The 60,948-nt window shown below is 35.5% G+C and overlaps 1 long non-coding RNA gene across 1 annotated transcript; it reads left to right on the top strand.

Annotated features, from left to right (window-relative positions):
* Positions 1–1,346: 1,346 nt before the first annotated feature.
* On the top strand, positions 1,347–20,624 carry LOC122445160. The gene is made up of 2 exons (XR_006270458.1): positions 1,347–1,415; positions 20,543–20,624. It is a non-coding gene; the product is annotated as an uncharacterized LOC122445160 (long non-coding RNA).
* Positions 20,625–60,948: the final 40,324 nt, after the last annotated feature.

Genomic DNA, 60,948 nt, shown 5'->3' with positions numbered 1-60,948 from the left:
ATGGGCTGTCTCTTCCTCAGAGCCAGTCCACATCTCTTTCCCCACCCTCTCTGCCTAACCATTCAATTACTGCAAAGCAAAATGTATACTGGATAGTTTATTACTTACATTCTGTATCTATTTTTGACAATCATATAACTTATATTCAGTCATTACTTTGAATACTTTGAATGTCTGGGACATTTTGTAGGATGCTAAGAGTTTTGCACTTTGCCCTTCTAACTTGTTTCATTTGTCATCTTTGCACTTAATGACAGGTTTATGAATCCCTGCCTTACGTATGAAAGAACACCAAGAATGAATGGCTTATTGTGAAGAAGGCAGCAATGCAAAATGTAGTGACCTACACTAAATAGTAATATACTCAAATGTTAAAAGGTAGGAAACCCCCAGTACTATTAAGGCTCTATCTCAATAGGCACAAATTCAATGGAAATGTACTTTAGTGTCACTTCCACTATCATCATAATGGCTCAAGGGAGAAAACAGAAAAAGGATCATTAGTCACACTTTATCTGCCAGGCTTTGTGATGCAAATGACTTCAGTGGAAATGTCTCCTATGCACACTTCTCTAATTTCTGTTCTTTGTTATGGAAAATTGAAAAAAACACATTCTGAATTTAGATTTTACATGCCAGTGAGTCTTTCATGGATCCATATATTGCTTACCTGACACTTTGTAGAACAGGGCTTGAAAGATGGAAGTGTTAAATAAAAACTGTGGCCTTGAGACCAGTTACAGAAGCAATGATGTGATAGTTATCCATACTTCCCTCTGCATACTATATACATACTTTTTGTATATTATGTATTTTATTTCTCTCACCTTTCCTTATTATTTTAAATTAAGTGGTTTGTGGGTAATTTACACTTTTGTGTTTATGCTGCAGACTATTTGGATAAGATAGTGACTGTATTCAGTTCAGTTCATTCACTCAGTTGTGTCCGACTCTGCAACTCTGTGGATTTCAGCACACCGGTCTTCCCTGTCCATCACCAACTCCCGAAGCTGGCTCAGACTCATGCTCATCAAGTCGGTGATGCCATCCAACCATCACATTCTCTGCTGTCCCCTTCTCCTCCTGCCTTCAATATTTCCCAGCATCAGAGTCTTTTCCAGTGAGTTCTTCACATCAGGTTGCCAAAGTATTGGAGTTTCAGCTTCAGCGTCACTCCTTCCCATGAATATTCAGGACTGATTTCCTTTAAGATTGACTGGTTTGACCTCCTTGCAGTCCAAGATTCTTCTCCAGCACCACAGTTCAAAAGCAACAGTTCTTTGGCACTAAGCCTTCTTTATGATCCGACTCTCTTATCTGTACATGACTATGGGGGGAAAAAAATTAAAAACAGCTTTGATTATACGGACCTTTGCCAGCAAAGTGATGTCTCTTCTTTTTAATATGCTGTCTAGGTTTGTCAAAGCTTTTCTTCCAAGGAGCAAACATCTTTCAGTTTCGTGGATGCAGTCACCATACACAGCAGTTTTGGAACCCAAGAAAAACAAGTCTCAGTGTTTCCATTGTTTCTCCATCCATTTCCCATGAAGTGATGGGACCAGATGCCATGATCTAGTTTTTTGACTGTTGAGTTTTAAGTCAGCATTTTCTCTCCCCTCTTTCACCTTCATCAAGAGGCTCTTTAGTTCCTCTTCACTCTCCATGAGTGGCGTTATCTGCATATTTGAGGTTGTTAATATTTCTCCCAGCAATCTTCCCAGCTTATGCCTCACCTAGCCTGGCATTTCACATGATGTACTCTGTATAGAAGTTAAATAAGCAGGGTGACAATATACAGCCTTTACATATTCCTTTCGCAGTTTGGAACCAATCTGTTGTCCCATGTCCGGTTCCAACTCTTACTTCTTGACCTTCAAACAGATTTCTCAGGAGGCATACAAGGTGGTCTGGTACTCCCATTTCTTTAAGAATTTTTCACAATTCATTGTGATCCACACAGTCAAAGGCATAGTAGTCAATGAATCAGAAGTAGATATTTATCTGGAATTCACCTGCTTTTTTTATGATCCTACAGATGTTGGCAATTTGATCTCTTATTTCTCTGTCTTTTCTAAATCCAGCTTGCACATCTGAAAGTTCTTCATTCACATACTATTGGAGCCTATCTTGAGGATTTTGAGCATTACCTTGCTAGCATGTGAAATAATTGCAATTGTGTGGTAATTTGAACATTATTTGGCATTGCCCATTTTGTTATTAGAAAATTGACCTTTTCCAGTCCTATGGCCACTGCTGAGTTTTACAATTTTGCTGGCATATTGAGTGCAACACTTTAGAATCATCTATTAAGATTTGAAATAGCTCATCTAGAATTCCATCTCCACTACCTTTGTTTGTAGTAACACTTCCTATAGCCCACTTGGCTTCACACTCCAGGATGTCTGGCTCTAGGTGAGTGACCACACCATTGTGGTCACCCGGATCATTAAGATCTTTTTTGTGTAATTCTTCTGTGTATTCTTGTCACATCTTCTTGATATCTTCTGAGTCTGTTAGGCCCATGCCATTTCTGTCCTTTATTGTGCCCATCTTTGCATGAAACATTCCTTTGGTATCTTTGATTTTCTTGAAGAGGCTTCTTTCATAATTTATCTTTGATTTTTTTTTTATTTTGAAAATGATATGCCTAATGTAGTGAACTTGTTTGGAATTTATTCTGCTTGGTGTTTTTTGAGGTTTGTGGATCTGTGATTTCATGTATGACATTAATTTATGGAAAATTTTAGTCATGATCATTTCAAATATTTTTTTTTTTCTGTTACTTTTCTTCTCTTTCTGGTATTCCCATTACAAGTGTTACACTTTTGTGGCTATCTCACAGATCATGCATATTTAGTTCTATTTTTTGTTTGCTTTTAGATTTGGAGGCTTATATTGTGATATCCTCAAGCTTAAACATTTTTTTTTTCCACAGTCCTATGTAGTCTTCTAATATATCCATTGAAGACATTTTTCTTTCTATTAAAGCAATTTGATCATATTACTTTTTGGTTCTTTTAAAGAATTTCCTTGTTTTTGCTTACATTGTCCATCTGTTCTTGCACACTGTCTAATTTATCCATTAAAGCCCTTATCATATTCATATTTTGAATTTAAAATTTTAATTTAAAAAATTCTCATCTGATAATTCACCACCCCTGTCATATGTAAATCTGATTCTTATGGTGTTCTCTTTAAACTGTACTCTTTTTAGTATGTTTTGTAATTTTTTTGAACATCAGACAAGATGTACTAGGTAAAAGAAATTGCTATAAATAGGCCATTAGTAATGTGATGATAAGATGTGTGTGTGTGTTGGGGGGAGGCAAACAGTTTATAGTCCTAATATTTAAACTTTCAGTCTTTCAAGTGAGTTTGACCCTGGACTGTGAACTTCACATGCATTTTTCATTCTTGTCTTCTCCTCCACTCAGGTGAGATAGTTTAGCTCACCTGGGATTAAGGGATTAGGGATTAAGGTGTGTGTTTCTCTTCCCTTAGGTCACTTAGGCTCTGATAAATCCTAGTATGTTAAGCCAGATGTCAGACCTTGTTAAGAAAAACAGACAAAACCCACTGAAATGTTGTGAAGTAATTAGCCTCCAACTAATTAAAAAAAGAAAAAAAAAAAAAAAACAACAACAGAATACTCCAGTGTATTCCAAAATTGTTCTTTTGATTTTCTCTGTGCTGGAGGCAGGAGGGTTTTGTTATGTTTTGTTTTTTCCAAAGATTCATTGTGAGGACCTGCTAGAGCTCCAGGACTTAAAAATCACAAAGATATGGGGGGCCCCCTAAGGACTGAATCCCCCTGAGTTTCTTATCTCTCATACTTCTCTCAGGTTGAGCCTCCAGCAATTTATCAATTACAATTCAGCTTTCCATACCTACAGAAGTTTCAGCTAGAGGGTTTCTGCTCCAAAAAGTTGTGATTCTCTGCATTTGCCTGCAGGTCTCTCTAGTTTGAGGAGTAGCGTTTGTTCTGTTATCTTACTTCTCTGACAGATCTAAGAAGATCTGTAGATTTTTCAGTTTGTTCAGGTTTTTACTTTTTACTAGGATGGAGTGGCAGCTTCTAAGCTTCTTACATGCCAGACCAGAAACTGGAAGTCCTCTAAAGACAACTTATACCCCAGAGTTATTTTTACATTTTCAAGCCAGCCTCTTGTTTGCATCAATTCTTATTGACACTGTGGGCATCTGTGATGTCAAAGAATTGCTGCTGATTTTATTTTTTTGTCAAATGCCCTGGGGATGGGGCATTTTTCATCAAGTATGTTCAGATTCAAAAGAAATAAAGACATGCTCTGTGAATGGGATTTTTTTCTAGGAAGCTGCCAGGGATACAAATGACAATTCTGTAGGGATAGGGGTTTGGGGAGCTCCAAACCCATTATTCCCCTCCAATACTGCTAGGCTGCTTTTGACTGTGTCTACCATGGTTGCAAGTCTGTTTTCAAGGTTCATGATGAGCTGGGGTGAGGGTATAGGAACAAGACTAGTTAAAACTGCCATAGACTTGTTTTGTTTTAAACAGCATTCAGTTTCTTCCCTTCAATAACACTTTGTGGATTCAGAAAATGCTGATTTTGACATTTTAGTGCTCTCGTTGCTTTTCTGGGGTAGTTGATTTTTAGAGGTCCTTATTTTGCCATTACAGAGTATTTCTCATCAGTAATATGTGGTTGAATGACCAAAGTTAAGTCCCAAAAGTAACATATAGCAAAATAAAAATAAATAAATATCATTACCCGCAAAACATTGAAATTATGTACTATGTAAAAAGGTATATAACCAGAAGTCTGTTCTCTATGTCTGTGAGTCTGTTTCTATTTGTAGATAGGTTCACTTGTGCTATAATTTAGATTCCACATATAAGTAATAACTTAGGGTATTTGTTTTTTTTTATGACTTACTTCACTTAGTATGATCTCTATGTTGCTAAAGTGTCATTATTTCATTCTTTTTATGATGGCTGAGTCATAGCCCATTGTATAGTGTACCACATCTTCTTTACCCATTCATTTGTTGATGGACATTTAAATTATTTCCACAACTTGTTACTGAGCCCAAGCTCACTTTGCTTGCCACACAATAAGTCAGTGAATCCAAGACAAGGTGTTGAGGCTATGAAGGGACTTTATTTGGGAGCCAGCTGACTGATAAGATGGCAGGCTATTTCTTCAAAATAACCATGCTGCTGGGGCCTGGATGTCAGATTCTCTTATGGATCAGAGGTGGGGAGAGGTGAGGAAAAAAGTAAAAAGACCATTTAATTCCTGCAAATATCTCCTAGAACGGCAAGCTTCAGGTAGGTAGAAGTGTTAGTTTCAGTTTCTTATAGTCATTTCCTTGCTACTGCTAAATGGAATGTCTCCTGTCATATCAACAAACAAATATGTCACATTTATTTGTGATTCCAGCCTCCCCAAATGTGAACTTCTGGGCTGCGCCTGTAAGCAGCAGACAAGGGGCACCAAGGGCTGCACCATTTGCCACACAGATCAAGAAATCTCACAATCCTTCCCAGGTGGCTGGGGTCACGTTATCTCCCTGAAGCAGGCCATAATGTAGGCCTACAAAGTGGCAAGATAAGGGTTTAAGTCTGGAGAAGAAAATGGCCACCCAGTCCAGGATCATTGCCTGGAGGGTTTCATGGACAGAGTAACCTGGTGGGCTGCAGGCCGTGGGATCACAAAGTTGGACATGACTGAGTGACTAACACTTTCATTTTTCAAGGGTTAAAGTCACAGAAGCAGGTTCAGTGTAAATTCGAAATTAAATCACTACTATGAAAATAGGGGTGCCTGTATCTTTTTGAACTATAATTTTGTCCAGGTATATGCCCAGGAATAAGGGTTGCTGAATGGCGAGGGGGAAGGGGGGGAAAGGAGGAAAGGACTGGGAGTTCAGAATTAGTAGCTACAAACTATTATATACAGAACAGACAAACAGCAAGGCTCAGCTATAAAGCACAGGGAACTATATTCAATATTCTATTATAAAGCATAATGGAATATAACATTAAAAAAAAGAATGTCTATATGTGTATAGCTGAGTCACTTTGCTGTGTAGCAGAGACTGACAAAATATGGTAAATCAGCTATACTTCAATAAAAAGTAAAAAATGAAGAATACAGATAAAAATGGAATTTGGGATAATGGTTATCTGGGTCAGAGAAAGTAGAATTGGATGACAGTCATGCAGAAATGAGAGTGCATCCTTAAAAAAAGTGTACGATTAACCTCCCTGAGTTCCAAGTGAGGAAAGAAGGAAGAAATAAATATCATTTTAGCTTAAACAATTTCCAAATTTGCCATAAAATTAAACAAAAAATGATGGTCAACTTCAATTTTGCTAGAGAGTCAACTTATATATGCTATTCATACAATCATAGATCATAGATACACTTAGATATTTTTCATATACTTACATGTTTTTCATAGACTTACATATAATCCATACACTCACATACAGGGTGTTGTGTGTATACTCTTCATAAAACGCATTGTTATTATGTATGATACTTTGTTAACTGTTTTTTAGTATGTGGTGGATCTGGGGTCATAAATTAAATTGAATATAAAGTATTTTCTGTTTTATTATTTAGTTCTGTAATGGAAATTAAGAAACAATCTGTTAACATTTTAAGGAAAATTTATCTTTCTCTGTTTTTGTTGTTTGAAGGAAACATAATTTATCTTTTAAATGTTGCCAGTCTATTTTTCTTATATTTTTATGATTGCCTCTTTTAGGTTACATGAGCTACTTAGGCAATTATGATGCTGAAAAGGTAAACAACTAAGCAATGAAAACTCAGCTCTGGCTTTAATAAATCTAAAATCTGATTCTAAATGATGTTAATCTGTATGCATCATTATCCTCTGCTCAGTGTAGCGGTCAGTATCCAGAGCTTTGCAGAAGATTTTCACGTTTGTATTTACTCAGTCTAGAATTTGGTGATGGAATTTATTGCAACATAATTATTTTAGAAAGGCTTAATTCAGTAGAAACTACTTAAGTCCTCTCATCCTACTTACCAACATTTTTTTATTCTCAATTTGGCTTCTTTTCCTGCCCCATTTTTTTAAAAAATCTAGTTGACATTGAGCTAAAACCTTATAGACCATTTAATGAAGGCAAAAATATTAATAAATAAATACTTTAATTAATTTTAAAACTTAGAGAAGTTTAATAGAGATTTTTTTTTTAAATCAGTTCTGAAAACTTGAATGAAAGACATTTGTAAAAAGAAAAAGGAAAAATCAATCTCTGTTAATCTTCCCAGTGGGTATCAGTTGAACTAAGGAATCAGTAGGAATTTATACCTTCTCACATACACAATGATGAATGTTTATATCAACACCACAATAAACATCATCCAGCAAAAAAGGGAGAAAGAAAGCACCAAAGGACTAAAGGGCTTAGAAAACATTGCAAGACCCAAGTGCTGTTATTTCTTTTAATTTTCCACCTCATTAGCATCTTAGATATGGATATGCTGGCTCTGCAGAAGTTACATGTCTTTATTATTAAACGCTTTGCTGCAAACCAGTTCTCTACTGTCCTCAGTGTGTGTGTGTGTGTGTCATTGTGTGTGTTAAATAAAATGTTTTATAGTTATGCATGTAATTTATATCTCCATCATTTATGTGAGTCACAATATGAAGAATAAGACTATTAGGTACAGAATAATTTACTGAACAATAGATAATTTTGTTTATGAAGTAGTTTTATCTAGTATAAAAATAACTATATTCTAAGATATTCCACACCTAAATGTGTCTGACATTAAACTTCCTAGGACATATTGGAAAGTAAGGAAAAAGAACCCAGGACATATAAGGAAATTGATCATTCCAGTCTCATCTCTAGCACTGAATATTTGGGGAAGTCATTTAGATTTTTCTCATTCTTAGACTCACTGAAAGATTATTTCCAAAGTCATGATTATTCCTTTCCTATTTTCTTCTCAATACCTTATTTTATTGTAATTTTTCAAAGTCTTGTATTGCTTTGTAATCATCTACTATTTACTTTCTGCCTCACTGAACAAAATTTGAATTCTGGAGAGCAGGGACTTAATGTATATATCACATTATCACTGAATTCTAAGTTCATTTGCAACTTTCAAAGTACTTCAAAATGTATTTTGTTGGTTTTCATAATGATTTAAATACATAATTTACACTTATAAATGTAAATTTATAGATATTTAGCAAATTAATATTTATTAGTGTAACAGTAAGACTGCATATTGTTTGAAATAATGATCTCACAAGGAGGAACAGAGGTGTTTTTATTTTTATTTATTTTTTTAAGAACAGACAAACTTTAATTCATTGAAAAATGCAGTAGTGAACAAGGTCCATCAAAGGGCACTTTCTAAGTCAAATGACTGCGGCGACTCAGAGCCAGAGCAGAATAACTTCTAGAAAGAGATGATGTAAAAACAGGAATTCACAAATTCAGTGGTGAAACAAATGATCCAACCAGTCCCACCTAGTTCCACTGGTGAATCAGTTTATATATTCTTTGCTATTTCTTAATAAGGATCCTGGAACTAGTCCTTAGACACATAAATATAAATTTAAAAACTTCTCTAAAGAGGCTTTGCTCATATTTCTAAACTTATGCAAAGCTACTTTCTTTTACATAAACTTATTGTTGTGCATATGTGTCTATTGTTTTTTCTCTTTAGAGTGTTAGTCAAATATACATCCTTAAACCTTAATAAAAAAGAAATTTAAGTTTCAGTTCAGTCAGTTCAGTCGCTCAATCGTGTCCGACTCTTTGCGACCCCATGAACCACAACACACCAGGCCTCCCTGTCCATCACCAACTCCCAGAGTCCACCCAAACCCATGTCCATCGAGTTGGTGATGCCATACAATAATCTTATCCTCTGTCGTCCCCTTCTCCTCCTGCCCTCAATCTTTCCCAGAATCAGGGTCTTTTAAAATGAGTCAGCTCTTAGCATCAGGTGGCCAAAGTATTGGAGTTTCAGCTTCAACATCAGTCCTTCCAATGAACACCCAGGACTGATCTCCTTTAGGATGGACTGGTTGGATCTCTGCAGTCCAAGGGATGCTCAAGAGTCTTCAACACCACAGTTCAAAAGCATGAGTTTTTCGGCGCTCAGCTTTCCTCGCAGTCCAACTCTCACATCCATACATGACTGCTGGAAAAACCATAGCCTTTACTAGATGGAGCTTTGTTGACAAAATAATGTCTCTGCTTTTTAATATGCTGTCTTGGTTGGTCATAACTTTCCTTTAATGCTTAATAATTTCATATTTAGCAAGACTTTAAATTGTTAACATGGAGAGAACTGAGTATGTATAGATGTTTATATATGCACACACATATAAAATGTTATAATTGCAAAATGTGAAAAATATGACAGCTGAAACTTTACAACATGCTGCATCAAAAAGCATTGCTTTCTAGAGCAAGTTATGTGACTTTACATTTTGAAGCTATGATCAATTTTCCTCCTGTACATTGTATGGTACAACATGATTTCCATTAGTTCATTTTAAAAATGTCACTGTGCGTTTCTGTTTTGTTTTTTTTTTCCTTTTTCTTTCTCTCTGCCTCTTTTACTCTCTCAACCTCCTATTTTTTTTTAGAAGAGTAGAGCTAGTATAATTCAGTTTGAATAGTTGGCCACATTGCCTTGAGATTCAGAGACTGTACGCAGCCTGGCACGGGGGTGTCAGAGTCTGAGTGTGGTAAGGAAAGCAGCCGTATTGAAAGGCTTCCCACACAGAGTATGTGAGCCAGAGACAAATAAGAGAGAAGTCCCCCTGAAAATGCAGCTTAATGCAGGATGACAGAACTCAAGCAGGTTGAAGAGGATATCCAAGGTGGGGGTCATCCACCATGGGGTGGCAAATTTTAGAGGAAGCACAGCTTTGTATGGTATCAGAGCCGACCAGCAAGGGGAGAGTCTTTGTATGAGAGAACTAACTGGCAGGGACTACTAAAGCCTAAGCAGGATGAAGAGAGGTTCCTTAAACAGTGGGATAATGACAGTGGCTCATCATGAAATTTCTTAGTCCAAAGTAGAGGAAGAGGGCACCTGTCTGAAGTAGGAGGAGTTGTTTAGTAGGGAATAGAAATTGTTCTCTTACTGGAATTTGCACAAATAAGTAAACACATGAAGAATAACAGATACTAGTTTTCTAATTGTCTAAGAAGGGAACTATAAATATAAAAAGGGATAAAGTTAGCATGAACTCTGTGGTGTGGGACTGTGTTAGAAGCATGTGAGCAAACATGTCTTTTAAAAGATACAGAATGCTTTACAATATTGTAGTGGTTTTTGTCATACATTGACATGAATCAGCCATGGATTTACATGTATTGTAAAGTAATTAGCCTCCAACTGATAAAAATAAATGAAAAAAAATAAAATTTAAGACAATTAAAAAAAAAGATACAGAATGCATTACTGGTATCCATGTTCTTGGTCGCTCAGTCGTGTCCGACTCTTGCGACGCTATGGACTGTAGCCTGCCAGGCTCCTCTGTCCATGGGATTCTCCAAGCAAGAATACTGGAGTGGGTTGCCATTTCCTTCTCCAGTGATATACATGTATTTATGTATTTGAACAACAACAATGAATAAAATATATACACATATGCATATTTTGGGGCTTCCTAGCTGGCTCAGTGGTAAAAAATCTGCCTGCCAAACAGAAGACATGGGTTCGATCCCTGGGTCAGGGAGATCCCCTGGAGAAAGAAACGGCAACCCTCTCCAGTATTCTTGCCTGGGAAATTGCATGGACAGAGGAGCCTGGAAGGCTACAGTCTTGGGGTTGCAAAGAGTTGGATATGACTTACTGACTCAACAACAACTGCAGTGCATATTTTATATAGATATGTATGTGTGTCCCTCGCTATGCTTTGTAGTGAGGAACACCCTCTAGCAATAATCACATCTAGAAAACAGATCTTGTCTTCTAAATATTCTCCAGTAAAATAAACTGGTGTTGAATGGGAAGATGGCTCATTCCTAAGGCTGGGGCAAGAACATGCAAGCTGAGTCTAAAATACAATGCTCTACCAGAAAATAAGAAAGTGCTGAAAGATGAATGGGGACATATTAAAGTGAAAGTGAATGCCACTGGCCAGACCTATCTATCAATCACTATATGAATATCAAAATCAATATAGATAGTAGTAAATTATAACTCATTGAATAAATTAGGAATAAAAAAATCTATGAGACTATATCAGAATTAACTTGTTAATAAAAGGAAAGTTTGGCAAGTATATTAGTTTTCTATGCTGTGTAACAAATTACCACAAGCATCACAGCTTTTAAATAGCCTGAATTATTATCTTAAAGTTTTTGTGAGTCAGGAGTTGGGCACAGCATGACTGAGTGCTCTGTGAGGTTACAATCACAGAGTTATCCAGGTCCCCTGTAAAACTGCAATTAGAGTTAGCCTACTCTGGGTTCTTCTCTGGAGATTTTACTGGGGAGATTTTGTTTCCAAACTCACTCAGGTTGTTAGAAATTCATTTTTTGGTGAATTCATATTGGGTTAGTGTTCCTTGAAGCCAGCCATGGAAAGCATGATTCTAGAATGAGTCAGCTAGCAAGACAAAATCTTTTGTATAACAAAATATGACCAGGGGAATGACATCCCTTTATCTTTGCCATGACTACTGGATAGAAGCAAGTTCTAGTTTCTACTTACAGAGAAGACTGTACAAGGGTGGTGCTGGACTCTCTCCTGTGAGTCCCTTGGACAGAAGGAGATCGAACCAGTCAATCCTAAAGGAAATCAGTCCTGAATACTCCCTGAAAGGACTGATGTTTAAGGTGAAGCTCCATTACTTTAGCCACCCTAGCCAACTCTTTAGAAAAGACCGTAATGCTGGGAAAGATTAAGGGCAGGAAGAGAAGGGGGCAACAGGGGATGAATGAGAAGGCCGGATAGCATTATCGATTCAATGGATGTGAGTTTGAGCAAACTCTGGGAGATAGTGAAGGACAGGGAAGCCTGGTGTGCTGCAGTCCATGGAGTCACAGAGTCAGACATGACTGAGTGATTGAACACCACCAACAGATAAGATAAAAACTTCTAACAAAAACTCTTTGATTATTTTGTGGGAGGGTGATGTAGAAGTAAATTTTCCAAATAAAAATAAATGAATATTTTAAGGACTTTATCAACTTGATGCCAAATTGACAACTATAAAAAGGTTGCAATTTTTTTTTCTTTAGAGGGACTTTTTTCAAAGAGGATTTTTGGGTTCACAACAAAAATAAGCAGAAAGTTCCATTTACTCCTCCCCCTACACAGTTCACCATGGAATCTCCCACCAAAGTGGTACATTTGTTACAATCAATGAACCAACATTGACACATAATTATCACCCAAAGTCCACAGTTTCCATCAGGGTTCCCTCAAGGCATTGAATTTTCTATGAGTTTTGGCAAATATGTAATATTATGGAACTACCACTATAATATCATACAGAAAAATTTCGCTGTGCTAAAAATTCATCCAGTGTGCTTCATCTATTCACCTCTCCCTCCCTGAAAGATTCTGGCAATCGCTGATCTTTTTACTCTCTCTGTAGTTTTGACTTATCCTGAATGTCAGAGTTAGAAATAGATTTTTCTTAAAGTGCATCAGAACTTTACAAACAAGCTTGTTACCATGCATACTTGTCGATGTAAGTGTTAGTATTAAAAACATTGGCTAATAACAGTTCAGTTCAGTTCAGTCGCTCAGTTGTGTCTGACTCTTTGCGGCCCCATGAATCGCAGCACGCCAGGCCTCCCTGTCCCTCACCAACTCCCAGAGTTTACTCAAACTCATGTCCATCGAGTCGGTGATGCCATCCAGCCATGTCATCCTCTGTCATCCCCTTCTCCTCCTGTCCCCAGTCCTTCCCAGCATCAGGGTCTTTTCCAATGAGTCAACTCTTCGCATCAGGTGGACAAAGTACCTGAGTTTCAGCTTCAGCATCAGTCCTTCCAGTGAACACCCAGGACTGATTTCCATTAGGATGGACTGGTTGGATCTCCTTGCAGTCCAAGGGACTCTCAAGAGTCTTCTCCAACACCACAGTTCAAAAGCATCAATTCTTTGGCGCTCAGCTTTCTTCACAGTCCAGCTCTCACATCCAATATAAACACCATAAAAATTTACTTTCCTATTTAATTTCAACCTCACTCTTTCGTTTGTTTTTGGCCAGACTTGTTGGCATTATTTTTACCACAATCTACCAGTTAATTTGTAGTAAAAATCCATATTTTTTTATCAAGATCTATATAGCTTCCCATGACCTTACCCTACCCAATTTTCTGCTCTTATATTAACTCTTTTTCTGTTTCCTTAATCTCCAGTATTATTTATTCTCTTCCTCATCATTTATTTAAGCCATACATACTCAGTGAACTCACACTATGTGTTAGGCATTTTTCTAGATGTTACGCAGAGGAAAGCAACAAAGTTCTTACACCATAGGCTTAAATTCTGCTTCTAAACTAGCCAAGCACTGTGACAGCTTATGCAATACTGCCTAACATAGTAGATTATTCAACAAAAGCAAAACTTAAAATTGTCAATAGGCAATGATAGTTTGAAATGCTTTAAAATTGCATAAAGAAGGAAGGAGCAGTAGTGTTGGTAAATTTACAAAGAAGAAAATATTTTTGTAAATAATTAATGTCAAATAATCTTTTAAAATAATTTATTAAAGGAGGAAAGAGAGGGAAATGCAGATAAATAGTACATAAAGGCTTATCCATTTTGTTGAATTTTATAATGCTTTAATTCTTGTGTATTCCTTCTTATATTTGACCCATAGGTAACAGAAGTGCTTTCCTTGAGAGAGATTTTTAGAAACCAGAGCATCATGCTAAATAGCTGCACATTATTACCTATTTGGGGGCTGTTTAATTCAATATCTTTTTAGTGTGCTTGTGTTGAAGCTTTAACTGGTTTTTGCTACTTTGTCTTCCATTTTTTTTTCTTTTGCTACTAGAATGCAGATTAATCCAGTTCCATCTAGACTGATTAGAGTGGTTGAATAAGTTACTCACAGCAGACTTTGTGAAATAAATCTAGTAATGCAACTCTCAATGGACTGTAAAAATCTTGTATTCCTTAATTGTCAAGACACTGATTGATATTAAATTATCCCATTTGTTTTCTGATTATTATTCTGTAATATGTAAAATTATAAGATGTGAGAAGGATTTCCCATTAAATACTAAATTTCCAACATGAAAGATCTTTATAATCACAAACTCAAGCTGTACTCCTCAAATTTTAAATTCATCCTTCACATTTTCCCTTATAATCTTTTACTTAATGGACAACAGTACATTTTGATATTAAAGTAGATTTTTTTTCTTTTTGGGTCATTAGGTTTCACTAATGATATGTCATCATTTAGTCATTTAGTTCACATGAGTAAGTCACCAGTTGTTAATCCATACCTGGAAGTGAGACAGCCAATTTGCCTGCCTTAATGTATAGTGATGGATAGTTTTGTTCACCTTATTTGTCAATTCAGCTGTACCTACCCTCTCAAAGTGAAAAAAAAGAAAAAAGTTAATTCACCAACAAGAAGTGCTTAGTTGTTAAATTAATATCACATATTCTGTAATATGGTTTTCTCACTGATAAAATAGGAACTGTATCTATCTCATGGTAGTTGTCAGGATATAGTGAGCTATTTGGGATTTAGGATGAGTTCAGTACCTGTTAGCTTAACATTATAAATTTTTACAGGTTAGTTCGTGGTGGTCTTTATCAAGATGGAATTTATAAAAGGTGTCAGATATAGTGGGATATTGCAACAAAATTGAAATTAAAAGCTTCTAATGGATTGCCAACATAAAGGTCCTTAGTCTCAATACTATTTTTACCCCCGGGTTTAAATTTCAAGATAGAATGGCATCCTTTAAAAACAGAGGCATTAGTGAAGCATTTTCTTTTCTATTTACTGCATGCACTAGCTAAAGAATAATAATTACTTTTCCTATATGATGGCCTATCAAAGTGAATTTTTATTATACCAATCATTCTGTTAAAATAATGATTCCAGGATTTTCTTGTTTTAAACTTCTTCTTTTCTTTTTTTAATCAAAGCGTTTTAATTAAAAAAAAATATTTACTTATGTTTGGCATTGCAAACTGTATGTGTGATCTTAGTTCCCCAATCTGGAATTGAACCCATGCCCCTTGCATTGGAAGCAGAGAGCCTTGACCACTGAACCAACAGGGATGACCCTAAACTTATTTCTTAAAGAAAAAAAAAAAAAAACTCTGCTCAAGGAATTTTCCTCCAGGTTAATCATTAGCTAGCTGCTTCTAGAAGGACCTCTACATTCAGTACTTCTTAATGCTTTTGAAACGATTCACAATAATATTGCAGCCACCTCTAATCTGTATACTTCTCTGTACTTGGCTTAAATATTAAGTTCTCTCAGACAGTTCATTCAAGAAAGACAGCATGTTATGTTAAGGAAAAAAGCAATAATGGCATAATCCATGCTGCCCAGGAAAGTCCAATTGACAATTAAAGGACATGTTGATAGGCTTTGTCAGAAATTATGTATTTGTTCTCTATTTATTGCTACAGTGTTGTTACACAGTTCATTGCTCAAATTTAGTGGAAGGCTAAATTATAACTCAAACAAATGTTATTTTAAACAGCTTAACATTCTTCTGAATAAGTCAAAAACAAAATAACTAGGTAATAATTTTTTAATGCTTCTTGGATCAAGAGGTGTTTCAATAGGCTCATTAAGAGCAGTCTAGAATAATTTGAGTGTTGTTAATCTTCAGGACTAAAGATCCTAATGGAATTACACCTAAAGCCCTTCCACCAAAAAAACAAACAAAATAAAAAATGAAAGAAATGAGTAATGATCAAAGTTATGAGTTTGTTTAAAATATATATACATATATTTTTAAATAACATATCTAAGCTATATTTATTCCCACCCTGCCAGAAATATCTAAATTAACATTGTTTATTTTTGCTTTTATTTCCAATATTCTGGGAGGTGGGTCACAGAGGATCCTGCTGTGATTTATGTCAGAGTGTTTTGCCTATGTTCTCCTCTAGGAGTTTTATAGTTTCTGGTCTTACATTTAGATCTTTAATATATTTTGAGTTTATTTTTGTGTATGGTGTTAGAAAGTGTTCTAGTTTCATTCTTTTACAAGTGGTTGGCCAGTTTTCCCAGCACCAGTTGTGCATATTGGAAATAAAAGCAAAAATAAACAAATGGGACCTAATGAAACTTAAAAGCTTTTGCACAACAAAGGAAACTATAAGCAAGGTGAAAAGACAGCCCTCAGAACGGGAGAAAATAATAGCAAATGAAGCAATGGACAAAGGATTAATCTCAAAAATATACAAGCAACTCCTGAAGCTCAATTCCAGAAAAATAAATGACCCAATCAAAAAATGGGCCAAAGAACTAAACAGACATTTCTCCAAAGAAGACATACAGATGGCTAACAAACACATGAAAAGATGCTCAACATCACTCATTATCAGAGAAATGCAAATCAAAACCACAATGAGGTACCATTACATGCCAGTCAGGATGTCTGCTATCAAAAGTCTACAAGCAATAAATTCTGGAGAGGGTGTGGAGAAAAGGGAACCCTCTTACACAGTTGGTGGGAATGCAAACTAGTACAGCCGCTGTGGAGAACAGTGTGGAGATTTCTTAAAAAACTGGAAATAGAACTGCCATATGACCCAGCAATCCCACTTCTGGGCATACACACTGAGGAAACCAGATCTGAAAGAGACACGTGCACCCCAATGTTCATCATAGCACTGTTTATAATAGCCAGGACATGGAAGCAACCTAGATGCCCATTAGCAGACGAATGGATAAGGAAGCTGTGGTACATATACACCATGGAATATTACTCAGCCATTAAAAAGAATTCATTTGAATCAGTTCTAATGAGATGGATGAAACTGAGCCCATTATACAGAGTAAAGTAAGCCAGAAAGATAAAGACCAATACAGTATACTAACACATATATATGGGATTTAAAAGATGGTAATGATAATCCTATATGCAAGACAGAAAAAGAGACACAGATGTACAGAACAGACTTTTGGACTCTGTGGGAGAAGGCGAGGGTGGGATGTTTTGAGAGAACAGCATCAAAGCATGTATATTATCAAGGGTGAAACAGATCATCAGCCCAGGTTGGATGCATGAGACAAGTGCTCAGGGCTGGTGCACTGGGAAGACCCAGAGGGATCGGGTGGAGAGGGAGGTGGGAGGCGGGATCAGGATGGGGAATACATGTAAATCCATGGCTGATTCATGTCAATGTATGGCAAAAACCACTACAATACTGTAAAGTAATTAGCCTCCAACTAATAAAAATAAATTAAAAAAAACAATAAAATAATATAAAGATTACAACTTTGTTTATATAAGTAGACCACATCTAAGTAAGAGTTTTGAGGAGAGAAAATTTTGTGTTGAATTTAATCAGATGGTAGAAGTTTACAAGAAGCATATATCAATGGATCTAATCTCTTAGGATATTGTGGTGTCTTTACAAAATGAGAATATCATAATGATAACATGGGTTAAAAAATTAACTAAATGGGTTTTGTATTTATATGCTGCTGCTAAGTCAAGTCAGTCGTGTCCGACTCTGCGCAATCCCATAGACAGCAGTCCACCAGGCTCTGGTCCCTGGGATTCTCCAGGCAAGAATACTGGAGTGGGTTGCCATTTCCTTCTCCAGTGCATGAAAGTGAAAAGTGAAAGTGAAGTCACTCAGTTGTGTCTGACTCTTTGCGACCCCATAGACCGTAGCCTACCAGGCCCTTCCATCCACAGGATTTCCCAGGCAAGAGTACCGGAGCTGGTTGCCATTGCCTTCTTCAGTATTTATATGACTCATGGACTAAAAGGATTTTTTAAACTATACTCCCATAGAGAAAACGTGAAAGTGTTAGTCACTCAGTTTTGTCCAGCTCTTTGCGTCCCCATGGACTGTAGCCTTCCAGGCACCTCTGTCCATGGAATTCTTTAGGCAAAAATACTGGAGTGTGTAGCCATTCCATTATCCAGGGGTTCTTCTGGACCCAAGGATCACACTGGTGTCTCCTGCATTGAAGATGGATTCTTCATCATCTAATGAAAAATTGTCTTTTCTTGCTAATCTTGGAACAAAGAATTTCCAATCTCAGTACACTATCATTTTATAGAAATAACAGATTTATAAACATAAATCATTTTCCAAGTAATAATTATTTTAACACTTAGAAAAACTATGAAGAAATAATGAAAATGTGATATTATATAAAATTATATGGTTTTCTCCATTAAAGGAACAGATAATACTCATATGATATTAAATATGAGAATGCATAAATAGATCACTTGACTATTTATGGACTTAGGGTTGCCAACAATTTTTGCCCCTAAGGTATTTAAAAAATAATATATATATGGCTTTCTATATCTATATACCCAAGATGTCAAAAAATCTAGTTTGGGATTTATAATTGAATGCTAAGCAGTGTTGCTATAACTCTATTATAGGCCTTTAGAAATGGGGATCAGTGTTTGCTGGAAAAGCCAATTAAGGACTGTAAGAGTAGAAAGATGGCTTAGAAATGATTCTCTTAACTCCAGCCTCCTTAGGACACAGAAGAAAGCTAAAACTCAGAGAGAAAGTGACTTGCCACATTACAAAGCTGGTATCAGAAGACAAGCCCATGCCTTTTCAGTTCAGTGTTTTATATAGGAAGGTATTCTGGCATTTGAGTTATGATACTGCTTTCTTTTGGGCATTGTCCTACTCATTGCATGTATTATGTATCTGTGCCCCTTGCTCACCCAGCAGAATTCCTAAATATTCTGTACATTTCCAAATGTCCTTTGAGAGATGTATTGACTTTGATTGAAAGTGCTTTTAATAAGGGAGTCCACTGAATCACAGAAGATTAAAATTTGTAGTAAAAATTTAAGGCAATGTAAGAAACCCTTCAACAACTGGGAATTTATTATTATGGTGATGATTATGTAACTTTTATGCCTACATTGTAGCAAAATGTTTTATGAAAATTTCAAATGGAACTTTTTCACCAGCCTATAGATAGGATGTGGCAAATAGATTAAATATAGTTTCACTGCAGGAGATTTTAATATATGATCACAATCTGTCAGTTTCTTTTGCTGTTGTCTTCAAGTACTTTTTTCTCCATGTGTTGGTATACACTAACAGCAAAATTATTTGACTTGATTACTGCCCAGTTACGTTCGTCCAACAATTCATCATACACTTGTTCAATAGGTTCATAATAAATACCTCTTGAAGCAAGTTAAATATAGGTCTATTAATACAAGGTGGCAAGAAAAACTGCGTTTCAGAGGAATTCAAGGACATCTCATGAAACAAAAGAAGGCACATTTATTATAGGGTTAGTGAGAAGGGCAGAATTCAGGTAAAATTTATCTAATAGCAGCATATATTAGGTCTGAGTACATATTTTCTCAAAGACTTTCAAACTACAAATTCTCTCTCAAGTTAAAATAGGAGTAAATTTTCAAGGATAAAGTCAGATTCAAAGTAAACATAAATGAATTTTGATCAAGGTTCACAAACATAAAACTTTAATGTTTACACTGGCAGTTTACATGGGTAAAATAAACAGACTAGGTTGGGTGGGGATCTTCAGCTGGAGACTCCCTGCCTTCTCAACTCCAGCTGCGAGCAGAGTAGTCTCAGTGTGACCACACTAGACCTTATGATTTTTCAAATAAATTTCAAACTGGCATTTCACCTTTTTTACAAAAGGTGTCAGTTTCTCTCATGTTCCCAATTAAAATATTTTAAAGAGACAGTGTGGCTTGAAAAAATGCTTACAAATCAAATTCTTCCTCTTCCTTACCAGACAATGGAGAATCAGGGTCTGATCCTACTTTGAATATGCTTTTGTTGTTCAGTCGCTCAGTCATGTCTGACTGTTGGTGATCCCGTGGACCGCAGCATGCCAGGTTTCCCTGTACTTCACCATCTTCTGGAATTTGCTCAAACTCACGTCCATTGAGTCGGTGATGCCATACAACCATCTCATCATTCTCTGTCATCCCCTTCTACTTCTGCCTTCAATCTTTTCCAGCTCAGGATCTTTACTAGTGAGTCAGTTCTTCCCATCAGGTGGCCAAAGTTTCAGCTTCAGCATCAGTCCTTCCAGTGAACACCCAGGACTGATTTCCTTTAGGATTGACTGGGTGGCCAAAGTTTCAGCTTCAGCATCAGTCCTTCCAGTGAACATCCAGGACTGATTTCCTTTAGGATTGACTGGTTGGATCTCCTTGCAGTTCAAGGGACTCTCAGGAGTCTTCTCCAACACCACAGTTTAAAAATATCAATTCTTCAGTGCTCAGCTTTCTTTATAGTCCAACTCTCACATCCATAGGACTACTGGAAAAAACCATAGATGTGACTAGATGGACCTTTGTTGACAAGTAATGTCTCTGCTTTTTAATATGGTGTCTAGGTTGGTCATAGCTTTTCTTCCAAGGAGCAAGCGTCTTTTAATTTCATGGTTGCAATCACCATCTGCAGTGATTTTGGAGCCCCCAAAATAAAGTCTGTCACTGTTTCTGTTGTTTCCCCCATCTGTTTGCCATGAAGTGATAGGACCAGATGCCATGATCTTCATGTTTTGAATGTTGAGCTTTAAGCCAACTTTTTCACTCTCTTCTTTCACCTTCATCAAGAGGCTCTTTAATTCCTCTTTGCTTTCTTTTTATTTATTTATTTATTTATTTTTTCAGCGGGTTTTGTCATACATTGACATGAATCAGCAATAGATTTCTTCTGTAGGTAAGTGTAAGTAAGTGTAGTCGCTCAGTCGTGTCCGACTCTTTGCAACCCTGTGGACTGTAGCCCACCAGGCTCCTCTATCCATGGGATTCTCCAGGCAAGAATACTGGAATGGGTTGCCATTTCCTTCTCCATTCTGCTGTAAAGGTGGTGTCATTTGCATATCTGAGTTTATTGATCTTTCTCCTGGCAATCTTGATTCCAGTTTGTGCTTCATCTAGCCCTGTATGTCACATGATTTTGAATCTAGGCACAGCCATTAGGCTTTGTTTGAAATATTCTTGATTATGGCTATTTCATGGGCATACATTTCCAATGTTGTTTTGTCCTGATTATTGAGTGAAGATGATAGATGGCGTCTTAAAAGAAGATCATCTTCTTTTACTCATCCATTATTGTGATGCCTAAAGAAAACTGTAACTTACCATATAAAAATTGCATGCATGCTAATCTGCTTCAGTTTTGTCTGACTCTTTGCAACCCATGGACTGTAGATTGGCAGACTCATGTGCCTGTGGGATTCTCCAGGCATGAATACTGGAGTGGGTTGCCTTGTCCTCCTCAAGAGGATCTTCTTGACACAAGGATCGGACCCAGGTCTCCTGAAGTGCAGGTGGATTCTTTACTGTCTGAGCCCCTAGAGGTTTATGTTCCATAATTAAGTGCAATTCTTTCATTCTGAATTTTTTTTTGTTTACTCAGTTGTTGGTCCGACTCCTCCACAGATTTCTGTTAACTCACCAATCTATAGCTATACATTTCTGAATATTCCAAATTTCAGATACATTTTTTTCCATTTAAAAGATTCCATACTGGACTTGAGTATAAAATTTTTAGTACTTTATTTGGCATTTTGTACTTTACAAAGCATGTTTAAATGTTATGTCATTTTAATCCTTTTATGTGATTTATCAGATAAGTATCTTTATCATCACTTCATTTAATAACACAGAAACTCTCAGAAAGTGTGAACACATTCCTAGATATCACACAACCATTTAGTTGTAGAAGCAGAAGTTCTTCAAACCAATATTACATTCTTTCCAGCATGCAAGAGAACCTCAAATATGTTCTAAAAATCTCTCTGATGTTTGTTATGTGTAGATACATTAAAATAATAAAAAATTTTATTTTCAGATGTATAAAAGAATTCAGCTGATTTAAAATTTAAACTAAAGGAAAAATAGCCTAAGTGCTAAAATTTGATCATATTTTAGTAGCAAACCTTACCTTTGGGGTTTATTTGTATAATTTTAACAGATTTTTGTAGATCAAAATTTGTATATAAAAAGAATATATCATGTCACATATAAGAATATATTATTTCTTGAAAATTAGAACTATGAACTGATACTGTTGTTTTACATGAGATTTCAAAGCTTATTTTGAAATCTTTATTCTTTGCTCTTACTTGGAAGGAATTTTACATGTTTACTTCTGTATCTCTAAAATAAATTTCCACTATAAACTTGTTTTCCAAGAAGCAATAATGTCCATAATTATTTTAGTGAAAAGGTTGCCAGGGAATTTTTCTATATTAAGCCTTATCAAGGAACTACACTTATTAGAAATACTATTATGAAAATCTGTCATACTTCAAAGTAGTTAAAAAAATACTGTAGATTTCATAATCCTTCAATTGAGATGACAACAGGAGAAAAACAGTTCTCATACATACAGTAGGTTTTATAGTTTGTTAAAACATTCATTTATTTATGGTAGGATAACTTACTAAATGGAGAAGACAAAGGCACCCCACTCCAGTACTCTTGCCTGGAGAATCCCAGGTACGGGGGAGCCTGGTGGGCTGCCTGCCGTCTATGGGGTTGCACAGAGTCGGACTGAAGCGACTTAGCAGCAGTAGCAGCAACCTACTAAAAATCTACACATATAAATGAGAAATATACCAGAAAATGCCGAAGGTAATTATCCCAGAGTAAACTCTATAATGGGCTTCCCAGCTGGTACTGGTGGTAAAGAACCCACCTACCAATGCAAGAGACAAAAGAAGCATGGGTTTAATCCCTGGATTGGGAAGACTCCCTGGAGGAGGGCATGGCTACAAACTCTAGTATTCTTGCTTGAAGAATCCCATGGACAGAGGAGCCTGGTGGGCTCCAGTTCGAAGGGTCACAAAGAGTCAGACAGGAGTAAAGTGACTTAGCACACACAAACTCTATAATTAATCATTCCAAGAATAAAGAGATTGTCCAATTCTCAGAGTTTTTCTATGTGAAACATTTAAAATCCATCTTGCTTTTGCTAAATATGCTTAATAGCTATGGTAAGTACCACAAATATGTTTATGAGATTAGCAAAGGATACTAATAAGTAATTATAATTAGCTGTTTGTAATGGAAAATAACTATTTATTGTTGAAATGAATTGAGTAGGAAGCATCAGATTATTAATACAGAATGGTATAACCAATTCCTGACACAGTAAGTTACTGCTTAAATTATAGTTTCACAGTCTTCAAAATCATGATAACTACACAGATGTAATTTGGGAAATAAAGTAAATGCTTTTTTTTTAGATGAACTTGTTTCTCTACAGTTAGATATTATTAGGAACAACGAATTTTATAAAAGTTACTAAAGATTATCTTAAGTAAAACTAACCATACTTCTTATTCCTTACCAATCTCTGTGTTCCAAAAAATGACAAATAGTGAATGCCAAGTAGATTATTGGTTGAGATCTTTTGAATAAAAATAGTGACACTGTGACTTGCTTTATCCTCGAAACTCCCCCAAATAATTTTATGTAAACTAAACTTTCTGAAGGTACATAGATATAGACATGCACATACCGTCAATTACTGTAGTTAGAATGAATGAATGTTCAAATATATCACTTTTGCAACTGAAGGAAAACAATATAACTAAGACATTCCAGATTCAGAACCAAGATCCAAGATAACAGAATTGTTATTTCTGGAAAGAACACTAAAGTTCAACTAGTCCCAGTTCATCTAGTTTAAATTGAGGATATTAAGTCCTTATAAATATTCTCTTTAAAATTACACTTGAGCTTTGAATTGCCAAATTCAATGACCTGGTCTATCTCTCCTCTGCTTGATCTTTTAGTTGAATCCGACCTTCTTTGATGTTCTCACATTTGGCTTTTGTGCTGATTGCTTTCTCTCAGTTCCATTTCTTAATCTGTCTTCCCTTGTCCTGACAGTACTTCATATGCTGGTGTGCCCCCAAGTTCTACTTATGTGCCGTTCCCTTTACGTCTATAAAATGTACTTGTTAATGACAGCTATTTTTATTGCTTCAGTTATAACTGATACCTACTTTCCTAGCCTAAGATCTGTATCTTGAACATCAAATCCACATTTCCATTTTTTTATCTATGGATTTTGTTTTTCTTCATGATCGTGTCATTTTGGAAAACTTGACAGTTTATTAACCTTGACTGGAATTCAGTCTCTATTTTCACTCTAATTCAATATGCCCTTAGGAGTCAGTTGCATTCTGAATACATATAATTCATTTAGCCCCCATCTTTGTGGTATTCTTTATTTTTTGAAGGTCAGCTCTTCTCTTACTACTTCACTTTCCAAACTCCAATTCCTAGCTCATTGCATTATTTTCCATTCCCCCCAATTTTTTTTTTAAGTGTTTCACCCTTAGATAACCATGGCTTTGTCCTGGAATTCTCTTCACTTTTTTCCCCTACAAGTAGAATCTCCCTTCTTATGAGTTGCACAAGGGATACAAAGGAGGGAACCAAAGTATTCTTTCCTAGGGAGATACAGGTTACCTATCTGAGGAATTCCTTGACTCCTTCTCATATTTCCAAAGGTAGCATGCTCATTTAATGAGCTATGTCTTAATCAACTTCTATTATGTGTCTAGGCAGTTTTAGGGGGTATTTTAAATTAAGCTTAATTTTCATTACTATAGAATTTACCATTTAACATATCTTCAAAAAATTTATGTTTTTGATGTAATGAATTTGAATGAATTTTAATTTTCTCTTGTAAGCAGTGGCTATTTTTTAATTTTTTCTTTGGTTTCATTTATAGTATTTATATCAATATAAATACTAAATGACAAAATGACTGACTATTTAAACAAGCAATCCTGACAGAATTAAACATATTTTCATTTCCACTGAACTTTTAAAACTCATTCAGTGAGGGACTTTTTCTCTGTCCCTCGGAATTTTTATTGGGATTGTGTTGAATCTATAAATCAAATTGGGTAGAAATGACCTCTTGATCATATTGAGCCTTCCATTTCATGAACACAATATCTCTTGCCATAAATTTACATATTCTCTAATTTCTTCCTTAATGTTTCATCATTCTTTGTACACATTCTATAGATAATTTTTTGGAGTTATATCTCAACATTTCTTTTGTTTTTACTTTTCTGTTTTTCTTCCTTCCCTCTGTGTTAGTTTTTCTAGATACCACAACCGAATACCACAAACTAGATGGCTTAAAATAACAGAAACTTATTCATTCGTAGTTCTGGAAGCTATAAGTCTAAAATCAAAGTATCAGCAGGTTTAGTTTCTTCTGAGGCCTTTCTTCTTGGCTTGCAGATGGCTGCCTCCTAGCTGTGTCCTCATATGGTCTTTTCTCTGTAAACATGCATCCTTCCTTTGTATCCTCATTTCCTCTTTTTGTAAGGACACCAGTCAGCTTGGATTAGGGCCCAACCTAGGACTGCATTTTAACCAAGGAACCTCTTTAAAAGGCCTTTATCTCCAAGTACTCTAGGAACTGGGAGTTAGCATTTGGATATGTGGATTTGTAGAGTGATAGAATTCAGTCAGGAAAACTTCCTTCCTCCCTGCCTGCCCTCCTTTCTTTTTCTTCTTTAGTACTATTGTAAAGGGTATTATTTTCTTTAAAAAAGACTTAAATTCCAATTGTTCATCTCTTATATATTGAAATAGTATTTAATTTTTTGTGGCAATTTGCATAACAAACAGCATATTGTCAACCTTTTCCATTAGTGCCTTAAACTTATTAACCATGATTATTTGAAATTTCCTATTGATTCTTTTATGTCTGTGTCACGTATGAGTCTCATTCTTATGATCATTTTGTCTCTTCAGAATCTGTTTTATTTTGGTTTTCTTATGCCAGAATTTTTTGATGACAGGCAGACATTTTCTGGGGGAGCAGCTTAGACTGAGATAATGTTCATATCTGGGTATGTGTACACTTTTCCTTCCACTAGACCTTTATAGCAGGATTTCATTTAATAGACTTAGGACTTGGGTTAGGATTGATATTTTTGTTGCTATGGTTACTATCATTGCACATCAGATTTCAAAATTCTGTAAAGATAGCTTGTAGGCAGGGCAGAGGATGGTTTACCAAAGAAATGCTGGATTCTGAGGTTTTGATTTTCAGTTTGCAGTGCCTTTAACACAGTATCTCTACATGTTCTTGTTCCTCTCTTGCCCCTTCGTCAGCAATATTATGTTTCTACTTGTTATCTGTTTCTTGTTATCTTGTGATGAGTGGTGTGTTCCTTGTTTTTCTGACAAAGCCTCAGACTTGTGCATGCAATTGCGTCACTGGGTCTATGAGTTGTGGGCTACCCAGTTCTCTTGTCCCTCTCTTAGCCATGTTTGTGGATTTAGCATGTTTGTGGATTCAGCATGGATGTCTCTCATCCACAGTAGGATTTGCTTCCTGTTCCCTTTGCCATTCATAATGAATTTTCACTAATGACCTAAGGATTGCAGTTCTCACCTTTCCCACTGATCAAGACTTGTGCTGTCTGCTGTAGATAGAGAATGTTGTAGGTTGAATTTGTCCCTCAGAAAACATGTTGGGGTCCTATCTCCCAGCAGCTCAGAATGTGACTGTGTTTGGAGATAGAATCTTTATTAAGGTTAAAAAAAAAGTTAATGTGGTTATTGGAATGTGCCCTAATTCAATATGACTCATGTCCTTTTAAAAAATTTTTATGTATTTATTTGCTTGTTTTTAAATTTTATTTTTGATGTCCTGGGTATTTGTTGCTGCACAAAGACTTTCTGGAGTTGTAGTGAGTGGGAACTAGTTTTTAATTGTGGTGCACGGGATTCTCATTGAGGTGGCTTCTCTTGTTGCAGAGCACTGGCTTTAGAGCTTGGGCTCAGCAGTTGCAGCACACAGGCTTAATTGCTTTGCAGCATGTGAGATCTTCCTGGACCAGGGATGGAATCTATGTCCCTTTCATTGGTAGGCAGATTCTTAACCACTGGACTATCAGAGAAGTCCTCACATCCTTTTAAGAAGGAAAAACTTTAGATACAAAACACAGATTCACAAAGGGAGAACTCCATGAAGGCAGAGAACAAGGTGGTGAATTTACATTCCAAGGAAGCCAAACTCAGCCAGCCAACCACTAGAAGCTAAGAGAGAGGCAGAAAGTAGGAACTTACTTAGATCTCAGACTTCTAGCCTCTAGCCTCCAGAACTGTGAGGAAGAAAAATAAAACAGAAAACCTTTTATTTAAGCCATTCCATATGCTTCGTGTTGCTATGAGAGTCCTAACAAACGAATACAGAGAAGACAAGGCTTTGTCGTACTGTCTGACCTCTCACATAGCTGTTCTCTTCTGTCAGGGATGCCTCACTTCTTGGGTCTGTTTCCAATCTTTTCTGGGAACAACTGATGCCTTTAATAGAATAAGAGCCTGTGACTCCCCAGTTTCTTATCTCCCAGAGGTTTCATGTTGCTACACAGTTTTTACTAATTTGTCAGCTATTCTAGCTTCTCTTTTCACCAGTGTCCAGTTCCATCAACATTGCTGGCCATGTCCTTGTGCTTCCTTCTCTGCATCTATTGTCTCTCCCAAGAGTTGATGCAAGTTGGCTGTTCTCTGACCTTAGAAATTTGAAGGGTTTGAGACAATAATTAATTAATAGTTAATCTGAAATTAACTCAGATCTTTTTCATTGTAGAGTGGGGAGGAGTGCTCCTTTTAGCTCCCCATATTGTAAGCAAAAGCTAGAAGCCCCATCTCTTTTGTACTGATGATAAATCATATAACCGATGGGCTTTGAATGGTTATTTTTAGTAAGCTATTTTTACTTGTTGGTTTTAATTTGTTTTGTATTATGCTGTGCAGGAACATTTATTGTGCTCTCTGTGAAATAATCATTGATCTTTAATTCCAAGTTGAGAAAATTCAAATCATTATATTTATTTTTTCTTTATTTCTTTTATCTCATATCATTTTTAGATTCAATTGTTTCTATTTTTTGCTTTGCTACAATATACTCTCTATCTCTATCTATCTATCTATATTTTTATTTTTCCCTGAAAGAAGGTCTGGGGATGGAATTTTCTGAGTTCTTAAACTTGTAAGTCAGTATCTGTGTGCTAAGTTGCTTTAGTCATGTCCAACTCTTTGCAACCCTATGGACTGTAGCCAGCCAAGCTCCTCTGTCCATGGGATTCTCCAGGAAAGAATACTGGAGCAGGTTGCCATGTCCTCCTCCAGGGAATCTTCCTGACACAGGGATCGAACCCGTGTCTCCTGTGGCTCCTGAATTACAGGCAGATTCCTTACCACAGAGCCACCAGGGAAATCCCAAGTCAGTATTTATTTGCTATTAAATGAGACTGATACTTTGTCAGAGTAAATAATTTTGCATGCAGAACAATCTCTCAGAACTTAATAAACTACACTACTTACCAGTAAAATGTAAATTTGAAGATAACGAAGTTTGATATTTTTTATTCTCTTAAAAAAACCAAACCTCATGACTATTTTTCACTTCTTTGTAATTTTTAGTTTGCAATTGCTAAACTTTGAGAAAATTTGAACCCATCTTTTCTGGATTATCTATGAATGTTTTTGTCAGATAGAAGAATAAATCATTGTCTGCCCCTATTCTCATTTATGAGACCAATATTTAAAATTTGAAGAATATTTCTACTTAGTTTATCTAGTAGAGATGTTTTTCTCTTTTAAAAGCTCCTATAGCATTCAGTACTTACCAAAGAAATATTTTATTAAGACAATGTTACGTATAGGCACATGTTACATTTCTCACTCTAGGTTATAACTATAAAGTAGATCTAAGTCTTATTTTTATTGTTGACAGGATTATAAGAATTCCAAATGAAATCTCTCAAATTCACTGAGGTTTCATTTATCTAAAAAGCAATTTTAAGACATTTTTAAAAAGTGTACCTACTCTATACACATTCACACACAACAGTAGGTTCCCAATAACCAGATATACTGTATGTTCATCTCAAATATATTTTCTGGTTACAATCAAGACACAGGGGGGAAAATTCTATTTTTATTCTACATTACGTAAGTAGATTTTTAACATCTTATGATGTGTCCATTACTGGGCATGTAATGCAATATTAATAAAAGAAAATATAATAATATAGGATTTTGACTAGTATTTGGATTCTGATGTAGCAACTGTTCATATTTTCTATTTATTAGTAATGAGCTATCATTGAAAATTTACTGTCATATGCAATAGGGTCCCCAATTCCATTGCATTCTTTGGATTCATTACATATCTCTGACTCATATACTATGGAACAATTTGAAATTTTAAAGGCACTGATATACTTCATGGATTTCAATTTTCATATGAGATTTCTTTAGAACAAAATATAACCTGAACTTGTTTTAATTAGCTCTTGCTTGTTGAGAATTGAGGTTTTAGCATTTTATTTTTTTTTTAAACTGTGGCTTGGTGCTCCCTGGTGAATTCTCCTATTTTCCTTGTCAGCTTCTTTAAGTCAGTATATCAACAGAAAGCAGGTAGACAGTATCTTAAAATGATGAATGAAGTAATTGAAAATCAGAATGAAGAAAGTCAACAATGCTAAAATTTCTACATAGCATTAATCTTAGAAATTTAAATATTAGTTACAGGAATTAAAAATAGTCACAAAAAAATGCCAGCCCTGTTGGGTGATTGACAAGGAGAGATTCAGAGTGTTTAGCAATATGCTTGCATTGCCCTTTGATCTAACATAAAAATGTTCAATTGTTTAGTTTTGAGGTTAGAATCCTAACTTCTACAATAATTCAAAATCATATTATGTTGGACAAGTTTATGAATTTTAGAGTACAGTTTATTCTTTGCCTTATCTCTATATGATCAGAACCTTTATTCTTTGAACATTTTTTTTTTGCCTTATAATTCAGCCAGAAATTTTATATATGTTTTTATTTAATTTTTATCACCATAAAAGGAAATCATTGTTTATCCTTATTTTTTAGCTGAGGAAATAGAAGCTCAGGGACATTGAGATAACACCCTGACTTCCATCATAGATTTTGCACTCATTGGAATTGATTATGTAAACCCATGTCTCTCAGTAGGAAATATCTGAGTTCTCTTTATACTTCCTGATGCTGTTTTTTTTTCTCTTTTTCCTTACATTCTTGTTTTCTTCTGTCCTAAACTTTACAAGGGAACTCTAATTCTCAAAAATGAATGGATTGTTTCTACATTTAAAATATTTTATTAAACCTGAGGGACCATTTTTGTTACATGGATCAGAGTTTCTCATCCTCAACACTGCTGACTTTTTGAGTTGGGTAATTCTTTGTGTGAGAGGATTCTCCTGGGTATTTTGTGTCATTTAGGATGTTCAGCTTGCTTGCTGTCCTTTACTCACTAGGTGCTACCAGCACCTACACATTAGGTTAACCAAAAATGTCTCCAATAATTTCCAAATTCCCCTGGGATAAACTTCTTTGACTGGAGAACCATTCATGAACATAGATGGAAGTCTAACATTTATAGACCTGTTTGCTAATATAAGTTCCTTTCTCATATATAAATATCTTCAAAACATTTTTAAGCATAAATTCAGAATATGCCACTTCTGAAGGCAATTTGAGGAGATAATAAAAGTGAGGAAATTAGCAAAACATAATTGCTATCTACCTTGTATAAGATTTGTCACATTTTTACTTGAACAAATATGTCTTTTATAATCAAAGTCTATGACTGTGAATTAAATCATTAATATTTACAACTAATATGGTAAATACATAGCCCAATCAAATAGATAGTCAGTGATGGACTCAAATTTTAAAAAAATGTGCCACTAATCACTCCACATTCATAGTGATTTTTAATCTTTTCATAAGTAAATATATGGAAAAATATGTTTGAAAAATATTCATTCCATCTACTACTGTGTTGTATACTTCTTTTAAGAACTAGATAACTGCACCTGGTTGTCATCTTCTCACTTTGATTTCTTTAGTTTTTATTTATATTGCTTATGTCACCTATCAAAAATCTTGCTTCTCATTAACTTGCAGCAATTTCTTTTACTTGACTGTGTGTTTCTTGTGTCCATTCTTTAAAATAATGAATTTTCCACTGTTGGTGGTAATGTTAATTGATACAGCCACCATAGAGAACAGTACAGAAATCCCTTTAAAAAACTAGGAATAAAACTATCATATGACCCAACAATTCCACTAGTGGTCACATACCCTGAGGAAATCATAATTAAAAAAGACACATGTATCCCAATGCTTATTTCAGAACTATTTACAATAGCTAGGACTATTGGAAGCAACCTAGATGTCCATCAGCAATGAATTGTTGTACATAAATACAAAGGAATATTACTCAGCTCTAAAAGTAACATATTTGAGTCAGTTCTAATAAGGTGGATGAACTTACAGCTTATTATACACAATGGAATGAGTCAGAAAGAGAAAAATGAATATCATATATTAACACATATATATATAGAATCTAGAAAGATGATACCGATGAATCTATTTGCAGGGAAACTAAAGAGATGCAGACATAAAGAAGAGATTTGTGCACACCGCGAGGGAAGCAGAGGGTGGGATGAACTGAGAAAGTAGTGTGGAAATGCATACATTACCATATGTAAAATAGATAGCCAGTGGGAATTTGCTGCATGATGCATGGAGTTCAAATCCAATGCTCTGTGACAACCTAGAGGGGTGGGATGGGGTTGAAGGTGAGAAGGAAGTTCAAGAGGGAGGGACATATGTATACCTATGCCTGATTCATGTTGATGTATGGCAGAAACAAATACAATATTGAAGTAATCCTCCAATTAAAAATAAATAAATTTGTAAAATAATAATAAATTTTCTAAGCTAAAAATCGTGCTTTGAGTACTCTTCTTAATTCTGTATTGTCTCTCAATATGACATTTTTAGTGTTAGAAAAATTATTTCAGTGATCTATAAGAAAGAGAAATAGTGTTTCTCAAAACCATGTGTATTCCTTTAAACAGCTATCAGTAAAGACAGTATTAATCAGCTGTACCCCAACACAAAATAAAAAGTTTTTAAAAAATAAAACTATTAAAACTCATCCATTAGGCCTATAAAATTGGCATATTTGATAGATATAAAATGTAAATTCCCAGTTATTTGCTTTATATAGCTGAGGTTCATTTTTCTTTTTGAATTGAATATAATAGAAATCACTTTGATGAAGAAATAATGAAAAATCTGCCCTTGACTAGATGCATTTTGAAATAGTTTCACTCAGATGTTACAGGAACGGAAAAATCATTTGCTGGAATGTCCTCATTGTGAGACAAACAAACTGCACTTCCTTACATTTAAAACAGTTGCAGTTTTTGATTTAACTGTGATTCACCATCTGCTTCATGAAAAGCGGTATCAGCCCTGGAGCTGAAATAAGCAGTTTATGATATCAAATAGATAAATAGAGGGGAGCCATCACTCTCTGTCAGAAAGTAGGGTTAGGCAAACCAATTTCCATATATTATATTTCCTACTAGCGTTTTTATGTTTCCAGCTTCTCACTTACATTGGAGCACTGACATTGAACGCATTTTTCCTGCTTATCTTGCCTGCATTGAAGAAGTCCAAAGCACAGAACTGTATTTCTATTTGATTCTATTTGACACCTGCTGAACACTGACATATGCTACCCACTGAGAGTGACAACTAGGTACGAATGAAACATCAATTTGTTTAGTGAAATCTTTAGATATTCTGTCTCTTCTATGAATTGAAGGAATTCTCTAGTTTTCATTACATTTAAGAGACTACCACCAAATAATTTCATTCATTATTGTTAGTCTCATGTATGAATCAATGCCTTACTTAGCTAAAAGCATCAAAATGACTAATGCAGTGATTGATGTCACTTTGGGAAATCATGAGAACAACTTCAATGTAGTCAGCTATGTGTGAGTTTTTTAGATTAACTATAATTCCATTAATACAATGAACATAGTAACTTCACTTATAGATTATATTTTTGACAATTAAAAAATGGATTTCTAGGGAATAGTAACTAGTTATATTTTCTCATGTAGCTATCAAATGTAGGGAGGGACAGACGGTATTTTAAATGGATTATTTGATTAAATCCTTACAGTAGTCCTGTGATCTTTTCATAGACATGGAAACTGAGGTTCAGTAATCTAGGGAACTCAGCCAAGGCCACACAGACATTAAGTATCACAGTTGAGAATAAAACTCATGTTATGTTTCATAGATGTGACTATAGTTGATTCTTTAACACTACCACTTTTATGGTTTCCGTGACCAAGACATAGACATTATTTTGGTAATCTGGTTAATTATAAAAGAATTGTTCTGTGAACTATAGTCATACTGTATTCTTCACTGAAGCAAAGACATGTTCTTCCCTTACCTTTTCCTCTTTTTTTTTTTAATTTTAAAACTTTAATTTATCCCAATAATAATGTGCATAGCATTATAATATTTCTGTATGTCTTATAACAAATGTAAAGATCAAATCCCTACCTGAAACCTCCTCATCAGATTCCTGCTTTACGGAAATAAATATATTTAGTATTCTTAGTTGACACTTCTAGTATTTACTTTTGTATTTTTAGATAAAATGATTATCCTACTACTTACATTCTTATTTTTAATTTAAAATCTTATCTATTGACTTTCTGTGGACAAATATGAGAACTTGACTCTCCTCTCTGGTCCCCTCAAACATATATGCCAAACTAGGCTATTTAACAAGGAAAATTAAAAAGTTATATATGTTTTTCTATATAACTAGGAAAAGCACTGACTAGCAGAAGGCTGATGTCAGCCATTACAACGGAAAATATTCCATCTCTCCTTCTTCAGTCTCATGATTTTATCCAATTCTCATTCTCAGTGTACATCAATTTAACTTTGATAAGGACCCCCTAAGGAAAAATGCTACAGTAGGTATATAAAATAAATAAATAAATATATATATATATATATATATATCAGCCAATTATCACCCTAATCTTTTCCCAAGGTGATCAGTGGCCAGGTGCCAGTCTAACTGTACACTGGGGGAAAGGAGAGTACTCAGACTTTTCTGAAGCTGTTGAATACAGGATATGAGTTGTCTACCCTGGTGGCTCAAATGGTAAAGAATTTGCCTGCAATTCAGGAGACTGGGGTTTGATCCCTAGGTAGGGAAGATCTTCTAGAGAAGGGAATGGCTATCCACTCCAATATTCTTGCCTGGAGAATTCCATGAACAGAGGAGCCTGGTGGCTTACAATCCATTGGGTCACAAAGAACCAGACACGACTAAGGGACTATCACTTTCACTTTCTATATGCCGTCAGAGTCCTGCTCAGAGTGGAGGTTTTCAGAAGCCATGTAGAAGTATGGAGTCCTAGCCAATGAGTTCAGTGGATTCCAAGACTCAACTTTGGATGATTTCCCCAATTAGTATATACAGTTGCCAGAAGTCTCACACTGGTTCCCCAATCATGGGTGTCAGACCATTATTGCAGAAATGTTCAAGCAAATCTCTCACAAGTTCCATAGTAAGTTGGCAGGAAATGTGCATCTCAGAGGAATTAGAGAGATTCGCAGCACTTTTCAGAAACTCACAGGATACAAAAGTGATGTATGCCTATCTCTTTTGACTTTATCTGTGTGGCTCCTGGACAGTTCAGATAGACCATGGCAGATGATGTCTTCCCTGGTGGCTCAGACAATAAAGTGTCTGCCTGCAATGTGGGAGACCTGGGGTTTGATACCTTAGGTTGGGAAGATCCCTTGGAGAAGAAAATGGCAACCCACTCCAGTACTCTTGCCTGGAAAATCCCATGGACAGAAGACCCTGATAGGCTACAGTCCATGGGTTCACAAGGAGTCACACACGACTGAATGACTTCACTTTTCATGGCAGATTATGGTATACCATTATAAACTTACCCAAATGGTAGCCTCAGTTACAGCAATGATTGGTTTGCTAATGCACCTTTGGATTAACTTTCTGTTTTTCCCTCATACAATCTTTTAAATGACTATTTTCATGAACATTTTGAGAATAAACTATCTGCAGGCAAAGCCCCTTCCTTAGGCTCTGAATTGGAAAAAATTCAGGCTGAGTTCACAACTTTCTTTTTGGTCTATATAACTTTCCATAAATGCCACATTGCTTTTCATTTCCTTTGATTAAGATGTGCAATCCATTTTCCAAATCCTTGACTCTAGGCTATGTTTCTGACTTGTTTTGACTAATGGGACTTAGCAGAACTGCTGCTGTGACAGTTCCAAGTTTATTCATAAAAAAGAGCTTATAATTTCCACTCCTGCTGGTTTTGGTATTTCCCAATTACCCTATGGACATTTCTGGAGCATAAAAAATTACATGAAGTCCTTGTCCAGGTGAAGCTATCATAAGTGACAGTCAACAGCCAACTCAAAACTGATGGATATGTGAACTGAGGTGAGACTAGTCTTCTCCAGACTGGAAGACTTGTCCAGCTGATTAGTTGATAGCTTTTCAAAGCCTGAAAAGGAGAGTCTCTTAGGTGATTGACAGATGACTGCAGATATATGGATGATACTAACAGAAGAATTGCTTAGTCCGTACCAAACTGCAGACTCGCAAAATCATGAGTCAAAGAAATGGCTGCTGTCATAAGCTGCTAGATCATGGTGTTCTCTGTTAGGCAGGAAAAATCTCACTGATTCAGAAATTGGTTCATAGAGTGAGAGGGCTTCCATAACAAAAACCTTGAACTTGTAGCATTGCCTTGAAGAGGCTGGAGAAATTTTGAGGAAATTAAAAGAAATTCTATAGCATTTGAATTGCAAGTGCTTCCTTAGACTTGTTAAGAGTGGCTATGTATATTTCTAGGAAATTATCCATTTCTTCTAGGTTAGCTAATTTGTTGGCATATATATGTGCATATTTGTTTCTTATAATCCTTTTTGTATTTATGTGGTATCATTTTAATGTTTTCTTTTTTGTTTATAATCTGATTTGAGTCTTCTCTTTTTAAAAATTAGTTAACCTAACTGCAGATTTGTCATTTTTTAAAAAATCTTTTCAAGAACCAATTCTTAGTTTCACTGATTTTTTTAATTTTTTTTTTTTTGGAGTCTGTATGGCGTGTATTTCAGCTCTGACCTTAATCATTTCCTGTCTTCTGTTAACCTTGGGTTTAGTCTTCTTTTTCTAGTTCCTTAAAACACAAAGTTATGTTTTTTGTTGGAGATCTCTTTCTTTCTTTCTTTCTTTCTTTCTTTGGCTCCATCTATCCTTAGTTGCAGCAAGCATGATCTCTTGTTGTAGTGCAGTCTCAAGACTCATGCAGGATCTTAGTTCCTCAACTAGCGATAGAACCCATGTCCCCTGCATTGAAGGGCAGCTTCTTAACCACTGGACCACCAGGGAAATCCCAAAGATCTTTCTTTTGTCTGAATGTATTTATTGCTATAAACATTCCTTTTAGAACTACTTTTTATGTGTCTCCTAAGTTTTGATATGTTGTGTTTTCATTTTCATTCATCTCAGTATTTTGTTACTTCCATTTTGATTTGCTAGACCCATTGGTTGTTCAAGAATATGTTGTTTAATTTCCACACATTCATAAAGCTTTCAATTTTCTTACTGCTACAGATTCCTAGTTTCATTCCACTGTGGTTGAGAAAGAGACTTGATATGAGTTGCCTTTCCAATTGCCAATCTACTCTTCTCCTTAATTGACAGAATCTCAATTTTATTGAAAACAGCAAGGTTCTCAGGAACAAAACTATTTTTTGCAGCCACCATTAGTGCCAAGCAATGACAAATATTAGACCTAGTTCTGGTCAATCCACTGCAACTAGAATTTATGTAGCATTATTTACATTTGAATGCAGAGTTCCAAAGAATAGCAAGGAGAGATAAGAAAGCCTTCCTCAGCAATCAATGCAAAGAAATAGGAAAACAATAGAATGAGAAAGATTAGAGATCTTTTCAAGAAAATTAGAGATTCTAAGGGAATACATTTTACAAAGATAGGCTCAATAAAGGACAGAAATGCTATGGATCTAACAGAAGCAGAACATATTAAGAAGAGGTGGCAAGAATACACAGAAGAACTGTACAAAAAAAGAACTTCACAACCGAGATAATCATGATGGTGTGATCACTCACCTAGGGCCAGACATCCTGGAATGTGAAGTCAAGTGGGCCTTAGGAAGCAACACTATGAACAAAGCTAGTGGAGGTGATGGAATTCTAGTTGAGCTATTTCAAATCCCAAAAGATGATGCTGTGAAAGTGCTGCACTAAATATGTTAGCAAATTTGGAAAACTCAGCAGTGGCCACAGGACTGGAAAAGGTCAGTTTTCATTCCAATCCCAAAGAAAGGCAATCCCAAAGAATGCTCAAACTACCGCACAATTGCAGTCATCTCACATGCTAGTAAAGTAATGCTTAAAATTCTCCAAGCCAGGCTTCACCAGTACATGAATAATGAACTTCCAGATGTTCAAGCTGGTTTTAGAAAAGGCAAAGGAACCAGAGATCAAATTGCCAAACATTCGCTGGGTCATTGAAAAAGAAGAGCATTCCAGAAAAATCTATTTCTGCTTTATTGACTATGCCAAAGCCCTTGACTGTGTAGATCACAATAAACTGTGGAAAATTCTGAAAGACATGGGAATACCACACCACCTGACCTGCCTCTTGAGAAACCTGTATGCAGGTCAGGAAGCAACAGTTAGAACTGGACAATGAACAACGGACTAGTTCCAAAATAGGTAAAGGAGTATGTCAAGGCTGTATATATTGTCACTCTGCTTATTTAACTTATATGCAGAGTACATTATGAGAAATGCTGGGCTGGAAGAAGCACAAGCTGGAATTAAGATTGCTGGGACAAATATCAATAACCTCAGGTATGCAGATGACACCACCCTTACGGCAGAAAGTGAAGAAGAACTAAAGTGCCTCTTGATGAAAGTGAAAGAGGAGAGTGAAAAAGTTGGCTTAAAGCTCAACATTCAGAAAACTAAGATCATGGCATCCAAGCCTGTCACTTCATGGCAAGTAGATGGAGAAAGAGTGGAGACAGTGAGAGTTTTTATTTTTCTGGGCTCCAAAATCACTGCAGATGGTTGCAGCCATGAAATTAAAAGATGCTTACTCCTTGGAAGGAAAGTTATGACCAACCTAGACAGCATATTAAAAAGCAGAGTCATTACTTTGCCAATAAAGGTCCATCTAGTCAAAGCTATGGTTTTTCCAGCAGTCATGTATGGATGTTAAAGTTGGACCATAAAGAAAGCTGAGTGCTGAAGAATTGATGCTTTTGAACTGTGGTGTTGGAGAAGACTCTTGAGAGTCCCTTGGACTGCAAGGAGATCCAACAAGTCCATCCTAAAGAGATCAGCCCTGAATATTCATTGGAAGGACTGATGTTGAAGCTGGAACTGTAATACTTTGACCACCTGATGCGAAGAGCTGACTCATTTGAAAAGACCCTGATGCTGGGAAAGATTGAGGGCCGGAGGAGAAGGGGACGACAGAGGATGAGATGGTTGGATGGCATCACCGACTCAATGGACATAAGTTTGGGTAAACTCCAGGAGTTGGTGATGGACAGAGAGGCCTGGCATGCTGCAGTCCATAGGGTCACAAAATGTTGGATATGACTGAGCAACTGAACTGAACTGATTTACATGAAACTACCTAGAAATTGGACAAACTCAGTTGATGCCTGTCTTTGTCTTTGTATTTAGTTCCTTCTGCCAGGACATTATTTGTGATCTTTGAAAATGAGTCAGTCATTTTTTTTTTAATTAATTAATTTATTTTTTCAGTGGGTTTTGTCATACATTGACATGAATCAGCAATAGATTTACACGTATTCCCCATCCCGATCCCCCCTCCCCCCTCCCTCTCCACCCGATTCCTCTGGGTCTTCCCAGTGCACCAGGTTCGAGCACTTGTCTCATGCATCCCACCTGGCTGGTGATCTGTTTCACCATAGATAGTATGCTGTTCTTTTGAAATATCCCACCCTCACATTCTCCCACAGAGTTCAAAAGTCTGTTCTGTACTTCTGTGTCTCTTTTTCTGTTTTGCATATTAGGTTATTCATTAACCTATCTTTCTAAATTCACATATATATGTGTTAGTATACTGTAATGTTCTTTTATCTTTCTGGCTTACTTCACTCTGTATAATGGGCTCCAGTTTCATCCATCTCATTAGAACTGATTCAAATGAATTCTTTTTAATGGCTGAGTAATATTCCATGGTGTATATGTACCACAGCTTCCTTATCCATTCATCTGCTGATGGGCATCTAGGTTGCTTCCATGTCCTGGCTATTATAAACAGTGTTGCGATGAACATTGGGGTGCACGTGTCTCTTTCAGATCTGGTTTCCTCAGTGTGTATGCCCAGAAGTGGGATTGCTGGGTCATATGGCAGTTCTATTTCCAGTTTTTTAAGGAATCTCCACACTGTTTTCCATAGTGGCTGTACTAGTTTGCATTCCCACCAACAGTGTAAGAGGGTTCCCTTTTCTCCACACCCTCTCCAGCATTTATTGCTTGTAAGAAAATGAGTCAGTCATTTTATGTCTACAAGAGAAAGTCTAGAGAATCAGAGATCCCTTGGCTTTGATATTTTTGCTTCACCAAACCAATACTTACTATGAGCTATTTACTGCATGAAAAAGACAAAGCTTGTTATAAGGCTGAAGTGAAGTCAAGGTGCTCAGTTGTGTCCGACTCTTTGCAACCCCATGAACCTACCACACTCCTCCATCCATGGGATTTTCCAGGCAAGAGTACTGGAGTGGGTTGCCATTTCCTTCTCCAGAGGATTTTCCCAAATCAGGGATTCACCTGGTTCTCCCGCGTTGTAGGCAGACGCTTTACCATCTGAGCCACCAGGGAAATCCTTGTTATAAGGCTGAATTAATACTAACTTGGTTCACTTATTGTAACATATATTTCTAACTGTTATAGAGATTAATCTTGTATAACATATATATTGAGTTCTTAAAACAGGCTGTGCTCAAACATATGATGTTTCAACTTCGGACTTTTTTACTTTACAATGGTGTGAAAGTGGCACATTGCATTGTTAGAAACTGTACATTGAGTTTTGAATTTTGATCTTTTCCTGGGCTAGCAATATTTGATAAAATTCTCTTGTGAGGCTGGGCAGAGCCAGCTCAGCTGATTGACAGTTCCCAGTCAGTCATACAATCACGAGGGTGAGCAACTGATAAGCTTACAACCATTCTGCACCCAAAGTCATCCAGTTTTTCACTTTCAGGAAAATAATCAATAATTTGTATGAGATTTTCAATACTTCATTATAAAAAAGGCTTTGTGTTAGATGATTTTGCCTAACTTTAAGATAATGTAAGTGTTCAGAGCATATTTAAGTTAAGCTAGGCTAATTAAGCAGTGATGTTCAGTAGATTATGTTTATTTAAGTGCATTTTTCACTTATTTTCAATTTATGATGGGTTTATCAGAAAGTAACCCCATGGTAAGTTGAGCAAGTTCCCTACTAATTAGCACAACTCTGTTCTTGTCCTTGGACGTTATATAATGAAAAGCAAGTGTAAATACAATAATTAACTTACAGGTATTGATTTAGAGTTTTAGAGTAAAAGACTCAGAAAATCTGAAATTTAGTAGAAAATTTATTGAACTTCTCCAGATATTTAGATGTAATAACTGTGGAAGGAGAATTATGTGTAGAGAATAATTGTGGGTAGAGAATTCTGCTAAGTTTCTTGCAGTTTCATTTACTGTTTCAATTGCAAACACATTCTATTATAATTTTTCCATTGTGATTTTACATCATACATTTGTGGCAATTTCACAAGTGTTTTCTATTTAAAACAAACAGATGATGAATAGATAAATAAATAGTCTTATTGGAAAGATGATGCCATTTTTTTTACACGTGCTACATTTCCATGTATTTTAAAAAATCTTCTTGTATTTATATACATATATCCTATAAAATTCAGACTAAAGTTAAACATACTAGACTTTTTCATAGGAGTTGGGAGTGCCCACTAAAAGGAAGACTAATTCATTGGTTTCACAGAGATCAGTTTCAAAATTTTAAATGGAACAGCTATTTCTTCCCATCTGTGTCAGCAGAAGGTAATTTGAAAATATTCTTCAAGTTAAAGAACTTGTAACTGTGAATATAAGTATAGGATTAGTAAAAAAAATAAGCATATAAAATTAATAAAGATTGAAATGAAGCTATTTCAAGCTTGCTAATTTATTTTTTAAACTATTTTCTGACTCTAGAAGCAAATGAAGAATATTCATAATTTTATATGTTCTTGGCAGTTGATCATATGGTATGTGATAGTCTCCTTGGGCTTCCATAACAATATATAGGAGACCGGGTGGCTTAACCAACAGAAATTTGTTTCTCAGGCTTCTGGAGGCCAGAGAGCCCAACATGAAAGTGACTATAAGGTACGTTTCATCATGAGGTCTCTTCTCTTGGCTTGAGGTGGCTATCATTCCATTGTGTGCTCACTGACTTCTTTATGTGTACACAAGGAGAAAGACAGAAGCAGCTCTCTACTGTTGCTTCTTATAAGGGCCCCACCTTTCTTTTTAAGAAGGACCTATCCCCATGACCTCACAAAACCCTAGTTACTTCTTAAGAACCCCATCTCCAATAACCATTTCACTGGAGGTTAGAGCTTCAATGCATACATTTTGGTGGGACACAATCATTCAGTCCATAACATGATAAAAGTTTTCTCTCTATTGTAATTACCAAATTGATTTCATTAGAAACCTAACAGCTTAATCCATACAATTGCATAGCACAGAAAAAAACATTCATTTCAATCTGAATGTAATTACATTTTGATTCATTTAAACATGTTGGGTTATAGTGTTCCTTCATAAAATCTTTAAAACTTCCTGAGGATACACATGTGATAGTAATTTTTAACTTTTCAGTTGCAAGGGGATTTTTCTTCTTTTTAATTTACACGTTGGGTATTTGTTAGCCACAATGCTGAGGACATGGAGTTGGTGGTTTTCCAGCACATGCTCCTTTTGTCTTGAGTGGTGCATTCACAAATTGTTTAATCTTGGCGTCACTACTTCTGCTTTTAATCTTCACCCAGCCAAGATTCAGAATTTTGACATTTCTTTTTATTTTGACATTTCTTTTTACACTTGAAATGAGCTAAAGTTGATGATAGGTGGCATGGAGAATTCCAAAATTCTGTGAGGCAAAGTGGGTAGACTTGCCAAGTCATCAAATTCTCTGAGGAAGAATTTTATATAACATATATAAAATTAATAACAATAAATGGTTTCAGTTCAGTTCAGTTCAGTCTCTCAGTCGTGTCTGACTCTTTGCGACCCCATGGACTGCAGCACGCCAGACCTCCCTGTCCATCACCAATTCCCAGGGTTTACTCGGACTCATGTCCATCATGTCAGTGATGCCATCCAACCATTTCATCCTCTGTTGTCCCTTTCGCCTCCTGCCTTCAATCTTTCCCAGCATCAGGGTCTTTTCGAGCATCATTTCTTCGCATCAGGTGGCCAAAGTATTGCAGTTCCAGCTTCAACATCAGTTCTTCCAATGAATATTCAGGACTGATTTCCTTTATGATGGACTGGTTGGATCTCCTTGCAGTCCAAGGGACTCTCAAGAGTCAGCACAGTTCAAAATCATCAGTTCCTTGGCGCTCAGCTTTCTTTATAGTCCAACTCTTACATCCATACATGACTACTGGTAAACCATAGCTTTGATTAGATGGACCTTTGTTGGCAAAGTAATGACTCTGCTTTTTAATATGCTGTCTAGGTTGGTCATAACTTTCCTTCCAAGGAGTAAGCGTCTTTTAATTTCATGGCTGCAGTGATTTTGGACCCCGAGAAAATAAAGTCTGTCACTGTTTCCACTCTTTCCCCATCTACTTGCCATGAAGTGATGGGACCAGATGCCATGATCTTACTTTTCTGAATGTTGAGCTTTAAGCCAACTTTTTCACTCTCCTCTTTCACTTTCATCAAGAGACTCTTTAGTTCTTCTCCACTTTCTGCCATAAGGGTGGTGTCATCTGTGTATCTGAGGTTTTTAATATTTCTCCCAGCAATCTTCATTTCAGCTTGTGTTTCATCCAGCCTGGAGTGTCTCATGATGTACTCTGCATATAAGTTAAATAAGCAGGGTGACAATATACAGCCTTAACGTACTCATTTTCCTATTTGGAACCAGTCTGTTGTTCCATGTCCAGGTCTAACTGTTGCTTCCTGACTTGCATATAGATTTCTCAAGAGGCAGCTCAGTTGGTCTGGTATTCCCATCTCTTGAAGAATTTTCCACAGTTTGTTGTGATCCACACAGTCAAAGCTTTGGTATAGTCAATAAAGAAGAAGTAGATGTTTTTCTGGAACTCTCTTGCTTTTTCGATGATCCAACGGATGTTGGCAATTTGATCTCTGGTTCCTCTGCCCTTTGTAAATCCAGCTTGAACATCTGGAAGTTCATAATTCATGTACTGGTGAAGCATGACTTGGAGAATTTTGAGCATTCCTTTACTAGAGAGTGAGATGAGTACAACTGTGTGGTAGTTTGAGCATTCTTGGACATTGCTCTGTTTGGGATTGGAATGAAAACTGACCTTTTCCAGTCCTGTGGCCACTGCTGAGTTTTCCAAATTTGCTGGCACTTTGAATGCAGCACTTTCACAGCATCATCTTTTAGTATTTGAAATAGCTCAACTGGAATTCCATCACCTCCACTAGCTTTGTCCATAGTGATGCTTCCTAAGGCCCACTTGACTTCACATTCCAGGATGTCTGGCTCTAGGTTGGTGATCACACCATTGTGATTATCTGGGTCATGAAGATCTTTTTTTTAAATAAATGGTTTAGTATAAATAAAAACAAAATCATGGACTCTACTTGTTATACAGAGAGTTTAAACTTTTCTATAAATCCTGCTTTCATTTATCTATCCCTTATTTTCTTTATTAAATTGCACTGTGTAAAAACTTCTGAGTTTGGCATCACACCTAGATCCTAAGTTCTTTCTGCCCAGAAAAGCTGTGAGACCTTCTAACCATGATGAAATTCAGAATTCTTCCATGACAAATGAAGGAATCAGGATTGAGAATGTCTACTGTTCCTCCTAGCAACTAACTGTTCATGATTTTCTAAACAGTTTATCATATAGTTGAATCTCAGCTCTGTTCTGTTCAGGTATGTAATTCAATAAATTATAAGAAATTCACTTTCATTTTCTTAAAGAAAGAGGCGATAGGTATAGGACCTTCTCGTCAAAAAGTTCTTTCTATGCCAAAAAGAAACAAAGAAAATTCCAAAAGACTCATATGTTTTTATTGTTTGTTTGTTTTTGGTTCTTTGCCTATAATTGAGAGTCATCAAGCCATGCAAGGATGGTTAAGACAGAAGGAATGGCAGGCATAGGAAGTGGTTGGTGCGTGTATTGAACATTCCTTAGATTCAAAGCTTTTAAGCAAAAATAATTGATTCTATTCTGTGAGAAGGGAAAAGCTATTGATTTCTTATTGTGTTCTTTTGTGACTGTGAGCTTCACATTGTGTTCATATTATCTGTGTATCTTCCCTCAGTGTTAAGAAAGTTATTACTGGAGGCTATGTCAAAAAAGATACATTTTAAACATTTAATCAGTTTAAGGTATGATCACTATACCCAGTAATGCTTATAACAGGTCATTTTATGAAACACTTTAGAAACAGGTAAGTGTGACACATGATCCCATTGCAGGTATGTAAGGGATATATTTTACTTTAGGTAAATGACATTTAAAATTCAAAGCCTAAATTTAAAAAATCTAATTATGTGCTAAGTCATGTGTAAAGATTATTTAAGAACATACTTAATGCTTCTCTCCTTGAGACCTCACATAAAATGCTTATAGGTTGTTAAAATTATACAAAACAACAATTAACTGAAAGATTCAATTTTTATTGAAAAATCTCCAACATTAATAAAGGAAAGTAGAATATGCATGTTTATCAAACTAGTTCAATTGCTTCATATTTATTTTGTAGATAAAAACTAACCATTGTTAATAAATGTGTTTACAATTACAGAGTTCCTTTGTTTTACTCAAAAGAGGGTGTGAAAGTGTTCTCCAAATTCTCACCTATAGGATGGTGTGAGTGGGGCTCTGAGTTAATTGCTGCAGATGAAAATGTGACCCTTCTGCTTCATGCTAACAATTTTTGGTTTATTCAAACTCAAGTTTGATTCTTAATGTTTGTCATAGTGGAGGAGCCTTCACTAGCTAATGAATAAAATAACTTCTTGCTAAAAAGTATCTGACAAATCTTTCATTCATAGTTCCTTGATAACTTTTTGATCACACATGTTCAGTCCATAGTGTTGCGTGCTTTAAAGTGCATAATGAAACCATTATTCATTTTCAAGTTATTTTCCAGTGACATTCATTTTCATTTTGCTTTTGTATTGATGATTTCTTCTAGCCATACAGTATTTTTCAAGGCCTAATTAATGGCTGTTGCACTAAACTATATCTTCGAGTACCTTATTGATCTTTTTAATGAAGGACTTAAGTGCTGCTTATGAGGAAAATATCTTACTAAACCACACAAAGAATTTACCTGAAAATTTCCTTTTCTGGGTCTGTTCATTTTTACAAAAACTTTGTTGGATTTCTGACAAGAAACTCAGCAGGAGATGTCTCGTTCATTAGAAGATTTAGAGTCCTTTAGGGAGTAGAATGTATTAGCTTCTTATTTTCAAATTTATTATACATTTTCTTATATCTGGCTAGTGGGACGTTAGGCAGGAGGGAAATTGCATGCATTTTTCTATGCTTGATAGTTCATACTTTTTATGATGATCTTTGTGCAATCTGGTCTTCAGAGTTTTACCCAGTACATAATAATTTGGGGAGATATATGCAATATTAGAGAAATAATAAACACATAGACAGTAGAAATATTTTCTAAATTGCATTTTACCTGATGACATTTTCACATTTCTGCAGCAGTTGTAGCACATATGAATTCACTGAAGCTTATTAGTTCTATAATCTGATTTTCGGCTTCAGGGAATTTTTTTTTTTATTGTTTTCTGAGTTTTTTCCCTCTAAAATTTTCATAGGAGTACACTTTTATTCTGAATAAAAATATTCACACTGTCTGGAACTAAGAAAAGGATTTTTATATAGATGAATGATTATAAATTCCAAATAGCAGCTTCAGACAAATGGAGGAGAAGTGATAGGGAATTAAAACTTTGGAGGAATATTTTCAGTATGGTAATCATATTCACATAGTTTATTTTTCTGGAGACATCAAAGACCCACTCATGTGTCTGTCCTCAGATTAAGTGAAAGTTACACGACATATATTTGACTATATTTAAACTTAATTTTTTGATGGTTTTAAAATGTAATTCCTACATCCATTATTTTGCCTTATTAAAATCCAGTTTTCACTGTTAATTTTGTGAGTGGGAGTAATAATGCAAATAATGATCAAATCCTTCTGGCATAGGCATGAGAGACAACTGACCAAACAAGATAGGCAGTGGCCAAAAGCCATTGGTTCTAACTCCCCAGTGCCTACTGAATGAAATAACAATGCTGACTTTCATTAATCACTTTGCTCATGCTTCATCATGGGTTGCCATAAGGAATCTCTGGCCACTAAGACTCCCTTTGAGACTTACGCACTTCTTTTTTGTTCTGTGAACCACCTGGATCTTAGATCTCTAGCCCAAATCTCTCTTTTCATCTCTTTGAATTTCTCTAATAACTAAAAGAAAAGAAGTTAATAAAGCAGACATCATTTTTAAAAGTGAACACAGTAATGCAACTGATCAACACACTTCAAATCTGGTCATTCCAAAAGACCAAACTGTTACCAAAGTAGACAGCATTTTTTGCAAATGTGGACAAAACAAAAGCTAGAATGCTCAAATAAGTCATATACTAGTCTCAGAGTTGAATTGAATTAGAGATACAGATAAAATTTAAAAATTTGAAAATATAGTTGACTCTTAATGGCAACCCACTGCTGTACTCTTGCCTAGAGAATTCCATGGACGGAGGAGCCTGCTAGGCTACAGTCTGTGGGATCACAAAGAGTCGGACATGACTGAGCAACTTCACATACTTGAACAACATGTGTTTAAACTGCATGGGTCTACTTAAATGTAGATTTTTTTTTTTTCAGAAGTAAATACTATAGTACTCCATAATCAACGATTGGCAGAATCCAGGATGCAGGACCACAGATACAGAGGAACCAGTGATACGGAGCACCTCTGTGTATGTGGTCTGGCTACAAGTTATACTTGTATTTTCAACTGACCCCTCACCCTAGATTATTTCAAGGTCAACAGTATCTATCTACCTTCTGTCTATCTATGTATCTACTTAAATAACTCTAAATATATATATGTATGTATATTTACAGGTGTATTTATATCTATCTATCTATCTATATATATATATATATATATCTCTCTCTGAAATAGTACCTTTGAAAATAAGGTAAACTGGATCAATTTAAAGAAAAAATGTAATCAGCAAATGCATCCCATGAATTAGAAAACCTGAAATGACCAATACCCACACATTTAAAAATTGATATTTAACTTCAAAATTACATACCAGCCTCAGATATTTGCATTGATAAATTGTACTGAATCTTCAAGGAATTGCTGTTGTTCAGTTGTGTCCAACTCTTTGTGACCACATGAGCTGCAGCATGCCAAGCTTCCCTGTCCTTCACTATCTCCCAGAGTTTGCTCAAACTCATGTCCATTGAATTGATGATATCATCCAGTCATCTCATCTTCTGTCACTCTCTTCTCCTCTTGCCGTCAATTTTTCCCAGCATATAGGTCTTTTCCAATGAGTCTGCTCTTCACATCATGTGGCCAAAGTATTACAGCTTCAGCTTCAGCATCAGTCCTTCCAATGAATATCAGGACTGCTTTCCTTTAGGATTGACTGGTTTGATCTCCTTGCTGTCCAAGGGACTCTCGAAGAGTTTTCTCCAGCACCACAATTCAAAATCATCAGCCTTCTTTATGATTCAACTCTCACATCTGTACATGACTACTGAAAAAACCATAGCTTTGACTACAGACCTTTGTCAGCAAAGTAATGTCTCTGCTTTTTAATACATTGTCTAGTCTCATCATAGCTTTTCTTCCAAGGAGCAAGTGTCTTTTAATTTCATTGCTGCAGTCACACTCCACAGTGATTTTGAAACCCAAGAAAATAAAGTCTTTCACTGTTTCCATTGTTTCCCCTTCTATTTGCCATGAAGTGATGGGACCAGATGCCATGATCTTTGATTTTTGAAAGCTGAGTTTTAAGCCAGCTTTTTCACCCTCCTCTTTCACTTTCATCAAGAGGCTATTTTGCTTCTCTTTGCTTTCTGCCATTGGGTTGATGTCATCTGCATATCTGAGGCTATTGATATTTCTCCTGGCAATCTTGATTCCAGTGTGAGCTTCATCCAGCCCAGCATTTCTCATGATGTACTCTGCATATAAGTTAAACAAGCATGGTAACAATATGCAGCCTTGACTTACTCCTTTTCCAATTTTGAACTAGTCCTTTTTTCCACGTCCAGTTCTAACTGTTGATTCTTGACCTGCATACAGGTTTCTCATGAGGTAGGTAAGGTGGTCTGGTATTCCTATCTCTTTTAGAATTTTCAACAGTTTGTTGTGATCTGCATTTTCAAAGGCTTCAAAGAGTAGATGCTTCTTAAATATAGTTATTATACACTATCAAAAAGCCGAGAGATGACTGAATTCATTTCTTCAATATAGAAAAAAGCAGGTGGAAATTCTTGTAAATATGAAAACAAAATGTTTTTTATATTATCAAATTTATCTACCATTGAATAAAAAGAAAGCACAACCAACTAGGATAAAAATTGTGTAACTCTTAAAAATCTATTAATGCCCTTTACATTAACAGATAAAAATTACAAAAACACAATTACAGGAAAAACTTTTGATGAAATTCTACACATATTTTTCACAAAATATCTTTTCAAATCATGAAAAGGAAAATTTATCATATTTGATAAAAATATTCAATTATAAACACAGCCATTATCATATATAACTGTTAAACAATGTAAATATTCCCATTAAAATCAAGAACAGGACAAAATTCTACCACTATTGTAGCATTTATACTCAGTCCTATAATATTTCAAAAGAAAGAAAGGAAAAGGAAAGCTGTCATTATTTATGGGCAATAAAAATATCTCTCCAGAGATTGTAAATAAATTGACAAATTATTGTAACTAATAAGACGTTTTAGCAACATGGTTAGACACACATCAATATACATGTGTAATAAGCCTGCAATAATGAATTAATAAATAATAGACAAAACTGTATTTATAATAGCAAAAAAATTAAAACTAGCAAAGAGTATGTCTAAAAATAAATGAATAAAACTTGAAGTTAACATTAATGAAAATCAGATTAAATGACATAGTATGTTATATATTTAATGTATAAAATGTCAGCTCTCCCAAAAGTCATCTATAAGTTTCATATAATAAAAATCTCCCTTCTTCTATAGATTATTCCTAACACAGGTTATTTCTAACACACATGTTTCTGATAAGCATAGGCAAATAAGAATCTAAGCCAAGTCATATATAAGTAAAAGAACATAAAGTTTGAGGCATCTTTTCAAGCCTCAAAATATAATTATGTTGTGCATTATAATATAAATCTGTAAATTATAAATCATATTTACATGTAATTAAAAATTATAGTATAACTAAAACCATGTGCTCTTAAGTCAGCAATAGAAAAAAAAAATATCAATGGCATTGTGAAAGAATCCCAGAAATAGGTTCATGAATATGGGTATTTGATATAGGATAATGTTGGCATAGCAATACAATAGATGACGTTTAGCTTTGGGTTTGACAGTATTGACCATCCATTTTTGAGGAGGGAAAAAGAATCTTACCTCCTGGTCTTTGCAAATTTCAAATGAATTAGTCTGACCATTAAAAAGAAAACCAAAAAATATTTACTTCCTTCAGGTCTTCATTTGAATGTTATCTTTTCAGTGAGATCTATTTTGACCACCCTCCTTTAAACTGCAACTACTTACCTTTACTTTTTATAACACATTAGAATATGAACTTGTCAAAATCTGTGATTACTTAAGAAGCATGCAATTATGTAACAAAATACATCCATGTGTGATTTTATTTATCTCTTGATATGTACTAAAGCATCATCATGCCCTCCCTTTTCTTGACTATCATATCCAACACTTTCCTTGGTGTATTTTAAGCAATTTATTTTCCATCAGATGTATGTAGAGGTACACAACTCATTTTATCTTCTATATAATTGGTAGATATTTCTCATTTTTATTAAGCATATAGGCATAAAATTCTATATCATTATTTTCATTTTAAATCAGATAGCTGCTCATGTTTAAATTAATCAAAATCCGTTTGGGAGAAATATTCTACCTACTTGCTCTCACCATCTTTGTGAAAAGATACCTAACAATTTTCCATTAACTTGGATAGTTCAAAGAAAATTCCAGTACAACCCCTTCATAAAATTCTGAACATAAGAATTTGGTTTCACTGAGGGTCATGATGGATATTACATATTTCCATGACTGCATATAGCAAAAGACTGAAATAACATGTATATCCTGTGAAAAAGTCATTAGTTCTGTCATGAAACATTATTAATATGTCTCTCCATCCTCTCAAGTTTCTTCCATGCTAATTTTTTCACTCTAAAGTATATTATTTAACAATGTATATTCAAAGGAAGTTCACAAAGCATTCATTTTGATACAAAATCATTAATCAAGGCTATATTTATATAAATCAAATCAGTAAATTTTATGTTGTCTTAACTAAAGTAAAAAAATCAAAGAATTTCTAAAGGTTATTGAAATTTGACAGAAAGCAAGGAGCAATTTTAAAAGGAAATACATCTCTCCCTTGATAGAACAAGCTAATTTGCAGTCCTATTTTAGATACATGGCAATTTTCCCATGTCTTATTACAGACTTCCTTGTTTCTTTTCATTAACACCTGGTTGGAACTGAATCCCCCATTGGGAAACACCTGTCCACAGTTAATAAGGTGTTAATTGTAAAAACAATAAAAAGTGGAGTTGGGGAATTAGTTCACAGATTCTTGAACAAATTATAAAAAATTCAAGAGAAAAAGAAAATTGAAAATAAAAGTATGCCATTTTTATAAGAACAAAACTTTATAGTGATTCTAGTTTTGTAGCTTTGGGCAAGTTATTAAACCTCTCAGTATCTTACTTCCCTCATTTTAAGGATGGGGATAACAATCATATTTATTTCAAGGAATTCTTGTAGTCAATGTAGTCAATACAGGGGTAGAGTATTGGACTGATCAAAAAGGTCATCCAGGCTTTTCATAATAGCTTACAGAAAAATGCAAATGAATTTTCTGGCCATGCCAATATTATCGTTGAGTTGCTGGTTTCAAACTATCATTACGTTTTGTACCCTGTAACCAACTAGATCTAAACATGTGATTTTTTTTCCCCTCACAGGACTTTTGGAAAATCTGAAAATACTATTGGTCCCCTGCAATGGTGGTGCTATTGACATCTAAAGGGCAAAGGTCAAGGATGCTTCTGAATATATTACATCCAAGATGGCTCCTCATAATGATGAATTATCCAGCCTTAAATGTCCATAGTACTCCTATTGAGAAACACTATCCTAAAGCAACTACTTAGTTATGCAAAGAAGCATGGCTCAAATGTCAATGGATGTATTAAATGAAATGGTATATGAAAAAAAAAAATCTAAAAGAAGGCGTGAAAGAGAGAATAAAGGAAGGGGGAAAATATGTATGGCAACCAGAAGCAAACAGGAAGATGTAGACTTAAACCCTACTATATAAAAAATTACATAAGATGTAAATGATTTAATTGAGTCAGACGTTAACGGAGACCAACTGATATACTCTGCCAAACATTTTGAAACAAAGAGAACCTCTTTAATTTATTTATCACTAATTTTTAGAGATCCCCTTTTAGATGTAGATGTCACTACCTTACTTCCTACTAACTTGAATTCCAAAAGATGGAGAGGAATGGAAAGGGTGCTATCAACGCTATATTTTACTTAAGACTTTCCATGCAATTATAAAAGCTCACAAGACTTTCACACAGATTAAGAATGGTGTTATAAACCAGACAGAAGATAATGCTGTGATATTCAAACTTTTTTGTTTTATCTCCTAAAAGAATTTTGAAAAAAGCTCTGTATGCCCTTGAACATTTTAAACTTATCAATAATTTATTACCTTAATTTTATATAGAGTAAAAGTTTCTGACATTTTGTTGAGTAGATTCTCCTTTAAACAGACAATGAAACCAACTGATAGCACAAACCCAGAGGGAATGTTGTTGGTTTCCATAATTCACAGTGGCTTCCTTCTGGTCATTTAGTTGAGCTTGCATTAATTCAATCCTGCATTTAGTGCAACTTAAATATTTGAACTTCACTTATAATGGCAAGGTGAGATTTTACTGTGTTTCTTATCAAAACTGTAAATATTCAGACTTAGTCTTTTCAAATTTGGGGAAAAGCCATCATATAACCTAAATAATAAAAGCAGCTCTTAGCTACAATCAGTCTGGATTTCCATGCAAACATCTGTCTTTATGTTAATTTGAACTTTAATTTACATGCAATCATTTTTTTAATTTCCATAGCAGGAACCTTACTATTTAATTCTAAGATAAATAGGTTAGATCAAACGTATAGAAAGCTGTACCCTTACTGTGTTACCTGGGTGAAATAAGGTGTTTCCCGTTCAATATTTTTTCCTTATTTTGCCATCAGGATGCTCCCTACAAAAGCAATGTAGCTATTGCATTAAATAGAATAGTCTTTTGGTACCTATGTGCATTTTCAACCTGTGGCAACGTTCCACATTATGTGGGGTGCATGAGATGTACCTTTTCCCTTTGTACAGTGGTAAAGGATAATTTTGAAAGGGGAGGTAAAAAAAAACAAAGGGAAAATCACAGATGTTCTCCGGATGATTGATTTCTGGAAAGGACACATAGTGAAGTTAAGGTTCTGGAAATTGATTTTTTTAAGAAGCTTTCTATGTCCTGCTCACATACCTGCTAGAAAATCTTTGTGCATCCTTGGGTGTTTAGGTTCCTAATTTTGAAGCCCACTGCTTTATAACAGTTCAAAAAAAAAACAATCAGTGACACTTTGCACATCTGCTTTCCATTAATAACATCTTATATATTATTCTGAAGAAAATAATATAAAAGCATCAGTTCAGTACAGTTTCTCAGTCGTGTCTGACACTTTGTGACCCATGGATTACAGCACACCAGGCTTCCCTGTCCATCACCAACTCCTGGAGCTTGCTCAAACTCATGTCCATTGAGTCGGTGATGCCATCCAACAATCTCATCCTCTGTCGGCCCCATCTCCTCCTGCCATCAATCTTGCCTAGCTTAGTGTCTTTTCCAATGAGTCAGTTCTTCACATCAGGTAGCCAAATATTGGAGTTTCAGCTTCAGCATCAGTCCTACCAATGAACATCAGTACTGATTTCCTTTAGGATGGACTGGTTGGATCTCCTTGCAGTCCAAGGGACTCTCAAGAGTCTTCTCCAACACCACAGTTCAAAAGCATCCATTCTTAGGCACTCAGCTTTCTTTATAGTCCAGCTGTCACATCCATACATGACCACTGGAAAAACCATAGTTTTGATTAGACGGACCTTTGTTGGCAAAGTGATGTCTCTGCTTTTTAATATTCTGTCTAGTTTGGTCATAGCTTTTCTTCCAAGGAGCAAGCATCTTCTAATTTCATGGTTACAGTCACCATCTGCAATGATTTTGGAGCCCCCAAAAATAAAGTCTTTCAGTGTTTCCATTGCTTCCCTGTCTATTTGCCATGAAGTGATGGGACCAGATGCCATGATCTTAATTTTCTGAATGTTGAGTTTTAAGCCAACTTTTTCACTCTCCTCTTTCACTTTCATCAAGAGGCTCTTTAGTTATTCTTCACTTTCTGCCATAAGGGTGGCATCATCTGTGTATCTGAGGTTTTTAATATTTCTCCTGGCAATCTTGATTCCACTTTGTTCTTCATCCAGCCTGGCATTTCACATGATGTACTCTGCATATAAGTTAAATACACAGGATGATAATATACAGCCTTGACATACTCCTTTCCTAATTTGGAACCAGTTCTAACTGTTGCTTCTTGATCTGCATGCAGATTTCTCAGGAGGCAGATCAGGTGGTCTGGTATTCCCATCTCTTTAAGAATTTTCCACAGTTTGTTATGATCCACATGGTCAAAGTCTTTGGTGTAGTCAGTAAAGCAGAAGTAGAACTCAGGAACTCTCTTGCTTTTTTCTGGAACTCTCTTGCTTTTTTGATGATCCAATGGAAGTTGGCAATTTGATCTTGGGCTTCTCTGTCTTTCCTAAATTCAGCTTGAACATCTGGAATTTCTCAGTTCACATACTGCTGAAGCCTTGCTTGGAGAATTTTGAGCATTACTTTGCTGCTATGTGAGATGAGTGCAATTTTGCAGTAGTTTGAACATTCTTTGGCATTGCCCTTCTTTGGGATTGGAATGAAACTGAGCTTTTCCAGTCCTGTGCCCACTGCTGAGTTTTCCAAATTTATTGGCATTTTGGGTAGAGCACTTTCACAGCATCATCTTTTAGGATTTGAAATAGCTCAACTGGAATTCCATGACCTCCACTAGCTTTGTTTGCAGTGATGCTTCCTAAGGCCCACTTGACTTCGCATTTCAGAATGTCTAGCTCTAGGTGAGTGATCACACCATAGTGGTTATCTGGTTCATAAAGATCTTTTTTGTGCAATTTTTCTGTGTATACTTGCCACATCTTCTTAATATCTTCTGCTTTTGTTAGGTCCATACCATTTCTGTGCTTTATTGTATGATTCAAAGCAAAAATAAGCAAGTCTACTATGGGAATTTGGATAGAATTTGTATCCTGCTGTTGTGTGAAAACTGTATAAATCTCAATTATACTGAATTGGCTCATAGTGCTTTTCAGGTTTTCTGTGTTCTTCTACTTTCCTATCTGTTCATTCTATTAATTTTTGAGATTTTGATATTGAAATGTCAACCATAAATCTTAATTTGCCTACTTAAAAATAATAGTAACATATGGTGGAACTATTTGTAACTTTGTTCATTATTTTCCAAGTCTCCTGCAAATATCCTATCATACTTTCATAATTTAAAAAAATAAAAAAGAAAAAAAACAAAAAAGAATGAGGAAGTCTATAAGTATGAACTCGATCTTTTTTTTATCACTTTGGTCAGTCATTTTGTCTGTCTTTCTTATGTATGAGCTCATATGCCTACGTACACACACGTGCATACACACAACACACGAAGGCCCATTTTTTGGTGTCTCAGAATTCTCGTTTGTGTTTAATACTCAGTTGTTAAGTAGATTAGTGAAGTTAGATGTGTACTAGACACTTTGCTAGGCTCTGTGGATATAAATATTTACAATGAGCACTCCCCAATCCAAAGTTACTCTAGAGAGGAAAAAACACTGACAGCCATTACCTTGTCACTTCCTCAGTGCCTCATCACATGATAGAGATTGGTGCATGTGCAGCTCCATAGCACCAAGTGGGGGGACTGCTGAACCGGGTAGCATGCTGTCCCCGTGGTACCCAGGAGGTGTTGGCATTTTCATCGTTGCCCCTGTCAGCTCCAAGTGATGCTTCCTAGTAGTTACTCAGTGTAGATGAATTGCAGCTGTGCCTAGAAAGGCAAGATTATAGTATCTTTTTGCTTGTTTGTTTGTTTATTTTTAAGAGTAGCCCCAAACTCAAAAAAGAGTGACACCTCATGCTAAACTAACCCCATACGGGAAGCTGTTCCTTTGGGCTCTCATATAGGGTCTCCCCTTCAGATGAGTTTTTCCTCAGGGCTACCGTATGTCCTGACAATTAAAAAGAACAAATAGCAAAATAGTCTTAAGTATGACAGTTAAAGACAGTATTTTAATGTATGCTGTGTGCTGTGCTTAGTCTCTCAGTCATGTCCAACTCTTTGTGACCCCATGGCCTGTAGCCTGCCAGGCTCCTTTGTCCATGGAGATTCTCCAGGCAGGTTGCCCTGCCCTCCTCCAGGAGATTGTCCCAACTCAGGGGTTAAACCCAGGGTCTCCCACACTATAGGTGGATTCTTTACCATTTAAGCCACCAGGGAAGCCCAAGAATCCTGGAATGGGTAGTGTGTCCCTTCTCCAGGGGATCTTCCCCTCCCAGGAATCAAACCAGAGTCTCCTGCATTGCAGGCGGATTCTCTACCAGCTAAGCTGCCAGGGAAACCCTATTTGCATGTATAGAGGACTGTAATTCTAATTATATCCATAAAAGAAAATTAATTAAGCCTCTGTAGCTTCTTAGGGCTTTGGTTGTCTCTTATAATAATAGATCATTTAAAAGTACATTTGGCCTAAAAAGTTAGGTTTTTTTGATTTCTTAAAATAAGTTCCAATCATCAAAATTTATAATCTTTAACTTTACTTTGAATATGCTTTACAGCCATTAAGTGAATTTATATTGAGCAGAAAAAGAAAATACACAGAACAGAAACATCGCCCCTTAAAAACAAAAAGAAAAAAGAAACTAAGTACAGTTTGTATTTATAGATTTTCAGATGCTTTAGTACAAATTAAAGATTCCTTCCTGTCAGTCACTAAAAGTATGGCAGTGAGGTTCATTTTGTTGCCACACAGTTATTTTTATTTACCAAATGTAAGTCTTAGATAACTGCATAGATTCCTCTACATTTGAGGCCATTTAATTGGGAAGAAAGTATTGTACAAAACACATTTTAAAATAACAATAGCAGCAAAAGGCAGCTGCTGGAGTCTTAATGAGATTTTCTGTTCAGAAAAACTTTAGCATTCCTGCAGAACAAGGTCAATATTGGTTTAATTTTCTCAGATATTTTAGAAGACTTCATAACAGAAATACTTCTCAATCCTGGAATCTACTAAGGGACTCTTATAGCAGGTAGCAAAGGGATCCATATGGATTGCTTAATCCATACTAAAATTGACCACAATCAAAATATTGGCTTATCGTCCCCTAAACTTGATCTACAGAGGTAAGAATTTTCTGAACCAACTATACGAAATGGTATAAAGCAAATGGAAATACATGTAGGATTCCAACAAGAAGTATAACCAGACGAAAGTCCAAATGTTGCACTTGTTTGAATGTAACATTTCACAAAACCATGCCTACTTTTTAAATAAGTAAGTTCCCTTTTTGCAATAAATTTCTTTTTCCCGCTGACTAATTTGGAAATGATTAGAATTGTCTTAAATTCTAATGTAGAGGGTCAGTGAATTTTGAGAACAATACCATTGTAATTATTACTAATAACATTGTTAATAACATACTTTACATTTTTTTTAGGTAGTCTGCCTCTACTGAGTGACAGATAATGTCACTCAGTACCTAAGGGGCTTCCCTGGTGGCTCAGTGGTAAAGAATCCACCTGCCAATGCAGGCAGCATGGATTCCATCCCTGATCTCGAAAGACCCCACATGCCCTGGAGCAACTAACTCCATGTGCCGCAGCTACTAAGTCTGTGGCCTAGAGCCAACGCTCTGCAACAGGAGAGGTTACCACAATGAGAAGCCTTAGCATGACAGCTTCCAAGGAGCCCTCATTCACCATGACTAGAGAAAACCCACACAGCAATGAAGACCGAGCACAGCCATAAATAAATAAATTAAATTATTTAGAAAAACAAGCAAACACAAAGAAAACACATAGGCATTGAAAACACACCTGTGAGGAAGGTATTCTTATCTTTGTAGTTGCATAGAGTCACCGAGTCTCAAAAGAATAAGTAAGTTATCCAGTATTGAGCGATGAATAAGTATCACATACAGGATCTAGTTCTAGGTAAGACAAGGTCAAATACTATGACCTTATGATTAATTAGACACCTAAAAAATCTCAGGAAGAGATTTCAGTACTAGAATAGCTACCAATATCTAGGGATTTATGAACGAAAAAGTCATGAAGCAAAGTCTTTACTCTCCATTTCAGAAATGGTACATAGGCCCATAGGATTCACAAAATATAATTGTCAAAATCCCTTGATAAATTTGAAATTGTGATTCTGAGTGGTCTCATAGAACTAAACTATGATATTTCACTGGTTTCCTCCCAATCGTGTGTTTCATGAATGCTCTGGCTTAATATTTGAGCCCTTAAATTAGGCTATCTGGAAAGGGATGTTTGGAAGTATTATCTTAGAATAGAAAATGTACTGGCCATTGATCCAAAGCAGATACAATCATTTATTACTCTTCAGCTGACAAACATAAACTTTTGAGCATGGTTCTCAACTTGTTCTATTACTTATTACTACATCCTTGTCCACTAGTAAATCTCTTGGGGTGAAACTATGTTGGATCATTTTTTACATAATTTCCAAGCTCCAAGTGATACAACAGAAGCAACTAATAGAGTATGCTCCCTACTGAAATTTTAAATTGCTTTAGTGCACACTATTCAGATTTAAACTGTACAGTAATATATCATGTTGGTAGATATTCTCTGAAGCACATCAAAGATTTTTCTTTCTCTTTTTTATTATTAAGTAAAAGTCTAACAGAAAAATATTATTGGAATCCATTACAGACTGATTTACCAGATTTTTTAAACAGATTTTTTAATCAATGAAAGAATTGCTCTGCCATGTAATATTAGCTTTTCTTGGAACTTCTGCTAGGTTCAACTAATATGTGGGGTTTTTTTTTTTTCATATCTTAGAAGAAAAGCTTATATACTAGTAATGGAAAGTTACCAATACTTAGTAAAGCATCAGTTTGGGTAGAACAAATTAATGTTTAAAAGTATATTTTAAAATTATGTAAACAGCTTTAATGTTGTGTACACTGGTGGATTCCAACACTCACTGTTAATCTGAATGACATATGAATGCCTGAGTCTCACCATAGAATTTTATATTTTCCTTTGGTCAAGGTTTGGGTCTGAGTAGAGATACTTTTTTTTTTCTTTTTCTTTTTTAATCCTCCCTAGGTAAGTTGAATGTGCAAGCAGAGTTGAGAATTACTGGTCCTATGTAAAATCAATGAGATGAACTAAGAACAGTCCCTGAATCCTGGCAATAGATGGAAAATGATTTTTAGGAGAAATACTCCCTTGATAAAATAGGTTATTTACTGTCCAATTTTAAATACATGGCAATTTTTCAGTCTCCTAATCACCTTCCTTATTTCTTTTTTTTAGCAAATAATTACCACTGGGAAACATCTGTCCACTGTTTAACAAGGTATTTACCATAGAAACATTTAGCAGCGATTCACAGAGCCAGTCCATAGATTTTGAAGAAAGAAAAACATTTTTGAGAGGTAGCAATTTCCCTAACTCTACCAATAGCCCTCAGAAGTCATGCTAATAAGTTTGCAAAACACTGATAATTCTTAATGAGTTTTATAAATATGTGAAGCAAACTTAGTAAATAGCCTTTTTTTTTTTTTTTGCTTTTTGGGATGAAGTTAAGGTTACAAGGAAGAAACAGAAAAAATAAATAAATGACTGAATAGCATTTTGCTCTCTTGTCTATCTGTGTAAGGACTGTTTCCTAGTTGTACAACCTGAAATCCAAAAATGTTTTCCACAGTAATGGTACAAGATGAGAAAAGATATGCCAGAGCCTGCCTTGACTGAGTTCTCTTCCTCCTTCCATGACACTGTCTTGAAAATGAAAGGGAAATAGAGAAGAGAGAAAATGACAGGCCACCAAGCTTTGTCTTGGTTAAGGGGACTTAGTCTCTAACTTTGGGATAAGGGAAAGAAGAATCTGCTCCACGTGTCAGAGCAAAGAGAAATACCATGAGCAAGATTTTTCTAAATTGAAAGGTTTTTTTTTTTTTTTTTAATGATCAGAGAAAAACCTGTATTTTGTAAAAGGGAGTAAAAATTTACCCTGGTCTGGAGAAATGAAAACATGGAAAACAGAAATAAATTTTCCATAAGTGCTTTGTGATATAAAACAATAATATAATTCAACAGAACAAGATACATAGGTAAGTTAAAGCAAAAGAAAGAGAAGTAAAGGCAGATTAAAGATGTGAACAAAAGGACTGAGACACACCACAAAAATGCTGGAAAAAAATTTAGAATAACAAGAGATGTATCAGCATTTGAAAATAAATTGCTAACATTGACTAAAGATTTCAGATAACTGCAACAACCATATATGAAAAAGACAGAGATTAAATCTATCAGTGAGAAGCAAAATCATATAGAAGAAAAATGGATCCCGCTGAAGCATTATTGATTTCCCCAGAAGAGAGAGCATAACAAATTAACCAAAAATTAAAAAAAAAATAAAAATTTATAAATATAATATGAGCAACATTTTCTAAAATAACTAATCTACAATATGAAAAAGCATATTTAGTTCTAGAAAAATTCCATATACATTTGTTAAATCAAATATTAATTCTAATTGATTTGTTAAATCTGTAGAAAGAGAATATTTTGGGCATCCATGGAGAGAAAGAAAATCTTTCAAGAGAAAGAATCAAATCACACTGCCCCTGAAACACTTCTCAGCAACATTCAATGCCTGATGCACTAAAACAATCACTACTGAACCCTGAAATGAAGAGTGATCTCATTTCATATCTGACAAGTTACAGTTCAACTATAAAGCAAACATTTTTCTTGTTACTAGTAGTAATTACCTGGTTAGA

The sequence above is a fragment of the Cervus canadensis genome, chromosome 7 (assembly GCF_019320065.1).
Source record: "Cervus canadensis isolate Bull #8, Minnesota chromosome 7, ASM1932006v1, whole genome shotgun sequence".
Taxonomy (NCBI): Eukaryota; Metazoa; Chordata; class Mammalia; order Artiodactyla; family Cervidae; genus Cervus; species Cervus canadensis.
Note: the sequence above shows the minus strand (reverse complement) of the source record. Positions and strands in the feature narration are given on the sequence as shown.